At 46.2% G+C, this 72,089-nt stretch overlaps 1 protein-coding gene across 1 annotated transcript; it reads left to right on the forward strand.

Annotated features, from left to right (window-relative positions):
* The first annotated feature begins 13,398 nt into the window (after nt 1-13,398).
* LOC139753494 (uncharacterized) lies at nt 13,399-30,322 on the forward strand. The gene is made up of 5 exons (XM_071670107.1): nt 13,399-13,556; nt 19,031-19,201; nt 20,494-20,711; nt 24,276-24,516; nt 29,889-30,322. The coding sequence occupies exons 1-5, from the start codon at nt 13,499-13,501 to the stop codon at nt 30,128-30,130; spliced, it is 930 nt and encodes a 309-aa protein (XP_071526208.1). The 5' UTR covers nt 13,399-13,498; the 3' UTR covers nt 30,131-30,322.
* The last annotated feature ends 41,767 nt before the right edge of the window (nt 30,323-72,089 follow it).

Below are 72,089 nucleotides of genomic sequence, written 5' to 3' on the forward strand. Positions count from 1 at the left end.
ACCTGTACGGCAAGACCACGTTTTGGTTTGCCTTCCAGGGTCTTTGTAGTGAGGTTTACCGTCCTCCCCTCGTCTTCCTCCCCCCCCACCCCCCACGACCCCCGCTCTCGCCGCCGGCCCCCCCCACACACCCCCCTTCTCCCAACTCATCCCAGACATCTAGGCCTAGCCAGAGAAATCAATGCACGGGAATCCCCCAAACCACAGATGTACTTTTTTCTTACACAAAACAGACTGCATTATCAAAATCCCCTGAGCATGTTTCCCCGATGCCTTCTGGTGGTGACGTGCAGGAAGACATCGGGGTTATAGCCAGTGTGGTGGCAGCTGCCGTAGGCTCAAGCGCCGACAATGCCTAGCCAACATTGCAGGGTTGGGAGAGCCTCACGCTCGTCCCCAGTGACCCGTCACCCGCTAGAGCAGACACACTCCCTTAAGTAACGCGAGCAGGACTGTTCGGGGTGTGCGCTAGGGCTTCGCTACTGCTTCCCCGGTGTGTTAGTACTGAACCCGGCAGTGTTTTCCCTCAGAGGTACACAAACGCTATGATCTCGTGGCTTGTTTCCGTAAGGTGTGTTTACTTACTGTAGGCCTACCACGTACCAGACACGCTGGCAGACAGGAGCTTGTCATCAAGCCTGTATCGCGCTGATAGCGACACACATATACCGTGTTTCTCTGCTTTAATCACAGCTAATGTGATGTTGATAAACCTTGGCTATGTGAGGAGGGTGGGTAGGGGGGACTACACTCTAGCCCTACTGAAGGTTTTGAACTCCTCGTCCTCGATAACGACACTAAGGTGTTAATAACTTCGCCTTAAGAATTTCTGTTATCAACAATGACGCATGCTACGAGATGGCTGAAAGCCAGGAATAAGAGAGACACCCTACTCGCTTGACAGCGGGGAATAAACGTCCAAATAAATGTTTGGGTCTCCTACACCGATCCTGAAAATACCACACACGAGCTGGTGTACACAGTCGAGACTCACTGAAGGACAGTGACGTCATGATTCCTCGCTTCTGCTGTAGTAGTGAGGCAGCTTACGAGTCGGTCAAGATGTCCTTACAGCGTCCCTGTATTTACGATACAGTTGTTACCAACAATGAAATGCCAATGAAGTGAATGTATATAATCACTGCGTTTATACTTACATGTACGAATACACAAGCGCATAAAAGAACTGGATCTCACAAGTGTAAAACTTGCTCCCTTTACTTGCAACACACACACACACACACACACACACACACACACACACACACACATGCGTGGACACAAAACAGACGTACATAGAGATGTGTGTGTGTGTGTGTGTGTGTGTGTGTGTGTGTGTGTGTGTGTGTGCAAGGAAGTGGAGAGGAACGGTAGGAGACATCTAACAGCCTCATCATAACACTGGGATGGCCGTGATAACCCATACTAGCTCATATTACAGTCCAGGCTAATCCTAGTCCCCACATATCATGACGCTCCCTAACTTCTCTAAACAAATCTAGAAGCACCATAACTAGTGCGCACAAACCTAGCTCACCTAACTACTTCACGCAAAACTAGAAGCTCCCTAATAAAGTTCACACAAACCATACAAACCTGAAACTTCCCCCACCGGTCCGTGCAAACCTAAAAGTTCGCTCACTAGTCCACACACGAGTTTCAGAGTTTCTGTGGCCAAGCAACATGGCGACAGAAACTCGGAAACCCCTTAATAGTCCAGAGCAGCAACCTAGACAACTCTGTAACAAACTCAAAAGAGAAACATAACATTCGGAGTTTCCTTCATCATAATTTTCTATCCCGTTACAAAGCTTCAAAAGGCAAGGAGGAACCCTGGTGAACACATCTTCTTACGATGCTGACTCACATAATGTTAGACTTGCTATGCAAATACGTATACTTTTAAAGCCGACGTTGCCAGACCTGTCAGGCATAGCAAGTCATGCCATAGCTCCCCTCCTCACTTCTCCAGTGACGCAGAATGAACGATGCCAGGAGCTTTCCTCCCGTCATGTGCACGACACGACTTACATCTGCCTTATGACTGGGAATACTGTCACCATTTTCTCTCTCAGTCAGTCAGTCAGTCCTAAACCCACATGAGAAATTCCTCGTTGCGGTTTCGGTTTGTGCTTTCGCCTCTTCTGCTAGTCGGTGCATCAGTTCTATGATCGTGGATGACAGTAATGGCCCCCTAACAACTTCGAAGCACGGGACGTCTTCCGTTAAACCAGTTTTCGTACTTAAAGCATTACAAGTTCACTTCTATCTTTTTTATCATTTATTTCTAATTTCTCCCACTCACAAGACCTGCGAATCTATTGTGCATTCTTACCAATATTCTGGACGCTGACGAAAATGAAGAAGAGAATATGGCTAAAACACTGTCTGTATCACCAGCTCTGTTTACGTATGTGCTGCGTTGCTTGTTACAAACTTATCTACGTTATCTTAGCGATGGTAAGCGAGCAGTACGTATATTCTTTGCACGCATACGTTTGGGTTTAGGTATATACGTACGTGTGTGTGTGTGTGTGTGTGTGTGTGTTACGTCTACACATTTGCAGCATACGTCAGGATATATTCAATTTGGGGAAGTGTACCACAGTGTGTTGTTCCATCTGTTCAGTGAGGTTACGAGCGTCCAGGGACGGTGGCGAACTGGACCACCACAGCTGCGGCTACCGAGGGTCCACGGGCGGTGGTGAGCCAGACCTCCACCTGCTGTGTCCTGAGCCCAGCCAGGTATGGCTGGCCTTGCTTCTGATGCCTAGGAAGAAGAATGTGGCTAACGAGCAACTTCCAAGAGAAAATACCAGAAGGGATGGTTCTTCCCGTGTATATATATATATATATATATATATATATATATATATATATATATATATATATATATATATATATATATATATATGATTATTTGTGTATTCCTGATTGCTCCTGGACCCCTTTAATGAGAGGGTTCTGCAGTTCATCAAAGTCTCGTTTTCCGTGAACTCCTGCAGCTCCATGGTTGCGCCACTTCTAATGGCAGGAAAATGATGAACCCCTTTGAAGGGAGTTCTTTATATATATGTATATATATAAACAGAGAGAGAGAGAGATAGAGAGAGAGAGAGAGAGAGAGAGAGAGAGAGAGAGAGAGAGAGAGAGAGAGAGAGAGAGAGAGAGAGAGAGAGAGAGAGATCTCCAACTATAAAGCAAGAACGATCGAATCGATTCTCCTCTTTCACCGCAGAACGAACGCGGGCCTCAAAATGTACTCGAGCCACAAGCACCACCCGTGCCAGCCAGCACACGGACGTGCTGTAAACAGCTGAGTGTACATGTTGTCATTCATGCTACCATATGACCAGGTTCTCAGAGGCTATCGCTCCAAGGGAATACTGTGTCGTGAGGTGATATGCCTTCGAGTGAAAAACGACAGCTGCCAAGGTGGACGCGAAGGCCACACAGCGTGACACATTCCCTACCCAGGGTCGCCTATCCACTAGAGAAATAACCTCCGGCCCTTGTGGTGAGGGGAGACTGGAGCCTGGAGTTCGAGAGAGAGAGAGAGGGTAGCGAGGTTCCCGCGGCTGCTTTCCTACATATTTATTGGACATTCTGTGTTGACTCTTCCCCCTGCTCCTCCTCGTTGCATCCGCTCTCCTCTCCATCTTCCCTAGCCTCTCACGCCGTACACTCTCTCCTTCCCTATCACACTCTTGAGCTTGTTTTCCAAAGTCCTTACCGTTCATCCTCCCTCTGCATCTATTCCACATATCCCACAATACCCCGATACACTCAGCTCTCCACCCATCCACTCTATCAAACCTACTCCCCCACATCAATCCTTTTCACAATCTATATTCCTCCACCACTTCCCTCACCTCTCACAACCCTCCCTCTCCCTCTACATAACTATTCCAGCTCCGGCAGCGACTCCTACTCCACGACCAACAGCCGGAGCGACCCACCACCACATCAGTCTTACTCCCAGACAGCCACTCCCCCTCGGCTGGTCAGCTGGAGACCCCGTGCCTTTTACTCCCCAGTACCTGAACCAGTGTTGCCAATTCAATCGGCCCTCTAATAGCTGTACCAGGGTTACCAGTCCCGTCAAGCCCCTCAGTACCTGTTCTAATGTTACAAGTCCCAACGGCTCCCAAACCTTGTCGTCCTACGATAACAATCAACGTTTCCGGGATCTTTCAGGTCTACAACCTCTTAAACGTTCACCGTGTGCGTCGCTATTTCCCTTCCACACACTATTGGTCATTGCCTCCTTTGAATCAAAGACCCTTCGTCTTACACTCCCTCTATTCCATTTTCTCTCTACTTCACAATTTTCTTTCACACTCCCTTCTCTTTCACACACCTTTGTTCCAGACTACATCTATTCCACGTTCGCTCCCCTGGACCACACTTCCTATCATATATTTCCTTTCTTTCATATTTCCCCTTGTTACACTCTGTCTGTCTTCTGCACCCTCCGCTCTGCGCCCCTTCCCATGTACATTTTATCTGTTCTACTGTGTTCTCAAACACAGTTCCACTCTTACCTTGTTCCACACTTCCTATCTTTCATACTGTTCCACTTTCCATATTTTCAACGTTTCCTGTTTCATACTCTCGTTCATCTATTCCCTCCTCAACGTCCCCTTCTCTATTACACAGTCTTCCACTCACAAGACCTCCATCACTTTCACACTCGTCTACGTTCCCTCTCTTCCACATCCTTCATACTCCACACATTCTTTATTCCTTAATCCTCATATCTTTTCCCCTCGTACTTCTTTCTTCCCCCAGTCCACCACTTCACCCTTTCATTACTCCACTATTCCATCATCCTTCCTCCACCATTTCGCCCTTACATCACTCCACATTTTCATCATTTCTTCCGTCATCAGTCTATCTCCTCCCTCTATCACTCCACCCCTCTGACGTTCCATCCTTCAATCATTCCATTTCTCCATCGCTCCACCATTCTATCACTCCATCCTTCCACCACCCCACCAGCTTTCCTCGACCAGCGACCTTTACCTAGCCATCATAGGCCTACCCGCCCCACACCTTATGAACTTATTGATCCCGTCGACCAAGGCAGGTGTACCTGACAGCGACGTGCAAAGGACATACTGGCGGATCAGATGAAGCAGATGTTGAGGGGTGACGTAAAGCAGGTGTTGAGGGGTGACGTGAAACATGTGCTGAAGGTGAAGGTGAAGGGTCATGCGAAGCAGATGCTGATTAGTCACACAAAATAGGTGCTGACGGGTACGGTAAAGCAGGTGCGATGTTCAGCTAGGTGATAAAGCTGTGATGAGAGACGATGCTGTGGAACAGGTGTTGACGGGCCATGCGTAGTATGGGTGATATGGGTCACAAACCAGGTGTATTAATGGGTCAAGTACACCAGGTGTCTGCCGAGTGTGTGATCAGCATTAAAAGTGGTTTGGGTGTGTCAGCGCGAAAGATCAAGCCGATTTGTTTTCTGGTATATGTACATAATGCACAACGCAAATAAACAACGGGAATAAACAGCGAACAAATGAAGGATTAAAGGAAACTGTACACAAGAGAAACAGAGTGAGAAAACTACAACCAAAAGAAATATAGGAAGAGAAATAACTATTAACCCACAATTTGGATGGGATCGATAGCGACCAGAATATTAAAGCGCAGGAAATGCTTGTGAAATGATGTGTCTCAAGCTAAGGCAACTACGTACATACTGGGTGACACACGCACACCCCGCAAGATGAAGTCCATGGAAGAATGTGGGAACTATAGACGTGAATGGGATGACTTCCCCATATTCATGATGACGAATTAGATCCTTCAAGAGCGCATGCAGGAACGATCCAGTCACATGAGGAGGAGGACATGCCAAAGTCTACCTCACAAAGAAAAGGATCGGAATTCACTCCTGAAACAAGTTCTCGCCCCTTCCTCTTCTATACCCGCCCCATCGGGATACATCAGCCAAATCTGTGTATTGCAAGGGCTGCATTATTATGGCTTATCGAAGAATTAAGCTACTCTACCAAAGAGCCAATGTTATCTTTATCTTCCAAAATAACTGATAAAAGTAGTAAAACTAGAGAAGCAGGTGATAATGTCTCTTATTTTCTTTTTCTTTTATATCAACTTTTCATTTCTTTTCTCCTTCTGTTGCACTTTCTGCATGAAGTCCATTCATCAACAACATAAAAAGAGCCATAAAGTTCGCTCATCACCAACACATAAACAGCACCAGGTCGGCTCGTCATCAACACATACAGCGTGTGCTACCTCTTTCTATGTCGCTTCTGAGGAAGCTGCCAGCCTCCGTGGACAGAGCATGACGCACTGGGAGGGCCAACTGTCCTCCGCCGTCAATACACGACGTCTCTGATGTTGCTATAAGCCACTAATCGTCAGCACTGGAACATTATTAATGGCGCTGTCTTTCTGTCATCAGCGTACTATGACACTATGGGAGGTACCATCCTCCGTCGTCGCTGTGAGATACCCTGGAAAGAGGGCGGGGGGCACTCCATCGTCAGTGTAAGATAACCCTGAAGGAGCCACTAACTTGTCATCAGTGTTAGACACCAACGAAGACACCAACAACAGACTTTCCTGTCGTCAGGGCAAGACCTCCTCCGTCGTCCCTGCTGGATTCTCCTAGGCTCAACCCATCAGCGCAGGACCACTGGGGAAGTATCCGGTTTCCGCTGTCCCTGTAGCACCCCTGGGAAAACTCCAGCAGGGGGTCTTACCCTGGAATGGCAAAGGCACCAACCTGTCTTCCTCGTAAGAGGACTTGTCGAAGAGTTTATGACCTCTGTAAATTTTACGACATCCAAGATATTGCAGTTCTTATTAAGGTTATGAAGTTTCCTCTTAAAAGTATATAAGTATAGTGACACACACACACACACACACACACACACACACACACACACACACACACACTCAGTATATATATATATATATATAAAGGGAGGATATTCGTAATGTGAGAATCTCAGGGATAAGACGTCTATTCCCTTCACTTATTACATTCAAACTGTTGTGGTTCTAAAGATTTATAACACTACAACTTAGAAGATTTGTTTTCACGCGATTCGACGTACAGAATTTTATGACTGGAACGACCCAGATTCCCGTCATCTGGTACACTTGAAGTAATTCCTCAGACCTTGTTCATGGCCACGAGAAGAAACCTGGAAGGCCAGAGGAGCAAGGACACAAGTGGAGTTGTTCCCCGCTGTTACCACCGCCAGTAGGAGAGGGATGAAGTCGTCAGGTTTGTCATATCATTGTTGTTCTTATCTTCATCTGGAGAGACTGCACGAATCTAAGGCATTTATACCTGCGATTAGGTTGTTTGTGGAACATTTCATAAAAGGTGTTGCTTTTTTCATTCATTCTTAGATATCTTCATTTCTACTCATCTCTGCTTCCCACCTCCTCTGTGCCTTTCCACCTTCTCTCTTTCCCTTTCCCCTTTCCTCCTGTACCGCTCCTTACATATATCCCTTCCCCCGTCCGCACTTTTAATTACTGCCTCTGAAGATCACAACTGTTACATACGACACGAATTTAACGGATGTGCATATTTTGTCTGAGCGTCACCGTCTCTCGCTAACTGATGAGTTTCCGTGTCTTTGTCACGTTGTATCGGGCGTGTTTACCAGTTGCTGAGGCGTGTGAGAACCCCGCTTTGTGCGCCCACTCGGCGGGAATAATTATACCAATGCAATTATTCTAGCTATGAATTTATACAGCCTACAAAATTGGACTCTGCCGCCGGTGATGCATAACATTCAGAGAAAATGATGTGTTTGAGGTAAGTCTGACCCGATTATCGTTTCCATTTTTTTCCCCTCTCTCTAATTGGAAAAACTACTGTTGATGAAATGTACCTTTTACCCAACAAGCAAACCGACTGACAACCACACACACACACACACACACACACACACACACACACACACACACACACAGAAAGAAAAGGGGGAGGCCCAGGCTTGCAGAGTCATCCTGGGCCCTTCTTAATGCCCTCATCTCGCTGATCCTCCTCCACCACTTCTGACCAACATCAACCTCTCATATGACAGTCTAGCACCAAGCTGCTCACTCACCCCCGTCACAGGAGAGCTTATGGTGGAAGGGGAGGGGAAGGGGATGAGACACTGAGCAAGATGTACGGAACATCCGACTTGTTTGACAGGCCATCTGTGGCAGACGGCTTCACTGGCAATGTGCACCATCTGTGGCAGACGGCTTCACTAGGACGACCACCTGTGGCAGAGAGCATGCCTGCCATGCACACCACCTGTGGTGGATGGCTTGATTACCGCGCACGCCGTCTGCGGCCGACCGACGACGCCTCGGCCGGGTACTTCAAGCTGGGTTGTCGTCTTCTACCATACCCTCATCCTCTGATCGTTTTCTGTTCTCTTTTTTGTGAGGAGGTTAATTTTTCAAAGAAATTTCTCACCTCTTTACCCCCGATATTTCTCACCTCTCCTCTTATAACCTTTCGCATCTCTACCTCTGCACCGACACTATCTCTTCTACCCGTTGCTCATCACTCTACTTCATACTACATCTCCCCGAGCCTCCTCTACAGAGGTCACGCGGTCTGCGGGTGAGTAACTCCGGCCCCACGTCTCCGCCTGGCGTGGCTACGGGTGCCTCCGGACGGAAGTAGTAGCGCCTGTAATCACAACCCTCCACACCGTCGGTTCTCACACCCAGACCCTCCTCGCTGGTACACGGCGGACGTAACCAGACCCATCGTCAGCGCGATGTCTCGCTCACCCACCTGTCCCTCTAGGCGTGTGGTGTGCTACTCTCACCCTCCTCCCTACCTCCTCCCCATTATCACCTGTTTCAGGTCCTTATGGTGCGATGGTCACTCCTGTCTGGTCGGGACTAGGCGGCTAGGGAGGAGGGGGATCTTCACGGACGTCCAGGACGGAGAGTTTTGAATCACGATTCCTTGCGTCGTACTCGCTGTGTAAGATGATCTGCTCCCATGACCTGGTTGCGCCTCAGGCTGGCGTCCGTCACCGGCAGGTGAGAGGAAGGAGACTGGGAGTTTGGAAACTGGCGAGAACATTCCACCTCTTCACCTGCCGACCACAGCCTAGGAGTAGGCATAACGTGAGCCCCGACGCAGGGGCGAATTCCCGTCATATCATCCACGTGTTCAGTGCTCCGGTGCGATTCATGGTGCCTCAACGACCGCCACCATGAACCTCCGCACACTAACATGAACAGCCCCAACACTCCCATGAACCTCTCCATATTAGCATCATCCAATCTCAACTGCACACGACCATGGTCCATCCACACTCCACACGATCATAATCCTCTCCACACTACAAACGACCATGAGCCTCTCCACACTCCACACGACCATAAGCCTCTCCACACTCCACACGACCATGATCCTCTCCACACTACACACGACCATGAGCCTCTCCACACCGGTATGATCCTCTCCACAATCAGTTTCCACCGCCCCTCGTGTGCTACGGGTCACCAGCGCCCAGTCTTCCACGAGGTTCGCTTTAAAACTTTGCAACTGCTTTGTAAACGTGGCGACTAGAACCATGGTTATTACTACTATCATGTTACCACGACTACTGTTACTGTTATTATTACCTGTATTACTATCATTACTGTATCATCATCAATATAATAGTAATATTATCAATATTATTATTATCATTATTATCATTATCATTACTATTATTATTATTATTATTATTATTATTATTATTATTATTATCATTATTATCATTATCATTACTATTATTATTATTATTATTATTATTATTATTATTATTATTATTATTATTATCATTACTGTTATTATTATCATTATTATTATTATTATCATTATTATTATTATTATTATTATCATTATTATTATTACTATCATTATTATCATTATTATTATTATTATTATTATTATTATTATTATTATTATATCTATTATTATTATTATCATTATCATTATTATTATTATTATCATTATTATTATTATTATTATTATCATTATTATTATTATTATTATAATTATTATTATCGTTATCATTATTATTATTATTAATATCATCATTGTTATCACATGGCGTCATGAAAAGAATGAATCCAGAAGGTGGGGAAGGAATAGATGAAGGATCATCTATTCCCCCGACGTACCCAACAATTACCATACATTTCCATATAAATTACTCGTAAAACCCCATCACATACCTATCACTTCTACATCACCTGATCATCACTTCAACTCGCCTTAACCAGTTCCTAGACTCAGAAACACTTATAACCCTCATCTTTCCACAAACAATCTCTCGCTTCTAGATTAGATATAAACTGCACGGCTGGCAAAGTCCAGCAGTACTCCGGCTTAAAAAGAAAAAAAAAAATTATAGAAAAAAGTTAAACCCTGATCTTTTGAGGCTGTGATTTTGCAACTTTAAAAACAAATTTCTTCTCCACTACCTGCAGTGTATAACTGTGAGCGATACAATGCAATGGATGCTGTAGTGCGTTACGTTATACACAGTCCGATATGAAAATGAAAAGTCCTTCAAAATCGTGGAGCGAATCAAGAGGTCAGGCCACTGTCGAGTGTATACTAACTTGATAACCTTTACTTGAATGAAGCGATAACCCAGAGGACACCAGGGAAGTTTATCACAGGTCGAGAGATGACCTCGGAGAGAGGAGTAGTCGTCGTCTAGAGACTCGCGTCTGAGATCATGACCTGAGCAGTTAAGTGAGATGAGTACCGACGAAAGGTAGAGGTGTGTGTGTGTGTGTGTGTGTGTGTGTGGGGGGGGGGGGGGGGGGGGGGGGTGTTACAAGAACTCGCTGCCTGAACGAGTTCCAAATGGCTCTGGGAGGAAAAGTCACACATCAAGACCTGAAAGCCATTAAATCTTGATGACCCAAGATGAATCTAGACATCAGGTGAGTCACGACCTGACCACCAGTCTCGTACCACTCAGTAAGACACACTCACAGACCACGAGGGTACGAAACGTCATTGCGAAGACCCTGACCCCTCGGATGAAGGTCAGACCAGCACAAGAGTTTCGCAAATGTGTCGATGGTTGCGAGTTCAGAACGCCAGGAACGAAGCCAGCCATCTCGGTCACCCCGATGTCGTTCGTTTAAACACCCGGCCTCAAGCGACTGATCAGAGTAAGCGTCCCACCAGCGGCTGTTTACCGAGAAGCGTTTGTTCATGGTCCGTTGAACGATCATTCTGCTTAGTGGGAACAGGTCACACAAACTGTGTGCATGCAGCCTTTAATGGCGACCCCAGTTATATGAATATAATATAGTCTTCTAACACAAATATCATCTACTTTCCTGTGTGACTCTGATTTGCTTACGCGTACGTGTTTATGTCTGTGTTATGCATGTTTTTGTACGGGTATCCATATGTGTTATTTGTTACGCACATTTACCCATCAGAATATATCTAACTTCTTGAATAATACAAGATCCATAACTTGCCTTCAGGAACCTCCTCGACTCATACACCGGCCGTCACCACACACACATACTCAGGCATCACAGTGACTTACGAAGAAAAGACTCCACACGCGTCTCGGCAGGGTAGGTCTGCTCTCGTGTTTCCCTAAGGTTCCGCCAACTCTTCGGGTAAGTATAAAGAAATTCAACTTTCAACATTTGTTGAAAAAGTCAATAAAACCAACCTTGTCCATCCTTACCCTAAGACAAGTCATGAGTGGCATCGTCATCTTCCCTCACGCTGCAGACTTCAGCAGCTCCTGCATGTTGTGTGTGTGTGTGTGTGTGTGTGTGTGTGTCACAGTTCTCAGAGGGACGACTTCGGTTGGGTCCCTGGCCGCTGCAGTGTTGTGTGCCGGCGACAGAGGAGCACCACAGCCGGTCTCCATATCACAGATAAACTAATAAACTGTTACTCTGAACCCAAGTGCAAGAGTGGGAACAAATCTTGAATGCTTTCATTCTTGTAAACGAAGAGAAAATGTCAACCATTACAAACCAGTACTCAACAACCTTATTAAAGTTACAACGGCAGGAATGCTACATTTACGTACCCTGACGACAGGAGTACGTGACTAACCAGATACAGCAAGGCAACATGAGTGTGGGCACACGAAAATAAAGTAGTTAGCTTGGTAAGGGTAAGACTGGTCAAGCTTAGTGTGGCGAGGGGAGGCTTACCAAGATAAGTGAGGCCAAGTAAAGGCTGGCCAAGATCAGCGAGGCCAATAAAGGCTGGCCGAGATGAGTGTGGCCAGGTAAGGCTGGCCAAGGTCATGCACCCACAATCAGACACCTACAGGGGCAGGCTGGTGGCGGTGAGGAGACCTTATCACAACCAGAACGTATCCATGTAATCAAAGCAAAAGAAAGTACAGACCTCCCAAGGTCCAGACCTGCTGTTGTGACTCCCTTACACCCCTGACGACTCAGTTCTCCAAAGACCTTTATCATCTTTCACGTACGTATTAGCTTCTCGTTCCAGCGTCTGCCGTACACCCGTTGTTGATAGTCTCCTCAGGAGGGGCTTTGTACGAGACGAGAGACCGAGTCCAGACGAGGGTATGGGCGGCTGAGACGGTTGGTGGAGGGGGGAAGGGGATGGGGGGGAAGGGTTACACACGGACACACGGCAGCTGGGGTTCCCACGATGGTGAGACTCGAGCGACCCAGGGTTCACCTGTTGAGGTGGTCCACTCTCTCCTCTCCTCGCCCTTCGACGAATAAACACCTCTGAGCTGGTGGGTTTTCATGGACCAGGGAGGATTCAATACACAGTCCAGAAGACTAGGGAGCATGGCAACCTGTGCGCCAACATGACCAGACAAGAGGATGATGATTTGAGACCTTTGAAGCCCTAAGTTAACCTGTACCCCAGAATATATGTGGAACGAACCCACCCTCCTCTAGATCTGCACGTCCGGAGACCTGGTCTGCGTTCCCGACACTTGTGAACCAGTGGACCCTGGGCAAACCTGTGGCCCTCACACGTACGTGTCTACACACACACACACACACACACACACACACACACACACACACACACAAAGCAAACCTAGAATAAAGAAACAGGAACATACACAGGAGTGCGAACATAAAGAAAAATTCGTCAAAATGACAAAATATTTGCATCTGAAGCCCAGAAATCTGCCGAGGGTAATGATAAACAAATTGTGCAAGACCTTCGTGATAGGACAGAGAAAATAATGTTTACTAACACAATAAAAGATCACAATGTCCTCTTCCCGATATCACACATCTTGAAAGTAAAGAAGACCCACAGCTGATAGGGATACCAAAACATCACTTATCATAGCCAGTATCGTACCCATCACCGGAGCCGATATCACAGTGGCGTGTTTCCCATCGATGCCAGATGTGGCAGGCGGGGCCCCTTCGCTAGTTAGGCTATATAGCCGTGCGAGAGGTTGAGCGAAACGGTCGGTCGGTCGTCCTCTCAATCAAGATGCTTACGACAACGCTACGGTCCTTGCTGCTCTTTACTGTAGTGTTGGGCGCTGCAGGTAGGAAAGTTATCCTTGAGTCACTACACCAAACACAAAGACAGAGAGACAGAGAGAGGGGTAGTGCTTAAAATATACGTACACAAAGCTCCCACACAAGTGGTAGAGGTTCGAATTCTGCTGTTGGAGGGCATTATATATATATATATATATATATATATATATATATATATATATATATATATATATATATATATATATATATATATATATATACGATTGTCGATGTTACCGGTCTCTGCTTTCCTAGTGTTACATTGCGAGTGGAAAGTCACTTTCGGCGAGGATGGTGTCAGTTGACGAAACAGTCATGTCGATGAATTTCTGGCTGCGCTACTGGATGTACCGCAGCCATGAAGCTGTAGTAGGAGCAACTGGAAGAGGAGGTCCTTGGGTAATAATTACTGAATACATTATACTCAATTTGGTGATTTTCATGTAGTTAATCACCTCTCTTAGTGAGGTAGCGTCACGAACAAACAAATAATGGCCTCCTTTGCGCAAAGCCACTCTCCAGCCGTCGTGTATAAGAGGTATACTGTTCTATAAAATCGTGTAACTGTCTCAATCTGTATGTACCACGTGATTTCTATACGGAGATGGGTTCACACACACACACACACACACACACACACACACACACACACACACTCAGTGGCCATGTATAATAAGAGGTACGGGTGAGTCTTGGACACATGGGTGATCTTCAATCGGATCACCAGCATGGACAGACCCCTCTAACTACCACTGGATGAATGTGCCTTGTTAGTCCTGCTTCTCAACCTTCTTCTCAGCCACCAGCCACACTCGGCTCAACACTCTGCAATGGCCGTCGGTGTATTTCGGCCTTGAATGTTACTTTCATGAGATTCTGAAAAGAGAGGAGTCTTATCCAGGCCATCCTAAGAGTGGGTAACTACAGACGACACACAATCAAAGCTTTTCATCATATAGACCAGTTTATATATATATATATATATATATATATATATATATATATATATATATATATATATATATATATATATATATATATATATATATATAGGGGAGAAAGAATACTTCCCACGTATTCCCTGCGTGTCGTAGAAGGCGACTAAAAGGGGAGGGAGCGGGAGGCTGGAAATCCTCCCCTCTCACTTTTTTTTTTAATTTTTCAAAAGAGGGAACAGAGAAGGGGCCCAGGTGAGGATATTCCCTCAAGGGCCCAGTCCTCTGTTCTCAACGCTACCTCGCTAATGCGGGAAATGGCGAATAGTATGAAAGAAAGATTTATTTATTTATTTATTTCGCCGTTTCCTGTGCTAGCAAGGCAGCGCCAGGAATAGACGAAGAAAGGCCGCAGTCGCTTACATCCATTTTCTGTCTGTTATGTGCCATGCACCGAAACCATAGTCCCCTCTCCTTGACCAGGTCCTAGAAACCTTTCCGTGTTGGTTCTCACTAAGGTGATTTCTTGTTTTCCAAGGATTCTGCAGTTCAGCGCAACTTATTAATATCCTGCCTGGCTGCTCTCATCACCAACGGTTACTCTTGAAGAAGTTATGAAAGTATTGGCTTACCGTCTTCGCTTTTTACGATGTTCTTCCTTTCCCATCTTGCTATATTCTTTCCCTGTTCTCTTGTGTCTCTCAAATACTGACTAGCTGTAAGACTGCTTGCGTCGCCCCCCTCTCCCCTCCCCTAAAGTACGTTCCTAATATCTTTGTTTTTTCTATTTTTTTCATATTTGCAACTAAAAAGGTGTCAGTGTCCCTGCTTGTAACTCCTTCTTCACTGTAAGTATATCAGAAACTTCCATAGAGATGATCTAGATTGTGACTACATTGTGTGTGTGTGTGTGTGTGTGTGTGTGTGTGTGTGTGTGTGTATTACCCCACTGGATATATCAGAACACTATTACAAATATTCACCTGTCACCAGAGCGGGTGTTGTGTAGCATGTAGTCTAGTGAGTTCCCAACTGATTAGTCCAAAAGGTCAAAGCCTGAGGCTGCAGATGTCATGACTATAATCGTACGGCCGGCAGTGCAGTTTGGCATTTCCACGAGAGAGAACTTGCTGCCAGTTCTCTGCGTTGAATCTATCGTACAGGATGGGAGTACAAGGTCTTCCTACGAACAGGTAAGCATTTATCTCTATCATCATTTCTTTCCAAATTTCCCCTAAACCCTAAAAGAATATAGAAAACGATAATAACATTTTTTATTCTTATTTTCTTCATCCTTTCGTATTCTCTTTCGGCAACTTCTGTGGACATAAGAGTTTGTTCATCGTAAACCATACCACAATAATGTTTCCCAGTGTCCTAAGTCTGTACAGAACTCATAAACCTGTTCCTTATGAGCCGCCACAACTCCCCCGTTCCTACACAGGGGCGCGTGCCCGGCTGCCACGTCTGCAGATGTCGTATAGACGACCCCCCCTCGACAGTGCGCTACACACGTCCACATGATGCTCGTAACACTATATTCTCGGAATGTTACGACATGGACGGCCGGCCTCCGGGAATGGGATTTTCTATTTGTATAAACTGCTGGGGTGGGGGAAAGGGGGAAGGGGGGGAAGGGGGTATGATTATGACATACATCATTAAATGCAGTTCGTTGTAACGATCACTATCGATAAGTGACGGTGCCAACACTATCACCGTCAGTGACATTACTGCAATGATCATTATCGTAATAACCTGTGCTTCGGATGCCAACTGTTTTCTTCCTTTTCAATATTTTTCATTTGTAATTAGTTTGATTTTCATGAAACAACATTTACAGCTGACGACTAACACGTTCGTTTGGATCAGTGCGTTCCTAATGCTCATACTAACCATGAGAGAGAGAGAGAGAGAGAGAGAGAGAGAGAGAGAGAGAGAGAGAGAGAGAGAGAGAGAGAGAGAGAGAGAGAGAGAGAGAGAGAGAGAGAGCACCCCGGTGAACCATAAAACACCAGTACATTGCCCCGTACTAGATGTCAGTGTCACCCCCTCCCCTCCGTCCAGGCAAGGGAGAGTATTTGCCTCTGTCTTAATGTCCCCCAGCGAGTCCCACGCTCATTGACGCCGTCCTGACCACTACCGTCCCCTGTGCTCTCCTGCAGCCTCCGGTGGGAATAAGGTAACACACACAAAGATTAACCTCTTCCACACACCTCACTTTTCTCTCGGACAGCCACATCATAATATTGAAGTTGATTTGCCACGCTCTTCAGATTTTACTGACTTTTGAAGGGAGGAAAAAAAAAAATGATCAAACTGAGAAACATTAGATTTCCACTACCATTTCGAGGCATCAGTGTTTTCATAACCCGGTGATTTCCGAAGTAACAGTTACCAAACTGCGATGCGTTCTTTAAATCTATATGAAAAGGTGATTTTAATATATTATTCATATATACGTCATTCTCATGGGATTGCATGAGAGTGCATTATCCTCTGGGATTTGTTAAACAGAATACTGAAGTGCTCGCGAGAAGACTTAAACACTTTTGATTTCTTAATCCGTATCCAGCTGCGGAGGACAGACCCAAAAAGTGCACCATAAATTGCACACAGCCTCACTAGTAATGAAGTTGCAGGCATTTATCACAGCATGTGGCCACTGGGACGTAAGGAACTAGTTCTTCCACGCTATCCAAAACACTTCATACCTTTTCAAGTTACGTAGTTAGCTGAGCCGACAGGTCTTAAGCTGGTGTTCTCATAACCCTTTAAAACCTGGTAAGTCAAATGCCTCCGTTGCAGTGATCAACAATCACAACCTCTACCTTCATATCCTCCAGAGGAAGTAAGTTCTCGTCTCAGCAGGTCAGTCTGGCAATGTTCCTCAAGTTCAAACGTCTTACCTTCAAGCCTTTAACCATAATACTACACAGTTCCCTCACCAGCCTCTAATCTGCGCGTCATCGGCCAACATATCTTTAGCAGATGCTCGTCTATACACCTCCTTCAACACCTTCCCCGACAAGAAAAATTTTTTTGCAAGAAACAGCACTTGTAGTTGATCATTTTTTCCAAATCGAGATGTAATTCTGTGCAATTATGTGCCCCAAAGTCTAAATAAAAGTTCGTTAACTTCATAACACTATGATGTGAGTACGAAGCTTCTGTCAGAAACTGCTCTTGAATTACTGCGCTAACAACACTGCGACCCCAAACAGGCACAAGGATGGCGACATAAGGTCCCCCATACATACCTGTATGATGGAATACAAGCCCCGGTGAAATAACCTAACCTAGATCAACTCCCTCATTCCCCTTCCGATCAAGCTGTCAGACCGCAATCATCTGCTCCCACCCACACGTGCACTATTCCCACCATATTCTGCCGAGCACCACGACCTGTACGATGGAGGGGCAGGATGACACCCGGCACGGTCATTGTTAGCAGATGACGCTATTCTGTTTTCTAAATCAGATCTCTCAAGGCCGATCTAACCACCGTCAACGCCATTCACATGGCTAAAACTTCAGTCAAATGTTCCTCCATTCATTTTACCAAAAACAAAGCAAAAATGTCCATACCTATAAACGCTGCATAACGCTACCTACCTTCCCTTTCCCAGGGCTTGATCCACGCAGTCTGACCGGGCACTGGAGCGCTATCTATCCCTCGCATTAATCCTCACATTCTCTCTCACACCCGTTACTCCTCTGACTCTCTATACCCACGCCTATGGAAACAACCCCTCGTTGCAAAGACGCTTGGGCACTGCGTCCAACCGGCGATATATAACCCATGCAAACTTTCGCCGGAGGTATTTTCTCTTAAGGACTCAGACTGACCTGTCAACCCCTTCGTCCACTCTCTCTCTCTCTCTCTCTCTCCTCCTCCTCCTCCTTGTCATTCACGTCGTCCATGACGGCAGTCTTCGCCACCGGGCCAAATCCTTCAGGTTTTTCACTCAAGCTTTCTCTGTGGAAGGCATCTTTAACCACTGTAATACATGACGATCGAGAACCATCTATTACGTTCAACACCTATCCATACTGAAATTGGTAAAAAAACAGGCTCCAATATATATATATATATATATATATATATATATATATATATATATATATATATATATATATATATATATATATATATATATATATATATATATATATATATATATTCCTATGAGTCCACGCGCAAAATTGTGATCCTTTCCAATATATATATATATATATATATATATATATATATATATATATATATATATATATATATATATATATATATATATATATATATATATGAGTTTAGTTTGCGTTACATATCCTATGAAATACTTCGCATTAAAGGTACATGTTTTATGATTTACCTCTCTCTCTACAGGTAAACCTCAGGTGACTTGCCTCTCTCTACAGGTGAACCGACCTGTCTCTCTCTCTACAGGTAAACCTTAGGTGACTTGTGTCTCGCTACAGGTGAACCTCAAGGTGATGCGTCTCTCGCCACAGGTGAACGTCATATGATCTACCTTTCGTTGCAGGGGAATGTCCCCCAGACTTCATCCACCTGGGTGACGAGTGTTACCTGTTCGTGCGGGAGCCCATGATACGGGATGAGGCCTCCGACTACTGCGTATCGCTTGGTGGCCAGCTGGCCTCCTTCCAGACCTGCTCGCTCTTCACTCAAGTCTCACGCTACCTGGAAGTTGAGCGTGAGTATCGCTGAACCTTGTTACGTACTTTCCCCAGCTTCAAGGGCAAAGCGTGTGTGGCCCAGATGGTCAATTCGAATCCTACAGGAAGTGTGTGAGTCTGAAACTAGGTCCGATCCCTTTCCGCCTATTTAGTCTCTGTCTCAAAACCCAAAATTTTCCTCCCTCTTGTAGGCATGACTTGCCGCGGCCCATCCCGAAGAAATGAGACCATTTTAACCCGTCCAGCTAATGCCCCATTATCATCAAACACAACCGTTACCTCTAAAGTCCTTGAGACTCTCGAAGTGGAAAGCCGTTAGGCCTCTCTTTCTCTGGATGTTAAAGTAAAATGTTATCAGCTCTGCACTTAACTTCAAGTTGAAGAGACGTCGCGACAACAAGTATCAACCAGTAGGTCTAGTGTTACCTTGAAGTTGAATGTCACTATAAGTCCATCTGTTATCAGGAACTTGAACTTGTCTTCAGCTTAGTTTTAAGTCATCTGAAAGTTGAACGTGAATTACGCTTAATTTTATGTTATCTGGAAGCTGAACGAGAATTCAGCTTAGTTTCACGTTATCCGGAAGCAGAAGGTGAGTTCAGCTTAGTTTCACGTTATCCGGAAGCAGAAGGTGAGTTCAGCTTAGTTTCACGTTATCTGTCAGTTGGCCTTGAGTGCCACTAGGTCTCCCGTCCTCTTGCAATTGAACGTAGGTGCCAGCCAGCAGGTCTCCCGGTATCTGGAAGGTGAACGTGAGGTATAACTGTAACATTTCATCCATATGTTAGGATTACCCTTCACATTTCTGGCAATCACGTAGAGTGTTCTATCCAGCCTTTCCTCCCAGCATCAGACGGTGTAGTCTTTTTATTTAAGCTAAAATCTTTCCTGTGGTGTCACAGGTCTGTGCTAGGCTACCGAATATACAAATATTGCTGTAAAGTAAATTAGACGAGTGGGTTATGTTGGTGAGTCACACATTAAATCATCAAAGTAAGAAGGATTCAGATCACATGTAAATCAAACTGAATAGTTCGTGTGTTTAATGAGGTTATACTCGCCAAGGTCGTGTGCAAGAGTTGGAGAGAAATGCGGAAATGGGTCATTATCACACGGGAAACGTTGATAGAGAGCAGATAATATGCATGGAAACAGGACATAAAGGAGTCCGTTGGTGTGCTTGAGGACGAGAAAGATATGAGGGGCAGATATTCCGTGAAAAAGGGATTCACTGTAGCCAGGAATGAGATAAGGCGTTAGCCCACCAGACGACGAGACCCCAGTCCTCTCACCAGTGTGACGCCCACAGAAATGGACACGGGAGGGATGGCCTTCTGGGTAGGCGCCTCCAGGAGCTCCGGCGACTGGGCGTGGACCGGGTCGAGCTCTCCACTTCTCTACGGCGCCCCCTACTGGGATCCTTTTAACCTCGTGGTGTCCGAAGAGCACAACTGCGCCGTCATGCCTCCCCATGGCGGTTACTTCATGCCCGAGAAGTGTGACGTCCTCTCCTTGCCCATATGCGAGGTAAGTCTTTATCTGTGCCGACATCTCGCGTGGAGGTTTGTATGTTCTATTCTCACTACATCTCTAACACTACAGATTAATCAAGAAATCAGAGAATCTCTGGCAAACAACACTGTTGAAACCATAAGATGCAACGCTGTCTCTGGCAACCAACACTGTTAAAATCATAAGATGCAACGCTGTCTCTGGCAAACAACACTGTTAAAATCATAAGATGCAACACTGTTTCACTGGTGGACCTGGACACCTCCAGCCACACCTGTCCGAGCATGAAGGGTGATATGTGAGGCATCTGCCCGTGGCAGGTAGAAATGTATTCCTACGACGTATCTTGATGTAGCACGGGGATGATTTACTCACTGTCACTACATCCGTGCATGCAATCTATCTTTTGTTTATTCTGCTACGTCAAAAGTGATGCTTCTGTCTTCCTGAGAGCTTCTAGCACTTACCACAAGAAACATGTACGATAAACAAGCAGCAGGCATGCCTAAGATATATATATATATATATATATATATATATATATATATATATATATATATATATATATATATATATATATATATATATATATATATATATATATAATCAATATCTTCTTAATACTGCTTAAACTAATACTAACAAGACATCAAATTGAAGTCACACTCGAGAATTTCTCGCTTCAAAGTTGCCGTCCATGAAGTGTATCTGACGTCAGTGCAGTACAATGGAATACCAATTTCAGGCTGAAGAACTGAGACAGATCTTTCGGCAGACAACGTTATATTTGTAAATGTTAAAGCCAGACTTGAGCTCAGCTTGGCCGTGGCCCGACAGCGTAGTGGCTTCACAAAGCACTGTTAACTCAGTAGTGTCGTGGCTTAGCAGACTTGTGGCTTACCAGGCTTTTGGCCTGTGAATGACCGAACTTGTGGCTCAGCAGACTTGTAACTTACGAGTCCTGGGGCTTAGTAGACTTATTAGACCTGTGTGACATAGCAGAACTTTGGCTCAGGTAAGCGGACCCGCTTGTGAAGAGCGCTCATACTCCAACATAAAGTCACCAGAGTGTTGGCCATCATCCGACTTGAATCTGAAAAAAAAATTCAGTTGGCAATCCTGGCTTCATACGGACCTTCCATTTTCCTGCCATCTTGTTCATAGCTTTAAACGAGGTATAAAGCATTCCCAAGGTTTGCAGTGTGTTGCAAACACAACGGGTGCATCAACAGCTGACAATTCCTCCACCCCCACCCACCTCCCTCCTAGATAGAATAGGAATATGTAGGAAACCTTCACTGAAAACAGTGACACTTATTTTAACGAGATGGCATCCTGATACACGAGGACACCTCAAAACGGACACTTCAGTCTCATACATGGAATGAGACAGCAGGCCCCTTTGGCAAACCACAAAACAAGAGGCAACTGAACATCAAAACGTGCCACTAAATTCATAGATTGCAAACTGTCTTTTGAATAGGAAACTTCCACCAACGGAGACTCCTACCACTTAACCATTTCTTCTTCTAAACAGACCACTTACAACACTCCATTTCATTCTTTACTACGATGACGCGGAAGTCCTATGAACCCATATCCTCGCATCAATCAGTCAGGCAGTGATTTCATAGAAAGGATTTCTGTTTTCCATTCCCTTAGTCCAGATCGAACAACTTTCATCAAGGTTTCTATTCCAAATGCCAACGACGTTCCTCCTCGAGTGTCAGACTGTTTTCATCAGAGAGAATCAACAGCTGAAACTGTGAACTTAAGCTCAGTTCAAAGAGCGAACCTGACCCTGGGAAACAAGAAATCTAAAACATCTCGAAACATTATACACAGATTAGCGCACACGCCATTTTTTTCTCTTCCTTTCGCCACCGAACTTTAATCATCGGTCGTTTCATCAAACTCAAGATTTGTTTTTCCAACGCACGCCATTTTATATACGTTATACTTAATCTCAATACGACTGAAGCGAGAATGGATGGATATACATGCCACGCATCAGATCCAGTTCTCTGTATGAGATAGCATCGAAGCGTGTGAGTGAAGCAGCTTCGATATTCTCACAGTTCGGATCTGAAGTTCGCGGCGTTTATTCGGGTCTGGTCCCTATATATCGGGCAAAATTATCATCACCTGGGGGTCGGATGTACCTGGGGGACATGTACAGGATGGACTGATTCTGCTCAGGCAATAATTCCATCCTGCATAAAAGAAGACGCTTCATTGAATCTCAATGGTAAGGTGAAGAAGGGAAATAAGGGAGGAAAATCAAATGTGGAGAAATGCCATGCAAAAAAGGGATGGGTGAGAAAGGCTTGGGAAGGGCTAGGAGGAGAGGCTAGCTTATGGAGTCTGGCGAGTGGGGAAAGCAGGAAGCCACGAGACATGCGAAGGAGGTGAAAGAGACTGAGAAAAGGTGAAGGAAGTAGGAATAAGACAGGATGAGAACAAGTCAGTCGCAGAGATTACTGGTCCAGGAAGGTGGAAGAAAGATAATGAAAAAAAAAAGTGAAATAAAAGAGATATATAGTGAGGCTAGAAGAACAGAGGGTTATCAGGAAGGAAGGAAGGAGGGCCCTATCCTCACCTAATGTTATCAGGAAGGAAGGAAGGAAGGAGGGCCCTATCCTCACCTAATGTTATCAGGAAGGAAGGAAGGAAGGAGAGCCCTATCCTCCCCTAACACAAGTGAGGATTCTTCATGTAACCCTCACACCAACCTGATGATCCACATACAACACTACTCTCGGTTTTCACAAAGTCTCCACGTGCGGCTTTATCGCCTTACATATCGTCAAAGAACTTTTCGCTCCATCATTTCCTGTAACTGGAACAACTGGAAGGAACTCAGCCTTGGAACTGCAACCGAAGGAGCTCCTGGAAAAGGGGTCCTAGGGCACTTACACACACACACACACACACACACACACACACACACACACACACACACACACATACACCCAAGGATATGCTGTTCATGAAAAACACCAGTAATTTCATAAAGAAAACAAGAACTTAACCTGCATGCTAATCAGGCAGAATAATTCAATAAAACAGTTAACCTAACAATCAAATATTCCCTTGTCCACTTCAAATTCGTCCAAGATGTATCATGCAGTAACATGAAATACATCAATATATCAATACTGGAAAATTTCATATAAGTTTCACTCAGGCAACTTCAGAGCACATCTTATCACTGTTCAGTGAACTGAACTTGTGTGTGGCACACTTTCCGTCATGAGGACCTTCGTCCGTAGCGGAGGAGTGTCTTGGTGATGTCACGATCCATCTAAACTGATGAGGATGACAGCAGTGATGAAGATGGCGATAACAGTAAGAATGATGATATGAGAGAGAGAGAGAGAGAGAGAGAGAGAGAGAGAGAGAGAGAGAGAGAGAGAGAGAGAGAGAGAGAGAGAGAGAGAGAGAGAGAGAGAGAGAGAGAGAGAGATACCTTTGTTCAAAAAGGAAACATTCTACTGAAGACTAAGGGTACACCGCCTCTGGTAATGTCCTAATCCTCGAGAGGAACACAGCCTGGATCAACCACCCGTTTCTCCTCAGGCTCCACTCCTGAAGGCGGCGGCTCCTACCGCTGCACGAGATCCCCCGGCCCCGCGGGTCACCTGCCCGACGCCGTTTGAGGCTGTGGGCGACCGATGCTTCTACATGAACGACGAGTTCCTAACCTGGGACAGGGCCAGGACCAGGTGCGGAGAGCTGGCCGAAGACTACAACAGCGACCTGGCCGTCCTCAGCGACTGCGAGCTCTTCACCGCCATCGTGCGGCTCCTGGAGGACAAACGTAAGTGTTCTGGCTCTCGTGTGTCTTACAGGTATGGGGGCGTGAGTCTGCCTACCTCCCTACCGTCGTCACTATCTTACAGCTCCACTCTCACTATCTTACAGCTCCACTCTCACTATCTTACAACTCCACTCTCACTATCTTACAGCTCCACTCTCACTATCTTACAGCTCCACTCTCACTATCTTACACCTCCACTCTCACTATCTTACAGCTCCACTCTCACTATTTTACAGCTCCACTCTCACTATCTTACACCTCCACTCTCACTATCTTACAGCTCCACTCTCACTATCTTACAACTCCACTCTCACTATCTTACAGCTCCACTCTCACTATCTTACAGCTCCACTCTCACTATCTTACACCTCCACTCTCACTATCTTACAGCTCCACTCTCACTATTTTACAGCTCCACTCTCACTATCTTACACCTCCACTCTCACTATCTTACAGCTCCACTCTCACTATCTTACAACTCCACTCTCACTATCTTACAGCTCCACTCTCACTATCTTACAGCTCCACTCTCACTATCTTACAACTCCACTCTCACTGTCTTACAGCTCCACTCTCACTATCTTACAGCTCCACTCTCACTATCTTACAGCTCCACTCTCACTATCTTACAGCTCCACTCTCACTATCTAACAGCTCCACTCTCACTGTCTTACAGCTCCACTCTCACTATCTTACACCTCCACTCTCACTATCTTACAGCTCCACTCTCACTATTTTACAGCTCCACTCTCACTATCTTACACCTCCACTCTCACTATCTTACAGCTCCACTCTCACTATCTTACAACTCCACTCTCACTATCTTACAGCTCCACTCTCACTATCTTACAGCTCCACTCTCACTATCTTACACCTCCACTCTCACTATCTTACAGCTCCACTCTCACTATTTTACAGCTCCACTCTCACTATCTTACACCTCCACTCTCACTATCTTACAGCTCCACTCTCACTATCTTACAACTCCACTCTCACTATCTTACAGCTCCACTCTCACTATCTTACAGCTCCACTCTCACTATCTTACACCTCCACTCTCACTATCTTACAGCTCCACTCTCACTATTTTACAGCTCCACTCTCACTATCTTACACCTCCACTCTCACTATCTTACAACTCCACTCTCACTATCTTACAGCTCCACTCTCACTGTCTTACAGCTCCACTCTCACTATCTTACACCTCCACTCTCACTATCTTACAACTCCACTCTCACTATCTTACACCTCCACTCTCACTATCTTACAGCTCCACTCTCACTATCTTACACCTCCACTCTCACTATCTTACAACTCCACTCTCACTGTCTTACAGCTCCACTCTCACTATCTTACAGCTCCACTCTCACTATCTTACAGCTCCACTCTCACTATCTTACAGCTCCACTCTCACTATCTAACAGCTCCACTCTCACTGTCTTACAGCTCCACTCTCACTATCTTACAGCTCCACTCTCACTATCTTACAGCTCCACTCTCACTATCTTACAGCTCCACTCTCACTATCTTACAGCTCCACTCTCACTATCTTACAGCTCCACTCTCACTATCTTACAGCTCCACTCTCACTATCTTACAGCTCCACTCTCACTATCTTACAACTCCACTCTCACTATCTTACAGCTCCACTCTCACTATCTTACAGCTCCACTCTCACTATCTTACAGCTCCACTCTCACTATCTAACAGCTCCACTCTCACTGTCTTACAGCTCCACTCTCACTATCTTACAGCTCCACTCTCACTATCTAACAGCTCCACTCTCATTGTCTTACAGCTCCACTCTCACTATCTTACACCTCCACTCTCACTATCTTACAACTCCACTCTCACTGTCTAACAGCTCCACGCTCACTATCTTACAGCTCCACTCTCACTATCTTACAGTTCCTATGTCAGTAACTTACAGCCTCACCGTTACTTATGTTACAGCCTCACCGTCACCTTTTTCACAATCACGCCATCATTATGTTACAGCTCCATCGCCTCAGTCTTACAACCACACAGTCATGTGACTTGTGCAGGTAACTCCGGCAGATTTGGTTAGCACACCCATGCTCATCCTGTTAGCGGTAGCGCAGAAGGATTACAGGGGTCACAAGGTCTTCGTCAGACCCCAGTGGGTTGATATTACATAAGATGTTACAGTTCATAACAGGTATTTCATTATATACATTACATACTTTCATCTGGTAAGTTTTGCCGAGTAGAAGTAAAAAGTGGATACAAAATTAGATTTTCAGCTATCGTGTTATTAACAATAAAGTGTTGCGACATTTCTTACAGGGTTTCTTTAGATCTATCCCAAATAGGCTCTGTCTTTTTTTTTTTTTCACATTTCCAGACTTAATAGTGTTCTAGTTTGTGTCCACATTCTTGACCACACCGTCGCTACCTGACATTCCCATCGCCATGGCATTACAGCCCCTACCGCCACTACTTGCATCCGCCTCCCACCGTCGACATCTTACAGCCTCACTATCACTATCTTCCGGGACGGTGAGAGGGATGTGTCATCCCTGGGGGGACAATGAATCCCCAAACGGTCGTGACGGAAGACGACCGAGGTTCAGATGTAGTAAGGAAGGACTGGATCTCGGGGTGTGGACCCCGGCCGCCAAACAGGGCACCGGAGGGAATCAAGCTGACGTCAGACGTGTGTGTGTGTGTGTGTGTGTGTGTGTGTGTGTGTGTGTGTGTGTGTGTGTGTGTGTGTGTGTGTTTTAGGACTGGAGAAGATGATGGAGGAAAGGATAAGAGATATCATGAGAGAGGGAAGGAAGGGGGTGGATATTTAAGAATGAGAGAGAGAGAGACAGAGAGGTACTAAGAAAGATCAGAGGAAAATCTAGTGGAATGAAGGATGAGGAAACACATTGGTGAGAGACTGAAGAAGAGACAGTGAGAGATTACCACCAGAGTCTCCTGCATGATGGACGGGGCGTAAACACAACAGATAAGACACAACTGAGGTACAAAAAATGTATGATAATGAGACTTAAGAATAACGTCAGGTCAACGTTAATGCGTCGCTGTGAGGCACGTGACCCCTCAAAGCAAAGATTTTCGACACATTAACTACTGTGGCGGGTCATGCCCATCCTTCGAACGCAAGACAGAAACCAAGAATGAACAGAAAATGGGAATAACTAACGGTGAACATGGGGGATGGCGGCAAAAAGGCAACAGAAAGTGATGAACAAGGCGGATGGAGAATGAGAAACAACTTGGGCAGGACTGATGAGAGAACAAAGAACGGATGAACGAGTGTGCTGAACATAAAAATGATGAACAAGGTCTGGGCAGATCTGGTGAATATGCGTTAGGAGGAACTGAAGAACATGGGCAAGGGAGAACTGATGAACAAGGACTACTAACAACTGGTGGAAAAGCGACTCGGCAGAACAGATGAACCAGGTGTATGGATGGCCGGTCCTTGCTGCTGACCTCTGACCTCTGACGTTGCATGACTGCCCTAACTGTTGGCCCTTGATCTCTGACGTCACAAGATGGCCCATGTTGACCCCTGGCTTCCGACGTCACGCGATGGACCCTGCTGATGACCCTCCTGACCTCTGACGTCACACGACTGCCTCTGCTGCTGACCTCTGACCTCTGACGTCACGCGGGTGACGAAGCTCTGTAGTAAATTGTTAAACCATTCCCAAGATTTTCACTTCTATTTACTGTGATGCACAGCTTCGTTTTGGGGAGTCCATTCGCTTGGTCACTAGTTAGAAATGGTGATGATGTTGGTTCCTTGTCACAGTCGTCAATGCTGAATCTGATGCGCGAGTGTCATGCAGTTAACGACTCCGTTATCAAAGATTAGTGACGATGGCTTCTTGCCCCTCTAATGATCTCAAGTCCTCCGTCGTGACAAACACAGGCATCATGACGTCATACCACACTCACATCCCAGATACTGACAAACTTCATTTAGTTTCGAGAGTCTCTTCTTCTTCTTCTTCTTCTTCTTCTTCTTCGTCTTCTTCTTTTCTTCTTCTTCTTTTTCTTCTTCTTCTTCTTCTTCTTATTCGTCGTCCTTTTCTTCTTCTTCGCCATTTTCTTCTTCGTCCTTTTCTTCTTCTTCTTCTTCTTCTTCTTCTTCTTCTTCTTCTTCTTCTTCTTCTTCTTCTTCGTCTTCTTCTTCTTCGTCTTCTTCTTCTTCTTCTTCTTCTTCTTCTTCTTCTTCTTCTTCTTCTTCTTCTTCTTCTTCTTCTTCTTCTTCTTCTTCGTCTTTTCTTCTTCTTCTTCTTCGTCTTTTCTTCTTCTTCTTCTTCTTCTTCTTCGTCGTCGTCGTCTTCTTCTTCTTCTTCTTCCTCTTCTTCTTCGTCCTCTTCTTCTTCGTCTTTTCTTCTTCTTCTTCTTCTTCTTCTTCTTCGTCTTCTTCTTCTTCTTCTTTTTCTTTTCCCATCATCTTGAGTGCCATCAGTGCCAGCCTGACACTCGTGAAGAAGTGCGCAGTGCCATAATCCTCGACTGCCAGGCACCCAGCTGGGAGGTCAGGTCAACTCGCATCGCGTATGTGCCAGCCAGGCACAGCCGTTTGCTATTATGACGAACGCCCTAAACTCAGGATTCGAACCAGGGCCCACGTGATTCACAGGAAGCAACGCTCATCATCAGCAGTTCCACTGAGGCTCAGCGCATCACATCTCACAGTTACATCGCTAAGGTAGTTACGTCAGCCGTGCGACGTGTCTATGACACAAATCGCGTCCTACCACGGGGAACTTCGTCGTCAGCGTCTTACAAACTCAGGGTCGTAACACAGTCACGCAAACTATACATCCGTCTTCAATGGATTTCATTTTCCAGTGTGGAATCATCAAGCCACTCATGTATCCATCCCTAAGACAAGTGTGCATATCTTGTCTCCTTAACCCAGTCTCCCTCTCGTATTTACTCATTCTGAGACGCCTAGGAAAGGAAGCCCATACAAGTCTTTTCCTCCCACTGAACAGAAGACAATACCAGCAAAACCGGAATCACTAAATTAATCGTTTGAGTTGATATACATCTGCTGCATCCATCAACAAACGGAGCATCATCTGTAAAAATTTACACCCGAGAGTTTTAACCTCAACGAAAAAAAAAGAACGAAACCTTTTCAATTGTTTACGTTTTTCTTTCAATTATTTTTTTTTCTGCGGATTCAAACTTTATGGAAAATTCTCTTTTTATCTTTACATTAGAACACATCATGAGGGATTGTGGCCTTACTTATTCACACGTATTTATCATTCTTCTCACCAAATCGTTAGCAGTTTCCAGTATTCCACAGAACACACATTTCGTTATCAACGGATACTGGATCATGTGGCTGACACCTCCATTTCCCTCTGCAGAGGGAACTACGGGCACGGCTGACTGGGTATGGGTGGGGGCCCACCTCGACGAGTACACGGGTCAGTTCCGCTGGTTGGACGGCAACTTCGCCAACACTGGAGTACCCTTCTGGTGCCCCGGCCAACCCAACAACTTCGAGAACAGGCAGAGCTGCGTCATGCTCTGGGGGTCCAACTTCTTCTACGGCGCCGACGAGGACTGCAGCAGCATACACAGATCTCTCTGCGAACTCGGGCTCTAGAGAAACACGCCTGGGACTTCGATGGGATGAGATGCTGGTTTCCTACGGGAAGAAAACACAGCTTCTGAGGGATGTGGTTCGTCATCTGTAAAGGCTTGAGAGACGAAAACGAATAACTTTTTGGGAAGAAGTTGGAGGAGATTTACAAAAAAAAAAAAAAGTGTTTGCGTCTTAAAATAAAATGAAATATCCTCAAGTGTTTGCATTCGTAAAACATCATATTGTTATCTGTGCAATTAAATCATCCGATACATGAATGGTATGACCATGATCAAGGAACCTTCTCACAACCTCTCTCATGTGTGGAAGATCTCTCAGCTAACATTCCAGCTGCCTTATATTCCGTCAACAACTGAATCTAACACCATTCCTTATCCTCTCCTAACTGAATTTAACCTGTTATATATCTTCCCTACTTTTCCTTCCTTGAGTTTTCAATCGTAATGGATATAACCATTTCAAATCTACAACCAAATCGTCCAAGATACGTTCTAGTAGGTAAGAGCCAGGTATCTATACAAATGGAAAGTGCCTCTCTCTCTCTCTCTCTCTCTCTCTCTCTCTCTCTCTCTCTCTCTCTCTCTCTCTCTCTCTCTCTCTCTCTCTCTCTCTCTCTCTCTCTCTCTCTCTCTCTCTCTCTCCCTCCGTAATGTGTCTCTCTCGATTGCCATCAAAAGACTGCGAACTCGAGGGAACCAGCAGTGAGTAAAAATTAGTTACATCTTTTTTCAACAGTTCCTGTGGAATGAATTATGCTGAGAAAGAAAAAATTTTCTTAAAGAATGATAAAACTTTGGTCCCAAAGGGATAAAATGGCGTCGATCTTTCACACATTGCGCATATATATTCTCCTTTATGTTAGTTCATATGGCACGGGCTAGTGAAGCCCTAATCGTGTTTGTGTTTGTTGCTGGTGTATAAAGCATATCAGTTAGAGCCTGGCATCAGGCATAGACGCCAGAGGTGAGACTGACAGTACTAAAGGATGAGTATTGCCAGGATTACATGCCAGCCTGTTAGGCCAAGGACAATGGACAATGTGGCTCAAGAAACGACTAGAAGGAGAGACAGAGGCGATAGCATCGGCCGGGGGGGGGGGGGGGGGGGGAGGAGGAGGAGGAGGAGGAGGAGGAGGAGGAGGAGGAGGAGGAGGTCACCCTACCGCCAGCCGCGACTCCGGCAGGAGGGCCTGGGCCCTCTCCACCGCCACCACCACCACCACACGGCCACCAGGTCAGCTGATGCCACACCCAGAGAGTTCATCGACGAGAGAAAAGATAAGATAAAAGGGCAACGAAACTTTGAAAAGTGCCAACGAAAAACGCGAGAGGAAAAAAAAGGAAAAACGAAATGTAGTAATCCAGTGTATGATAAGGAGTGTCTCTGAAGCCTCAGAATGTGTGGGGGAGCATGAGAAACTCGAGCCGCGGGGGATTCTCTGGGGACATTTCCTCTCCGTGTCTGATGAGAATATAATGTGAGAAAACACGGTGTCTGCCCCTTGTTACGGGGTCGTCCTGGGGTTTATTGCCCCGTCGCAGTCCACATGCGACATATGGGGATCTGCGACACCCCCAGAAGAGGTTTACGTCCCTTAATGTATGTTACTCAGTGTCGTAACTCTGGTTCGCCTGGAATATTATTGTATAAGGATGAGACAGACCGTTTCTGTTTATCGAGAAAATTACACAATATGAGATTAAGAAATGTGATGACACTTCCGAAAACGAGGAATAACCAGCAAGAGTGGAGGAAGAGAGAAACCTGCAAGCGAGAGAGACAGAAGCGAACACCGGCCGACACACCACCGGGATCAGGTTGACCTGGAGAGTAGGTTACGAAGCAAGGGGTCCGCCTGGGGCCAAGGTTTCTGGCAACTACCTCAAACCGGTTCAAAATGAAATACCGGTGGATGTGGAGATGTCTCCGCGTTCAACTCCCAGTATCACTAAATATAAAAAAAAAAAGAACAAGACTTTTAAAATTCACATCCAACTGATCATCTGTACCTCCCTCTCGGTGTATGTTTACAGTGAGCGGGTAATCAGAGGACTCACGAGACGAGGCAGGGCCAAAGGCCACGGTGGTCACGTGGCGTGGGCTTATCGGCCGTGTGGCACGCGTCCTCGACTCTTCCCAGGGCGGTGGGGACTCTCGCCAGAGACTGTGTTTAGTGTGAGAGGCTTCCCGAACACCCACGCACTGGCCTCTTCCTTGAGTGGCAAGGATTCAAACAGATCTCAGCAAGACGCGCCCTGTGGGGAGAGAGGGTTCACGGGCCCGGGACTTGTTGTAAGGATACAAGAGACACACTCATGAGGCACATGCGCCTGAGTCGTTGCCCTTCGCTACAACAAACACAGTCACATGAACCCAATGGCAAGAATTTGTATTCAGGGTTTTCTTGGCACACGGTTCGTGGCTAATTGCTTCACAAATAAACAAGGAATGAACCAATTTTCAACAACTTCTTTTTATATGTCATGAGCGTTTACACAATTTTTATAAGACTTCGTTTAGCAAGGCAAAACAAAAATAATACAACTTAATAACTGCGACATTCCGACAGGGCGGGGTAGAAGGATCACAGCAAAATCCTTTCAAAGTCAGTCTTTTAGGAGACTTGTTTGGCCAAGTTCACTGGTGCAAAACAGCTGCAGCCCGGGTGAGCGCACATGTTCATTCGTCATAAGACGGGTGGACACTGGAAGATACTACATAGTGAACACATTATTCGTTGCGCGTTCCACACTTGTCGTCGGTGATGGAAGAGAAGATGGTGTGGTGCGTGGAGGTGAGGGAGAAAGTAGGATGGTATCAAAAGACAGGAACTTGGTGAAACAGTGGGATGATAGTGGACGAGGTTTGATATATATGGCAGTATATCCCAGTGGGTAGGTGAGGAGAAAAGAAGGGTCGGTGGCGGACGAGGAGGGAAAGTTGGATGAAAAGGCAGGACAGCGGCGGTGGAGGGTACCGTGGTAGCGGGGGGTGAGGTGGCGTAGTCAAAGATCGGTGTTGACAACATATATTCTGCAGCAATTTTTCCCTCTATGTGACTCCATGAAACCTCTCACGCAAACACCATAGAATCTCCTTAACACATACACCACAAGTCTCCTTTGCCGCCACCATAAGGTCTATAATGACACCATAAAGCCTCCCGTTCTAACACCAAATGTTCCTATAATGACACCATGACGTCTCCTGCATGTTGTGTGCCAGGCCAGCAGGCTCCTGCTAGACATGCGGGTGCGGGACAGCGATGGGGCGTGGCGTCCCTCTCGTGAAATCACGACTCGAAATAAACGTTATCTCATCCACGGACGTCCCCGGGAACGCGACCGCCAGCACCATTAGCAGCTACCCAACCATAGGTCACCGGCTGAACTATAGCGTCACTGAAGCTCGACGAGTATATGTATTCTAAGTGCGGGGACGATTTCTTTTTTTACCCCTTCCTCGGAAGGCCTAGTTCAATCCGTTCGACACACGTCACCCCATGTATAACACATTATTCTAATTCATTCTATCTTATGCACGTCTTTCACCTTCCAACATGTTCAAGAAAGTGCAGATATCTATCTATCTATCTATATATATATATATATATATATATATATATATATATATATATATATATATATATATATATATATATATCACGAGCGAGTGTATCCCTGATAATTTACTATACATGACAGGAGATGATAGGATTCCGACATCATTTTTCTTTTTTTAATTAAAGCTTCTCATTTTTCTGATCGCGTCGAAAAAAAAGAAGAAAAAAAACCTGCATCTGAAATATGAGTGAAATTATAATCAAGAGTGGCTTGGGTCGTGCATGTTACACGTGAGGTAAGATGTGAGGTCTGACGCATCACGACGAAACAATCTGGGAAAATGAGGTTGTGAATGTAGACCAGCGTAAGGTGAAGGAAGATACAAGCTACAACCCTAGGGATGTGGTACAACACTATCCACAATGTGTGAAGTAAGGTACAGTGTTAAGTACAATTTTTGTGTATCACACACACACACACACACACACACACACACACACACACACACACACTTTTTTCTTTTTTCTAAGCAGTAGAGGAAATGACACGAGCAAAAAAAAAAAGGATACCCCAGTCATGGCCACCTCGGATGAAGGGAGATAAAAACGGATGATAAAAAACGTGAAAATGTAGCAGTAATTCATATGAGTTCTTCGTGGCTTCAGAAACCAAACCTTATGGGCAGGAAGGTGACACGACGAGGCAAACCGAAAGATTAACGAAAGTTCCACATGTTGGCTGAGCGATGAAACAAAGGGGTACCATAACGGCCAATCCTCGTGTTGCTGACCCACACACAGAAACTATAAGAAGCAGCAGCTACAAACACGGTAGAGTATTAGAAAGATGGAAGTTATCTGGTCCAGGCGGAGACACCATGAGCAGCGTGATTGCTTGCAAGAACCTATTCCAGAGGAGTAAACCAAAAAGACTAACATTACAGATGATGAATCTTCAACCTTCTCACCATTTGGCAGCTTTCTTTTCATTCTGCCATTATCTTATCTTGGTGGAATAATGAATGGAGATATCAGCACGTGGAAAACGCGATTGTCCGTCAGGATGTGCGGGATACAGGGCACCCCAGCGCCTCAAAAGTTACTGAGGTAAATCCACTAACCACTTACGCCGGGGATCATCGAGCGAGGCAATCCTTGCGACTACCTCAGCTTGAGATCAAACCTCCCTCTCTGGCCGGGCACTCCTGCCTTGTGCACTGGACGCACAGCCCCTTCCTTCCCCATGACAGCGACGGTAGCCTTAGGATCATGGCGACAGATACCGCTTAGTGAGACATGATTAAATGTTTACAGTGCCCTCCAGTGAAGGCGCTGGATCGCCCGGAGATGCCCAGACCCGACGTGAAGATCTCCTGACCCTGACTATTTGACATGATGGCCATACCATGGCTCTGGGATGCCAAGGCCATCCCATGTGTCCGAGTCTGCATTTCCCACCACTGACGGATACAGAGTTCCCACGACGACGACACATAAAGGGTGTTTGACTCGCTGCTGTGGCTGTCAAGTCTCCCTCCCTCTCCTAACGCGCGAAAGGCTAGCGCCCTGCGAGTGTAGGGGGAAGGATATGGTGGTACCCGTGCGGGTTTGGGCTCTCCCTAGCCCCTCAGTTCACGAGATGTAACGGGGATCTCACTGACCAGTCGTTGGTCTGAGTTAGAAAACTTTTGTCGCCTCGTAGTCCAACGGGTAGCGTACCGGCCTGCCACACGGTAGGGCTGGATTCAAATCCTCCTCATCCATCAGTAAATCATTATCATGGTATTTCTGTACAGCCTCAAGTACAGGACGGTGGTGGTGTGTGTCTACGAGGTATGATGGACCACACTCGGCCCGAGGCAGGGAACTGATCTTCTGGCGTCCGTCTCGCAAGGAAACAGAACACCAACTTCATGAAGTGTTACGGCTCCGGTGGCTGGGTCAGTAGTATAGTCATCAACTCCGCCTCACCAGACAAGAGAAAACACTCTCCTGCGCACGACCGTGATGCTGTCGCAATTTAGCTTTTCCTTGTTTTTGTTTGATTTTCTTTTTCAACAAGTTTTTTTTTTCTCCCCGAGAAAGAGTCAGCCAGACAGACACCTGGCTAGCAACAGTACTTACTGTTACATCACAGGAGACCACCAAATCTCCCTGACCGTCATAGCTTCTTGTTCTGATGAACATGTGTGTGTGGCGAGGCTCCCAGTACCAGTCGACGTGTGTAGTTGTGTCAACAAGTCTCACTACTGGAAAATGAGAGGCGCCTGCGTCAAGGCGGACGACACCGGTCTTCTGGTAACATGCCGGTAAAATCACCGTGACTACGGAGCATTACCACTGTACCGGGGTCTACGTGTGCCGTCCGTGAACACCGACGTATAAAGAAAAGTTGTCTCGACGCCACATGCAGACCAAAGTGACAAAAACTAATTCCTTTCAGCCACCAGCTGAATTCTGGAGAAGCTCCTCCCGCCAAAAACCGTGGCAAGATTGTATCGGGTTACAAGAAAATGTATCATTGTGAACGCTGGTAATTCTAAGCTCCGACCTGGCATGTTCCATTTTCCATGATGTTATCTGCTCTAATCATAATTTTGTTGTTATAATTCACTCCGATCGCAGGTTCTGGCCAACTCACCGAGCGAGTGAGCACAGGCAGGTTCGTCTGTCTCAGCGATGCTTGCCGCACCTAAGGAAAATGGATACCGTCTCACTCTACGATACCAATATTCCTCGAGGACAACCTTAAGAAATGCCACGACTGTTTGATACAACTACTGCAGGTGCAGCTACTTCCCCCTGCAGCAGGTAGTTCTTGTAACCACTTCATCGGGGCAACAGTGGCCCTCTAGACCTAATCATAATCCATGCTGATTGTGGTTTTCCTGTGTCTGCCGATATTTCTGGTCACTATTGTGGTTGGGAAACCCCACGTCTTTGCAGATGTTCTTCCATAAAATGTTGGAAAACGTTCTAATATGCTGCGGCGACAGGATTCCGCCCACTACATTCTGCCTCAGTTGTCATAGTTCAAGGTTGTATACATGTGATCTCATCAGAGGCCACAATTCTTGTCCCTATCCACAAGGGCTCTGGCAGGCTGCGTGCCTTGCGACTGTTTCACATCACTAACTCCATAAAATCTTTACCTCCCTTCCTAAGGATCAGTCCACTATCTCCTAAAGTGTCACCATTATTTTCAGTATCGTCTAGACCAGATTCCTTAATACATATATATATATATATATATATATATATATATATATATATATATATATATATATATATATATATATATATATATATATTCGTTGCACTTCAGGCTTCGTCCGCCCCTTACCGAGTCTCTACAGCTTATGCTCCATAATGTACAGGTGATACCCCCAGGTGTGCACGGGCACAGGTTAGGTTGTGCTCCGGTCCCGTAGCATGACGACCAAAATGACCTTCCTCACCTCGTCGACAACAACATGCCTAGGATCACCCAGGAGTACCAACAAGAAATATTTCCATCATCAAGTTATCGAGATCGTAACCTCCGTCTTTATGAAGATCTCCATTTCTAGGAAACCTGCCCTCAGACTGGCGGCGACGGAGGAAGAAGGATATTAACCTGGCAGCAGCGAAGGCAATGCTCTAGTGCCAGAGCCCCACATTCCCAAGAAGGTGGCTACAGGGACGTGTGGTGTAGCACGAAGGACGTCGTGACCTGACCGGCCCCTCTCCCATCCCTCCTCCCTCGAGGATCAGACGGTAACCCGAGACCCGCCGAAGAGGAAGGAGTGAGAGAGAGAGAGAGAGAGAAAGAGAACACGGCTGGTGTCGGCAGGTTGTTGAACGACGCGAGACTGAAATTTCACCCTGTAGTCTCCCTGCACTGCCTCCGTCATCCCCCCCCCCCCCCCATCTCCCACCTACACGCTAATGACTAAAATTCTCAATTAGGTGCTGACTGGATCTTTCATTAACAAGTACTGGACTGCAATAAGACCCTTGAGGACTTAAGAAGCCGTCGACCTCCTATCGAAGGGTGTGTATACGACACTAATTAAACAGTAATATGATTTTCCCAGTAATTTGGGCCGGATATCGCCGTTAGCTGGCGACACTATGGGCCGCCCATCATGTCGAAGGATAATTATCAATTAAAAGTCTTCAGATGTCGGTCTTCCATTTCGTCTGAGGACTCTCCAAGTTTTAATCATTAAATTCTTTCATTCTTCCGTGATTAACTGCGAACGACTCTGGGTATTTTCAGTCCATATCACTTGAAATAATGTCTTCTCGTAAATAGTTTTGTTATGTGCGTCTCATACCTCACCACTGCCTTTGTGCTGGGAGAACGATAACAAAAAATATAGTTACATACACGTCTTCAAAATCTTACGTAGTTGGATCTTCATAATTTCAAATATCGGCAAGAAAAAAATAAAAAAAATCTAACCCGTATTACAGCGAAGTCATATACAACGTATTTGTAGTCTTCATTTACACAAGTTCCGGTACATGAGTGTTCATCTCATACACATTGGTTAATATAAGATAAGGTCATCCCTCCTGCAGAATACATGAAGTACTAAGCTCTATCAATACATATATACTACTATCTTGTTATCACATCGCCTGCCCAAAGACACGGTGTTAAGTCCTTCCAGAAACATTCTCCCGATCACTTCCTCTATCCTTCTCAGTAGTAGAGTCCTTCAAACCCTCCCTCATCTCACCAGCAAGAGGTCCTTCAGGTCATCCTTTCAGCAGTATACTCCGTACACGGAAATAGAATACATGAGGACAGACAGACAGGGAGATAAATATCTACAATATGTCTTCACAATAAGCGGCCAGACAGCCCCAACGACTTATCCTCGTCGTCAGCCATCAACACGTCAACCAGTGCTCACTCCTCTCCCCGTCTTTGCAACATCCCGCAGCGCTGACTTGATTAGCCCCGCGGCTGCACCAGCTCCCCTGAATAATGACAATGAAAATTCATTAGGTCCTCGCGTGGCGCTCGCGGCCCAGCGTCAGCACTTGCCTCAGATCAATTACTGGCATCAGTGAGCGACGTCTGAAAGTAATGCGCCAATATTTATCTTCCGTCATTTTTCATTTGTTATCATTAAAGCTGCTCTGTTAGCACTGGTCGGCCAGGTAACTCAGGTTACCAATTATCAACGCACTTTTTTCTCGCACGATATCCTTAAAGTCAACCCTGGTAGGCGTCTTGCTGAGGCATACAGGGATAAAAGTCTCCCATGAGAATATGATATGAGAGGTGTCGCACAACACGGGTGGAATCTGAAGCAAAAAAAAAATACAACACCGAGAGAGTAAAAAAAAAAAAGGGAAAAGAAAAGTCAGAATACAAAAATGAGGGTTGGTGCTAGGGAGAACCTTGGTTTATAAAGTACGACGAGGGTTGGGATCCCCCGCCTGCGGACCAACCCTGGAGGGTTTTAAACCTCTCGCTCAAAAACCAGGAAGATGTTGCGTGGTGTTGTGTGTGTGTGTGTGTGTGTGTGTGTGTGTGTGTGTGTGTGTGTGTGTGTGTGTGTGTGTGTGTGTGCTTTAGAACACCCGTGATGGGGGAGAGGTAATAAGTCAAGGGAGGAAGAGGAGGAAAGAAAAAGAAGGACAAATAAAGTGACACCGGCAAGTGAAAGCGGAGAGATGTAGAAACACAAAAACAGTTACTCGAAGAAGGTCATTATGATGATGAGAGAGAAAAAGGAAGACGCAGAATGGACGGGAAAATATATAGGAGTGAGGAAAGATGCCTCAGTGAGGTGAATGAAGAAAAAAAGAGAAAAACAAGATGGAGGAGTAAGAGGACATGTCTAGAGTAAGGTCTGGAGCATTAAGCAGCCCTGGAAGAAAACAAGCCTTGCTATGAAGACGTGATTTGCCTGGTGCTGCCCCTCCCTCACCTGGTGGCCCGTCTCCCAGCAACGTCACAGCAACTCACCCCAAACTCCTTCAGTAATACGATTCCTTATCTAACTTATAACATTTCCAATGTAGGACGGGAACTACTGCGTTCCACCTTTCTATATGCTAACACACCAGTTTCCACAACAACCTGGCATCCATCATCAACCTGTGTTTGTCCCAAACTCTGGCCTTCCCATACCTCACCTCTCATTCCTCTCACTAGAATATCCTTCTCACAATCCTTTCCTCAACCCCAAAACCAACTGCACGTCAGAGTTCCATCCATTCCGGGTATAATTACTCTCCCTTTAATACGCTCACTCTTCACTAAATCCACCATGTGTCTTTCCCACATCAGGGTCAACACATCATACAAACCTGGGGACATCAACACGCCAAGCACCCAAACGGACACACATAAACACAAACATCCATGAGGAAGATGAACATGAATCATCCATGAGGGAATGACTGAACGCTTTCAACGTTCATGAGGACACACAACGCGTCTGCCTCATCCCCATCTTCAGCTGAGGTCACTCACCCTTTCCTCACCTCGTGCAGAAACTCATCACCGATCCTGACAGCTTCCAGGTTACGCCTTACATCAACGCAATCCGTTGCCTACTTCCATCACGTCCAACACTGATTTTTCTCCAGATTCATAAAACTCAGCAAACACGCCGTTTTCTTTTTCCGATACCTTCTCTAATATTAATCTCATGGTAATTACTTGGTCATGACAGCCATATCGTTTTACACCAATTCTTTTCATCTCTCTCTCTCTCTCTCTCTCTCTCTCTCTCTCTCTCTCTCTCTCTCTCTCTCTCTCTCTCTCTCTCATCTAATTTCTCAATTAACTCCAAATCGTACATCACCGCCCTTATTTGATACAATAACGCTCATAAGTTTAATCCTCAGTTCATTCTCTTCACCCAACTCCATCAAAGACGAAGAAAAACTAGACCAGTTTCAAAGAGGACCAACAAAACTAATTCCGTCGCCCTGAAATTAGCCACATGAAAAAAGGCTCAGAAGAATCATTCTCTCTCTCTCTCTCTCTCTCTCTCTCTCTCTCTCTCTCTCTCTCTCTCTCTCTCTCTCTCTCTCTCTCTCTCTCTCTAAAAAAAAAAAAAAAAAAAAAAAAGCGGGGAGAGGGGTGGGAGTAAGAAGCAGAGACTCCGAGGAGATCTTACACAGACGTAGCGTTTAGATAATCTTAACAGGATCCATGAGATAAGATCTATTGACAACGACCTGATGAACTGAGAGGGCGAACTGTCTCTAGCCGAAAGAAAAAAGTGTAAACTGCTATGTATCTGGCCAATGTGTGAACTGCTATGTACCTGGCCAATGTGTGACCTGCTATGTACCTGGCCAATGTGTGACCTGCTATGTACCTGGCCAATGTGTGACCTGCTATGTACCTGCCCAATGTGTGACCTGCTATGTACCTGCCCAATGTGTGACCTGCTATGTACCTGGCCAATGTGTGACCTGCTATGTACCTGCCCAATGTGTGACCTGCTATGTACCTGGCCAATGTGTGACATGCTATGTACCTGGCCAATGTGTGACCTGCTATGTACCTGGCCAATGTGTGACCTGCTATGTACCTGGCCAATGTGTGACCTGCTATGTACCTGGCCAATGTGTGACCTGCTATGTACCTGGCCAATGTGTGACCTGCTATGTACCTGGCCAATGTGTGACCTGCTATGTACCTGGCCAATGTGTGACCTGCTATGTACTTGGCCAATGTGTGACCTGCTATGTATCTGGCCAATATGTAAACTGATATGTATCTGGCCAATATGTAACCTGCTATGCATCTGGCCAATATGTAACCTGCTATGTATCTGGCCAATATGTAACCTGCTATGCATCTGGCTAATATGTAACCCGTTATGTATCTGGCCAATATGTAACCGGATATGTATCCGGCCAGAGTCCATAAATCCTGGCCCAGAACAAAAAGGCCAGTAGTACAATTCCCTCGCTTTCTCCTCCCTCATCTTTCTCCATTAATGAGCTCTCCTAATCTCTTCCCTCTCTAACACAAAACTTTTCTCCTTTCCTCCAACACTGGACACACCTCATCACCTCCTCCAACACCGCACATCCCTTATCTCCTTTCAGCAACATACTTATCTACTTCCCCAACACCACATACTCCACTCATCATCCTACTCCAACCACAGGCTACCCTCAGCTGCTCCTCCAACACTTAACATCCCTCACCTCCTCCTCTAACGCTAAAATGACTCATCTTCTCCCACACCAACCACACCTTCCTTACCTCTTCCTCCTTTACTTCCCTCTCTTTCTCCAACCCACAAACTGTCATTATCCCTCCTCCACTCGGCCCCTCGGCAACGCCTTCCCATCTCTCCGGCGCTTCCAAACTACTTAAAAAAAAATTAAGGTCGCTCAATTTTATACCAGACAAAAGTTTTAAGATTCTCCGTTTCACATTACAAGTTACAAGTGTCTGCCTCACGTCTGCAGACAGATATAATAAGTTCCAATTTTTCCCAACAACCAATCGAGTTATGCATTTAATTAATGATGAATTATTTGTTCATTCACTTTAATCAAATTCTAATTAAGCTCGACGGCTACTGAAAGGGTGGAGGGAGAACTTTTTTTTCGGTCTAGATACATCTAAACTTTGTCTAGAAATAGGCAGGTGAGTGTTCAAACTGACCTCACAGTCTCTCACTACTGCTCCGGGTACTAACAGCATCTTGTATGTGTGTGTGTGCGTGTGTGGGGAGAGAGAGGTGATTACGCAGTCCACACTGTACCTAACCTAAGACTGTAGCCACACTTCAAGAAGATGGTAAAGGACACAAACTTGTTTGTTGCCACATACCAGAACCGCATTCAAGTATACGGATAAGAAAATATTCAGAAAACAATCCATACCCTAATTTTTGGCCAGGCAGAAATACGCTCAAAGAACTAATGAAGAGGAGTAACAAAAACAGTGTGAGATTCGAGAGAAGCGAGTAACAATGAGAGGCTGGAGGGCATATATTTCTCCATCATGGAAGAGAGAAGAGTAGAGGGAGTTTAATGACGTCAACAATGAACAATTCTTCGGGGGGAAAAAAATGGAGAACCAGAGATTATAACACGTAAATATTAACACTAATAAACATATACACCGAATGTACGAACGCGAAATAAAATCAAACCACCTCAGAGGATCTCTGGATGAAAATTTAAGAAATAATAAACTTCAGAGCAAAATTTTCTACTAAAATAAAAGAAAGATTCAGCAAAAACGTTTTTTTTTTTTTTTTTTGTTCAGTTTACGGAAAAGAATAAAAATAAGAGGATTCCCATTACAGGGATTACGGCAAAGTCACAACAATTGTTGTTCAGCAGTTGGCAACATCGCGCTGAAACGGCGATGGTTGTGCAAGCTGACGAGGATCTGAGATTACGGAGCAACGAGCGAATCCGATTTTTCTCACTTTTATCAAATTGCCGTCGGCTAGTCTCCAGGCCTTGGGAAAAAAAAGAGAGTGCAATAGGCGCAGAGATATATGCACATAGAGAGAGAGAGAGAGAGAGAGAGAGAGAGAGAGAGAGAGAGAGAGAGAGAGAGAGAGAGAGAGAGAGAGAGAGAGAGAGAGAGAGAGAGAGAGACGCACGGTCATCAGAATGATAAAGTGAAAGCAATAACAGTATGCAGGAATAATATCCCACCGATACAGGTGAGAAAGACGTAGAGAGCCGTCACGCTATCCTTGTGTACAGACGCCAGATGGCGTCCCCTTCGTAACGGTGTGAGCAGGGTAAGGCAGAGGAATGTAAAACGTTTAAGAAACTTAAAGATGAAGGAGAGAAAAAAAATGTGTGACGAGGAGGCGTTTGTGTGTCTGTCTCTCGGAGATATTATGGAGGACGAGGGAGACTGATCCATGGCACAGACGTCACCATCATATCCGACCTTCTGAAGAGCTGTGTATCACTCGTCTTCTGAGTCAAGTCTTCCTTCCGTCTTCTTCTTACCTCTCATACAGTGAGAGGACAGACTCAAGTGAAATCACATCCATACATACGTCGTCAGATTTCCTCTCATTTCCGTAGGCAAACAGATAGATAGACAAACACACAACACACACACACACACACACACACACAAACACACACACACACACACACACACACACACACACACACACACCCTGCAGGGTTGACGGCAAACGGGCGGCTCGCAACAGAACAGCGGTACCAGCATTATCCAGGCATTTCCCATCAACAGGTGTTATTTCAGGTATCGAGGGGAAAACAGTGCTAACAGCAGAGAGGTCGTAAGATTAGAAATCCTCTAAAAGGGAACAGCGTTTAGGAACGCTCTCTCCCAGTGGCTTTTCTATCACTTCTGCCCGTGTCCCAGCCATTTCTCGGAGTACGTGCAAACTTACCAACTGTAGCGTGTTTTGGATGTTGCAAAGCTCCATCATGTGCAGCAGCAAAACAGTTCTTCAGTCTAGCGTGTGTGTCTGTGTTCAGGGAGACGGGCTGCGATGGAGTTAGCCCCGCTGGATCTCTGGAGAAATCTTTGAGAGGTCTTCCTAAGGCTTGCATCGTTGGAGGAACACTTCAGTAAACACCAGCGGGAAACTGTGGATGTCAGGGAATACCTACCTGCAGGCGCCCCTGAGGAAGCTTCAAGACACATCACGGGTGTCCACCACAACGGTGGTGGCTCTCACGACTGCGTCTGCCAGCCAAGAACCCCCAGACGGTCAAGCCACAGTGTGACACTGCGACAGGAGGCGACGATATCGGTGCGACGCACCTCTCCCAGTGCGACACTACTCTCCCAGTATGACGCACCATCCTCCAGCTTGAAGCAGGTGCCATAGTAGACACAGGCACATACCCCTAGTGTGATGCACAGTCCCCAAGTTTGGCGATTTTCCTACCATGTGACGACGTAACGGTTCCAGCGTGTCGTGTTGGCCGCAGGTGGCAGGGTACGCGGTCAGGGGGTTGGTTAGTCAAAGATATTCACCTGTACTCCCGTTAGCCTTCTGCTCGGCCACGCTAGGGTTAGGTGCAACGGTCCTCTCGCTGACATACGATACATTAATACCAACGAAACACATCGCGCGTCATGTGAGTGTTTGTCATTACTTACACACGGTATATTCCCTGTTTGTACAGCAGGGAAAGGGAGGTCTACACTCTCGAGATCACATCTCGTGTGTGTGTGTGTGTGTGTGTGTGTGTGTGGGTGGGTGGGTGGGTGGGTGTACTCACACCGCCACTCCCTTGCTTATCCCCCTCCCTAAGTCTTCCTCTACAACACAGTGAAAAAAAAAACATCAAACCGGTTCATAACTACAGACACATTAACAACAGCACATTAGCACGTCGGCTGCGTCAAAGATACTCTCCCAAAGTACAAATGTATGTTCTGGCTTCAGTAAGTCTGTCTGAGGTTCTGATGAGCAAGAGACAATGGAAGACAAGCAGAGCTGAAGATACATGTTAGTGAGAGGGAATACCCATTATCCGTGGAAGTATACATATAAGAGGAAACTATTTACTTATAGTTCAAGCGAAAGGAATTAACGTACAGACACAAACGATGGACGACTGAGACCGTCCTGTCCACATTAAGGTAGCAGCCTGGTGTAGTAGGTGCGGAGGATGTATGGTATAGGAGCATAGTGACTACCGCCCACATGGGAGAGCTAGCGCGGCCTCCAGCCCCCGCTGGCGAGAAGTGATGGCACACGTTAAGATAGCCTTGTACTGACACCTCGGAGCGTCGACGGAGCGCGAGCGAAGGCTTGTCGCATTCGCCCGAATTCGCTCCACTGATATAAGCGTACGCCCGTACTCGATCTCACGATGAACACAAGGGGAAACATGCGCTAACACCATACCAGATCAACTGATCAACTGCCTCGACATGTTGTGAGGGATACAAAAGAAGGAGTTCGTCTATCACCTCCGAGCTACGTAGGATGCAACTCGTGCGACCCTCCTAACCCATTGCAGTACCGTACCACTACTTGCACGAAGTCTATTCATACATACACCTGCCCCTCTCGCCCATTCTACCACCATTCCACGACTCCATTCCAAACAAATTGGCTCTACTATTCCATCTCCACCTCCGCACACGCACCGGCAATCGTTCCAATCAGCACCAGACGTTAGCCATCTGTCTAACTAACCCACACTAAAACCTCCGCCTCGACTCAACACTTTCTCTAAAACCGTTGAACAGACGGCTGAACTTCATGTATTCCTGCTACTGCCCCTTCAATCATATTTCATAATGCCCCGTTAATATGTATCAGACATTGAACTTACTTCCATTCAAGCACGTCTTAAACACTACAGAAACACAAAGAATCGACTAAAACCTGCAGTTCCTATGCCAAGAGACCCGACATCACGTCCCATTGACACTCCCTTGACGCATCTCTTAAATCGATTTGAATGATGTTTCAGTCCCTAAAAGACATCGCCGCCGGATGACAACACAGTCTTCGTCACCACATCCTGAATGTTAAAGCAATCACTCAGCCCTACAACCTCTGTGAAATACGTTGATCCACACACATCACAGCAGGATGAGAAAGAACGGACAGAGAAACTTCGAAAAGAATGTTGTGGACCAAGGCAGGAGATAACCTCTAACTTCTCCATAATTTCATCAGGAATAAATCATCAGATGATGAACAGCTAATAAGGCTAAGGAATTAAGAGGGAAGAGCTGCAAACGATAATGATATGTGCGAAACTGAGTGAGAATATAAAAAGAATTTCCACGATGGAATACACAATTCATGGTCCCAACACCAGTGAGATGTAACATGGAGGTCTTATAAAAGCAGTGAAATATCAATAAAAGATACATAACCAGAAAACTAAAACGTCTTAACCCATTCAAGATTCGTAGTTCTGATGACATTTTTCCACACGTGCCGACGGTGTTTGCAGATACACCTGACAAACTACTTGAGACGTTCCAACACGTCGCTAGAGGAAGGTAAAGTGCCAGGGAAGTGGAGGAAAGCACGCTTCATACCTGTCGATTGGACTGGAGACTGGGAGGACGCCCTTAACTGCAGGCCCGTCTCCCCTGACCAGGATGGCCCGCAAAGTAGTGGAGAAGACAGGAAGGAAATGGATGACTTCTTGATTAGGAGAGAGAGAAAAGGATAAACTGGACATTGAGCGATGAAGTGAGGAGCATCAGCAACATTCAGTCACTGATCATAATGCATGACAAAAACTCGCTAACTCTGAAACACCATACGAGCACACATATATCATTGCGCGACGTCATATTTCTATCCTTTCAGCACGTCTCAAAATAAATGATCCGTGTGTTTTTTCAGATTTGTTCAGTTCCATAAACTGAAAAATTGACCAAGTCAAAAGGTGTAGTGCATAACCTAAGACGTCGTGTTATGTGACGGGTTAAAAGTATCATTGTTCCTGTTCTTTCCTTCATCTTTTCCGCGAGAATTCCTGTCACTCATCAATTTACGATGGGCGAAATTAGTCTTCCATGATCACCTCTCCGCGGAGTCGAATTGCCGAACTACTCATCTCCTTACAAACGACGGGGCGACGACCCCTGGATATATAATGGTGTGATTGGTGACCTGATCCTCAAGGATCAGGTGAAGGTCTGGCGACCATATCTACAGGTCGTGTCGTCGAGTTGAAGGGTCGTCGTATCGTGTTCGTATCTGTCCGACGTGCTCAAAAGGAGACGATCGTACACTCGTGTTCAAAGGTCGTGCAATTATACTCAAGAGTCGTACAGTCGTGCTCAAGGATCGTAACGTCGTGCTCAAGGAACGTGAAGTCGTGCTCAAGGTCGTGCCGTCGTCCTCAAGGGGTTCAACATAAGATCTCGTTGGCCGGATAAACTCCACTACCCGCCCAAGCCTACTTGATTCAACAAACAATCATATATAGTCTTGTACACTTGAATGCGGAGGGAAACTTTTACTGTCAATACGATAAACAAAGACAGATTTATGGCCAACAGATGCCATATCAAGATGTGATTTTTTTCCAACTGATATCTTAGACATCGTATAAAAGACGAGTGATGTGTTATATTCTGGCATATACGGATTAAACGTAAGAGCGCCGGTGTATTCTCTTGTTGCCATGATATCCTACCTCAAGTCAGCCGTTAGTTCATGTGGAACTCAAGAACACGGAGCCATCGCCATCATTATGGCATAACGTACCCCTTCTCCTTACCCCCCCTCAAAACTCTGACCAAATTTCCCACAGGTTCCCTTCATCCACTGTCATGAATAGTGTGGACCATCATGCACTGTCATGCAATGGCAAAGTTAGGACAGAGACTCCAAGTCACACATTTGCTCGTTGGTTTAGTCTGAAGGCTGACGAGTCTTGAACTATTCGTACCGATGTAAACATAATCAGAGAAGTTGTGAGCAGAAGTTTATGACCCGCATCAAAGACTTCCCCCCAAGCCCAGACCTGTCCTCGCTTTAAGTAACTCTTAATCCTTACGGCTCCGCGGGTGACTGGATGAGACAGCGTTGGGAGGAGCGATCCACGTATTCCTTCATCCGGGAATCACTGTGCTATACATTCCTTCTCCTTAGGGATGCTTGCTAGCGCCCTCTAGGCCACAAGAAGTATGGGCAAAAATAAGAATGGTGGCACTACTGGTGTCTGCCATTAATTGTCGGCTCTCTGTATATGTTGTCTCCTTCGGTATTTACATCAAACCAATGTCAAAATTTTTACCACAGAATTTGGATAAAAAAATCAAAAAAATTTTCACTATAACTGATTCCATTCCCTTATACGTGGACGTGGATAAGTTTATGTAGCAACAAACCTTTCGTTGAGAATCATTTTTGCACTAACTCCAGGAGAAATTACCATAACCTTTTAAACTCTGCATAAGAACCATTGAGCATCGTCCCATAACTCCCCGAAGCCCTTGACTGTAAAGTTGTATTGCACTCAGTATGTTAATAACCTGTGAAGAGTAGGTTCTCCCAAGGAAAAGTAGGAATTATGTCATAATACTACTGCTGTACCTTGTGCAACACTTGCAGAACACTGCTGTACCTTGTGCAACACTTGCAGAACACTGCTGTACCTTGTGCAACACTTGCAGAACACTGCTGTACCTTGTGCAACACTTGCAGAACACTGCTGTACCTTGTGCAACACTTGCAGAACACTGCTGTACCTTGTGCAACACTTGCAGAACACTGCTGTACCTTGTGCAACACTTGCAGAACACTGCTGTACCTTGCACAACACTTGCAGGCCACTGTTGTACCCTGTGCAACACTTGCAGGCCACTGTTGTACCCTGTGCAACACATGCAGGCCACTGCTGTACCCTGCACAACACCGATAGACCGCTGTTGTGCCATGACTCCCACTACTGTACAGGAAGAGCTCTAGAAAATAGATTAAAAGAAAATCCCGGATTTACTAAACTTTTAATTCTACAATGTAGTTAACTTTGAAATTCTAAAGGATTTCAAAATTATACATATTACTGTAGTTCCACGAGTTATTCTTCCATTTGGTTCCTGGGTTTTTCATTCTACATGTGTCTAATTGAATTTCCAATTTGCAACATGACAGTATATGTTTCCGTTCATGTATTCAATGGATCAGCTACAGCAGAGTACAAAAGATGGCACAACAGACTTTTAAACAATATGTCATCCCTGCAATTGATGGCTGGGGGTAAGGAGAAAACGGAAAGTAAGATTTCACGCCTCTCCTGCCAGGTCGAAGAAGGGGATTAATAAATGCATCGGCTGGGGGCTGGCTGGAGATCCTCCCCTCCTACATCACCACTTTCCACAAGTTGGCGGGAAAGCCAAGTAGCTGTAATTACGACTCAAGCAATGACATCATCTATGTTTGATGTCAGCACCGAAAGGAAAGGAAGTCACTACCAGATGTCTGGCCCTCCCCGAGCGCACCGGCTGTCCAAGTTGGCCTCATTTACACTAACCTAGTTTACTCGGCATCGTCAGGAGGAAACTAAATGTCTATCTTCCTCCCGGATCTTTAAGTGAGACACTCAACCTCTCTGTCAACGGCAGAGAGAACCTTTATTGACACAAACATCATTTTCTTTTCTCTTTATGTACGACTGAGGATTTTCAGCAGGAGGAGGCCGAGGGGAGGAAGGTTATGGGAGTGATCAAACGAATAAATAATATTACCCGAACATAATCTACTTCAGGCGTCATATTCACTGATCTCAAACATCACGATTTTGCTGTTTACTGCGACAGGTTAATCTATACGTGACCGCGGGGCCGCGCCATGAGTTTGGGCAGCTCGTGACCATGAACAACGATGACCTCTCAATGACCCGGTCGCTTCTTTAGACCAGAACAACTCCTGCAGGGGGTGTGGGGCATCGCTTCAGTGGGCAACTTATCTTAAGTCTGGACGTTTTGAGACGTTCCCTTCCTCCCTGAGAGGCGATAAACTCCCACAAGCTACTAACTCGCATTAGGTGAATGTGAATCGTTATCAATCACACCACTAAGATCCCAATCCTCACTCCCGCATCAACTCCACACCCATCCACCATCGACTCCTCACTCCCGCATCAACTCCACACCCATCCACCATCAACTCCACACCCATCCATCCACCATCGACAGAAGAGACCAGAGCAGCGATCAGTGGACGAACATCCTTCCTGAGAGTCCTGAATAAAACGTGTGACATAAGAGACACAAAAAACACATCTGAACACGCGGAGTTCCACGATGCTGACCCAAGCCTTCCTGTACAACGACGATAGCGGCTGATAGCCCGCTGGTGTGTGGAGCCCCGTATCCGCGAAGGATGCTAACAAGAAACAGGCGCAGCGCGATCCTATGAGAGGCAAAACTCTCTGGTAAAAAAAAAAGAAAAAAACAAGCCTGGTATTTTAAAGGTCAACTGTTAAAAAAAGTCATGATATAAAGTTTGCTTCATCTTTTACGGGCGTGATGAAGCCACGACACATGAGCCGGGGAGGGACAGGACTGAAAGTCTGAGGACACGAGCGAGACTGTCGGAGTCTCGCTGGATACTTGACGTCCCCCCGGACCGTCTTTTCTGCTGTCCACAGACACACAGACCCCCCGCTGCCAGCGCTACCACTGAGGCCGGAGTACTATACGTAAAAAGCCAGTGGGCGAGTCGTAACGCAGATGACACAGCAGGAAGGAAGGAAGGTCACAACAGACGGAGGCGTAATGAAATCCAACAGAAAATTTATATTTATCCTCGTCTCCGCACGCCCGTGTGAGCGAGTGCATCCGGGTTTCTTTTATCTTTTTGCTTTACATGGCTGAGAAAACTTTAAGGACGCGACAGCAGGTTATTTCTCCCGATGAGGACGCTGACGTGAGCATCTGCACGGGCGTGTGCGCCCCACCCCGGTGCTCCTCGTGTCTGCAAAATGCACACAATATCGGACAGAGAAAGGCAGGCGAGAGAGAGAGAGAGAGTACACTATCATTACTCCCATAACATCCTTGGGCTTCCATCTTATCATTTAACATTAGTATAAATCTAATGCCACTGAACCCCTTCATTTCCTGATAACGCCTCGCTCTACACAAGCCAGGCGCTGCTGGCTGTTGTATGTCAACTCACCGTTTCGAAATCCCTCCCACAGGGGGACGGGGTTATAGATCTGCAGCCGCTCTCCACTGGTGAGTTTACCACACCTGATCTACCGTAGGCAATGAGAGAGAGAGAGAGAGAGAGAGAGAGAGAGAGAGAGAGAGAGAGAGAGAGAGAGAGAGAGAGAGAGAGAGAGAGAGAGAGAGAGAGAGGCCCCTGGGAGCCTACCATCCTCGTAGTATACACTCTGGCTAGCTGGTGTGAAATGATTAAATTAATTCACGCACAGGAGGGGGGGTTGAAGTAGGTCAGCTCATGACGTTATCACGAGGCCAGGTAAGGTCATACAGCCACCAGCCGGCCAGCCAGTGCGCGAAGTAGGTCACGGGACGGCAGCCGACACCAGCAGCAGCAAGCAAGCGCTGCCACAAGCAGAAGCCCGCGCCATGCAATATCCATTTTCTTTGCTTGCATGCATATCGTGTATCAAGGCCAGGGAGCTGCCTGTAGTGCAACACCTCACATCAAACCAAATCGCTGATGTCACCCACTGCCCTTCGTCATCTGTACGGCATTGAGAGAGAGAGAGAGAGAGAGAGAGAGAGAGAGAGAGAGAGAGAGAGAGAGAGAGAGAGAGAGAGAGAGAGAGAGAGAGAGAGAGTCCTTTATTCTCTCACAAAAGGAATTATATGCAAATGAGCAAAAAGACTTCGGTTTGTGAATATTCCAAATCTTCATCCACAAATGACTCACCTTCCTGTATACTTGGTATCGGAATACGTATATAGATATAACGTACAGGATGACAGAATCCTATAATTATGTGTGTGTGTGTGTGTGTGTGTGTGTGTGTGTGTGTGTGTGTGTGTGTGTCAAAAAAAAACACCTGGCAAATTCTCGGTCGTCTTTCAAGTTTACACAACATCATCCACTCCATCGCTTGCGTCCGCTTTACCACTGGCCGGCAAAACCAATTTTAGGTTTGGGGTTTGTTATATCAGGCTTTAGGACCGTCGACGGCCAGGGTAATGTAGGCCATCAGAGTTTAAAGTTACAACCAATGGTCAAGAAGTCTCGATCATCATTCGCCAGGTTTGTAATACCATCCTCACACCATGCACGCTCTACCCAGGTTCTGAACATGAATATTCCTGTCGTCTTGATCCTTGTGGTGTGTTCGGACGCCTGTGTTGAGTTCTGATCCTTGTGGTGAGTTCTAATCCTTGTGGTGCGTCTTGGTTCTTGTAGTAAGTTCCCATCCTTGCTAAGCATTCTGACTCAGCAGACGAGTTCTCACGCGACATATGAGCATGAAATAAAACTGAGATTTGCTTGAAGAAAAATGTAAAGCGACACTTTTACAGTTAGCGAGTAGTCGAATGAATGGAAAGAAACCAACAAGGAATCTGTGTTCGGACGGCATATACAAAAAGGAAACGTTTTATGATACTAGAGAAAGTTCAAGAGATGGTGCCCCACCAACGTACACACTCCCTCCCCGTGCAGTGCAAACAGCAAAGTTTCACTGTGCCTTTTAGACGTTCCAGAGTCAACAGTGTGCTTAGAAGGCGCAAAGATACAGATAAATCCTCAATACTCTTTGTAGCCATCACTTCCAGGTGAGGCTTACCCCAGCCACCCTACAACGACGCTGCTCCAGGGAAAATGAAATACCAAAAAAACAACCTTGATCACCCTCACCCCTAGTGATACCTTTAAATGTTAGATCAAACCAGCAGGTCAGTTTCCTCTTCAGGGAAAGAAAAGAGCCGCGTCGGTGATCTAAGCTTGAGGGAATACGACTTCTGGTTGAAAATTCCGTTGAGAATGTCACACACATGTCCTGCCAGCTAGCTAGCTCCCGGAGACTCCTTCATCAACACGGGCTGAAATCTGCTACGATCCCAGAGTGAGCTTGCCGTCGCCAACACCCATCCCTCGTGCTCGTTAATGCACTAACCTACACACTGGCGGGAGGCCTGATGTGCTTAGGAGCGCAGGAGGGAGTAGAGACAGTGGTATTCCCCAATACCATCCCGTCCACTCTTCCAAAGACCAATGTGGCTGATGACCAAATTTACGCCTTCCTGATCCGTGACGTAGAGGTCAATATTATTACACAACAGCTTCTGTATGCTTGCACATACGCAGCCACTATGCTTCAGGTCACTCATATAAAGCATATACCAGCCACACGAACCTCAGCTGAAGCTGAGGAGTAATACGCGAACCTGTTCATAACACGAGAGCTGACACGGTGGTTTGACGAGGGTCGCCTTCGTCTCTGCCCTCATCCCCAGCACCAGAATGCTCCCGCTGCTGCAGGGGAATCGTCGTCTTGGACGGAGGATCTTCACTACGTTACGGATGAACTTCCCCACACAGGGGCTTCATCACGTATTAGATGAACGCGCTCGACGTCTCCATCACGTGCTTGATAAAGGCCCAGTGATGGTCCCCACCACGGTGACTCAACGACGGAGGTGACACCAGACCCTCAACTCAAGCACGTCTTACGACGGCCACTTGGCCATACATCAGGCTACCGCATGAAGCATCAACCAATCTAGACGGACCTCTTTTCAGAGCAGTTCTTCGTGCCGGTCGTAAAGATACGCAAGACGCAGCTGGGCCAGCAACACCATGCAAGATTGAAAATAATCCGTACGAAGAATACGCAATGAACTGAGAGAGCACCACTGCCTGCAAACAATGCACTTACTTACAATCAGAATAGAAAAGAATCTCTTTCTGCGTCCAACCAAAGTTAGGAGACAAAAAGTACGAAAATTCCCGTTAGATTATGTCTGGAGGCGAGGTGGCCAGGGAGGCGTCCCTCCCGTTAGTCTGGTCCGTGATGAGTGGGGTAGTGGCTGGGATAGAGGCAACAGCAGGGCAGTCCTCGGCATGGTTTTAACGTTTCCCAGTTGCAACGGCTAATTTACCGAGGTGACTCTTTGCTCATCCTGCGAGCAGCAGCGTAAAAGTGGTTAGTTTACTGAGGTCACAGAGGGTTTCTGCCAGACCCCAGAGGGGGTTGGATAATTAGGGGTGACCGAGCGCTCCTGAACAGGACACGGACCCCCTGTGCCTTGCTCCACCAATTACCTAAGCACCTCTCTCTCTTTGGCTGTGGTCATAAGACAACACATTTACTCGTGTTTTCTTCTAGGTCTCTTGTCTCCCCATTTTACCTTCCCTGTCCAGCCCCTCGTTTATCTCCCCTTACCATACAACCAAAAAAAATGGGAGGGGGGGCTAGAAAATATCCCTTAACCACCCCGTTCTGTCTTTACGCGTCTCTCCCGCAGCAACATACGCCGCCAGTCACCATGCCTAATTCCTTCATGCAGGGTGAGGACATGCTGGCCGTCCGGCGCGCCGGCCGGGCTGGGACGTCTCCACTTCCTCTCTCAGCCTCACCATAGACAGTACACCCACTGGGCCTCCTTCAGGCATAGGCGGCCCTCCACGCGGTAACATCCAAGGCCGCCGGTAAGCAAGACTTCTCCCAGGTAACAGTTTGTCCCTCGGTCTCAAAGACAGCCCCTGGCGATCTCCGTCCCTGACGACACGGCTCCTTCCGCGTCCTGCAGCTGGCCAGCCTCGCGTGGCTACCCTCCTCGTGCTCCTCAGCTAACCATCTGTTTCACTCTGCCTATTCGCCATCTGCCCAGCTCTTGCTCTTCCGTTTGACATTTCCCTCGACCTTCGACAGTCAACGGTGAGAACATCGTACGCCCGTTAGACCTATACGTGCCATGGATGCTTAGGAGTCTCAAGGATTTGCTACGGAGAAAAATGGAGATCGCATGGATATGTAAGGAAGAACATGGGAATCACATACATATATCAGAGTGAACCTGTGGATCACATGCATATGTAAACAGCGTTTGACCAGTGGAATTATAAAACCATAAAAGGATATGGGTAAGTTGTGATAGGGTTTTATAAAGAGAAACTGGAAGGAAATGAGTTTCACAGGCGTTAAACTTAAACAAGCAGCGTCTGTCTCACGAGGAATTCCTGTCCAAAAATTAGTTTATAGAAGCAATCGTGATGAGACGAGACGAAGAAGTCCATAACACCTCTGCTCTTTGTTCAAAAGAGACAGAAGCCTCGTCCGAGGAGGCGCAGTGACATCCCCTGACCCAGGCTGACATCAGACCCACATGAACGGAATTAATCACGAGATACACCAACGTTTTATTTATTTCCTACCCTTCATGGTTTCCATCCAAATCGTAGAGACCATAATTCTCGACTGGGCTCCAAGTTTTGCATTATCTTGTACCATCCTTCTCCAACTTGTGGCACGCTTCTTCAACCACAGCACCCATATCCAGTCACCCTTGTACCTCCCTTCTCCAATGCCTCAAACCCCCTTCCTGAAGCGTACCTCTCCGACCGTTCTTGCAGCACCCTCTCTACAACCGCTCTCCATTCGTCATTCTCAAGCAACGTGGTCATTCAGGGCTCCACGCCTCCTTATCACCTCCCAGGCTTTACGGTGTAATCTCCCGCCCATGATTTTCTAAACCGCCCCCATTACCGCCTCCCTCATGCATCATCCTTGTCATCCCCCAGCAACCTCATTTATCAAAATTTCAGTCTACGTTTTTATCCACTTCTCCATTACGCAACTTTTCTATATACACCCAACTTTCAGTAAGAGATCCATCCCTCCCACCCGGTATTTAAATCCTCTTATTCTGTTAACGCCTCACTATCCTTATGTGTTTTTATCAGTACCTCATTATATCTACGCCCTCAGCTGTTTTGTCTTGTCTTCCTATCATGCTTGTGTGGTTCTCATCTCTCGTCACGTTTTCTCTGGCTTTTACGGAAGAAAACTTCATCATGTCCTCCTCCTGGGGAAGGTGGGAGGGGGGAGTGGCAAGTGGATCCTCCCCCACTTTCCGTGTTCTCTCATCCCCTCACTCTTACTGCCCTACCATCTCTCCACCACTCTCACTGCTCCACCATCTTCACCACTCTCACTGCTCCACCAACTCCGCCACTCTCACTCCCCCAACATCTCCGCCACTCTCACTGCTCCACCGTCTTCATCAGTCTCACTGCTCCACCATCTTCATCATACTCTCACTGCTTCACCATCTCCTCAGCTCTCATGCCCCTTACTCTCGCACTTGGGCTGCCTATGGCTCCCACAGTTCTCCCTGGCTGTGTATATGTAAATATGCAGCCTTGCCCCTCACCCGGTTCTGCGGCCGGCTCCCGTCTACCTCGCGTCCCGTGGTGCACAATGTGTCTCCTGTTTCACCACAGTGGCAGTAGAGGTCTTGCGCCTGACCTCCCTCACGCTTTCTCTCATCCACGTAACCAACTTGGCATCCATTTTCGTTCTCACGTCAGGCGTGTCATCGGGTAAACTTTACAATTTCTCGGCAGCCGCAGATCCTTCATTGACTATAACTCAAACTGTTGTCATAATTCTTAGTATTCACAATCATGAAGAGGATATGAACGTACATATATTCTACATACAATAAACTTCGATGTACGCGAATGAATAAAACATGCAATACAGGACGGCAGGCGTCCGTTCTCTCGTTTTCTATGACTGGCCAAACTTTCAGGTTAAAGCATATCAATCTGTGCTGCTGTCATTTTCTGGGTCCTCAAGTGAGTTTTTACGTCGAGTCGTTCGTTAGCGAGTCCCAGGTAAGGAAGAAGCCGGGAGGCACTCTTCACCTGACCCGCACTAGTTCTGTGTCGCATCTCCACCACACTAACTCCTGCATCTCATCGCTGCACATATCAACCATCCCGTCACAGGCACACTCGCGCACGCACACACACACACACACACACACACACACACACACACACACACTCACACATACACACACACATCACACATTTATTTTCTAAAATCACAAACGTAGTTTCTTAACCAGTCAACGTCTTCCTCACGCAAACTCAGGGGCGTGTCAAGGGGAAATAGCACCTATGGCAAGCAATGAAACTGCGCCCCTGGCTTGATTTAAGATGTACACACAGTGGATGTATGTAAAGATATATACAGTGTAACTATAAACTGTTGAAGAGTTCGGCCAAACTTGAATTTATATCAACTCTTAAAGACTCAAAGTTAAAGACTTGTTGTATCAAAATTGTAACGTAGAAGCGGTAGTACAACTGATAGTAGCACAATATTACTATAGTTGAAAAGTGGGCGAGTTTTTTTATCTCACAAAGCCAAACCGTTAAAAATGTCAGTCGAGTAGCATATGTCAAAAAACAAACCTGTTGAATGGCGCTCCCCTTCAAGTGGCGGCGCCCAGGGCAACTTCCCCACCTGCCATACCCTGGATACGATACTGCGCAAACTTTCCTTCACAATTCTGAGCCACACTTACTCTCGTAAGATGCTCGAGGCTTACACATATCCCAACGCGCCACTACATCACAGGTCAACATTGCTATCGAGTAAAGGACAACATACGCTTCTATTTTCACCATAGGCGTTGAGGAGAAAACGAAGAGTGGAAGAGGAATCTGAGCGAGATCGGGAAAAGCAATGATTCCATTCAGGATATCTCGACCTGGGATGACGGAAGCCTGGCGGTGGCTGTATCGTCACCAAACCTGGTCATGACTAACCGTGAAATCTGTCATAAAAAAAAAGGTACTATCTCTTCAAGCGTTCGCTACAAGGCACCGATGTGAGTGAGAGTTTCAATCGACGGAACTCACTCGTGTTCCAGGAAACACGACGAAGATACAACGAAGGAATGGAAGAGCCGATCATGAGTCAAACCTATTCAACTTTTACACGTAGACCTTGACTGCAGACCGTCACTTGATTATATTGATGTACGAAGTAGGAGGCTTTTCATCACCATTGACTCTTTTCTACATCCACATCTTATTGCATTTTCTACACCATTTCCTCCAATGCGCAACTCGAAAATGGAAGCAGGGAGGTAAGGGACAGGGGATCGGTTCCACCCCCTGCGTGCATCCCAGCCAGTGTAACTTACTCCAACCAATGCATGTTATATGTAACTACTGTACATAGAGGCAGACTTACAAACTAACACTGACATCCATAGCCACACACACACACACACACACACACACACACACACACACACACACACACACACACACACACACACACAAACGTGTAAAATTTCATGAACAAATACAAACAGATCCTTATAAACACACATACACACACACATAGGCGCACATGGTCAACCAAGGACTCACCAGCTACATAAGCCTCCTGGCTTCACCCGAGGATAATGAAATAGGAGCCTGTATTTCAGTTCGACGTCGGGAGCGGAGATGCGCGAGGCAGGAACCCAGGCCGGCACTGCAAGACAAAGAGTTCTGTTCTAACTTGCGAAACACGTCGACAACCTAGGCACCAGCGGGGCGTAACCCACAGGCCAAATTATTATTATTCGGGGTCCGTGAGATCCAATCCCTCAAGAGTTTGGGGAAGTGAAACTATTAAGCCACTTGAGTCTGGCTCATGGAAGAGCAGTGGGGGAAGGGGATGGGAAAATTATGACAACTTACTTTGGAAAGTTATTTTGGTATCAGTCGGTGAAAGCGGCGGCTTTAGATGATGACCTTCGGCATCCTTGCCAGTTCCTGTAACTTGTACCCTCCTCGGTGTTTATCATTCTGGTCGCTTTTGACGGGAGGGGAAAAATCACTCGCACAGACTCCCACAACAGTTGCCGGCGACTTGAAGATCGAATGGTCGGTGGCTGAGGCGTGTCTTTGGCATGCGGGGACGAGGACGAGGATGACGAGCTTTGCTGCAACTTTATCTGCCACGGCTGCTAATACTGTTCCTACTGCTGTTGCTGCTGCTGCCGTGGTGGTGTCGATGGTCCATGTTTGGGTCCCTCAAGCACCTCAGGAGACCAGGCGTCACCGTATTTGTGATGATCCGTCCTTCACTTCGACCTTGTGGTACATCATTGGGAGGAGATGGGGTCCTGTGGTACGACATATGCCTGGTTTGGTAATATCGCTGATGGGGCCTCGCGGCACAGCAGGGGTAGAGAGTGGGGAGTCTTGCGGAACAGCAGGGGTAGGAAGTGGAGCCTTGCGGAAGAGCAGGGGTGACAGAATATGCCTTTAGGCACAGCATGTGTAGGAAGTGGGGTCTTGCGGCACAGCACAGGTAAGAGGTGGAGCCTTGCAGCACAGAAGAGACATACCAGCAGAGCCTCAGCACCCAGCAGAAGGACGGTGACGCAGTAGACGTTCAACCGACCTTCAAGACGTAGCCAGGAAAACAATGTGTGGGCTTTGTCTCGCTGAGGAAGATGTTTTTGCAAGTTCCTCCGAGCGTACGAGGCAGCAAGTGTGGCCATGGGTAAGACCCAGGGGCTATTCATCAGCTCTGGCACCCCTCCTGATACCATCTTCAGGAGTGGGTCGGGCAAGAAAGGGTGACGCGCTTGGCTAAGGACCTGTACTGTCCCATGAGCCTTCATGTTGGGGGGTCAGGAAGTGAAGCCAGCCATACACTTCTAAAAATTAAATAGGTTTCGAAACACGATTCTTCAAAGTCAAGAGACAAAGTTTTCCTTGCTTATCAAAGGAAGCCAAGTGAACAGGATCTGTAGCTTCATTTCTCTATTTCTCTAAAGACACTTGAAATCACTGGTATCTCCCCCAAGCTGTGCTTCTCTCTCTCTCTCTCTCTCTCTCTCTCTCTCTCTCTCTCTCTCTCTCTCTCTCTCTCTCTCTCTCTCTCTCTCTCTCTCTCTTCCACACACACACACTTCCACTTCCTTTGACAAAAAATGTCTAAGATACTTTGCCTTGGACAACGTACATTCTCCATCACAGTCATAGTCATAGTATTCTTAACTCCTCTGTTGTCAACGAGTCCATCATATCCCTGGCACTTGACTACCACCAGCACCACGTGAGCTGACCACACTGACACCGCTGTTGTCACACACGTGTACGAAAACTAACACCAGACCTTGCAGTATGAGGGCCAGTGTGACCATCTCTGCCTAATCCCTGTGGGTCGAGCGCCTCCACATCTTGCGAGAAAGAAAATTAGCAGTGGGCTTGAGGCCAAGGACTGAGCTTTCAGACAGTAGCGTGACTGTGTCGTGGAGGTCACCATGTGCAGCCTCACTGACACCCACCCCCCATCCTCCTCCCGTGGACCAAGGGACGGCTTGGACCGCTGTAGTGGAGCCTTCCCGCTGCCCTTCAGTGGACCGTGGACGACTGGACCAGCTGCATGGGTCCTGAACTGGTACATCTGAACCTTCCAGCTAAGCCTAGCACAACAGCCTCATTCTTTTTATTTTTTCCTGGACTGGTGCAGCAGAGCCTTCCTACCACGCTTGCTGTAACAAGGGACCAGCTGGTGTGTCACTGGCTTGGGTCCGACACAGACCACCAGGAACCCCTCAGCGGCTTCCGCTAAAGTTCTTTACGTCATCCGTGAGTGAGGAACTTGCAAGGGTAGACTGTTCTCACGTTCTTTACCATCAGCACCAATACGGTTTCAGCTGCTGTGCCTTTGTTCAATTTTAGCGCTGTTAACGTTATTCTTATCACTGGTGTGAGCGCTACGATTATTGTCACTATCATACCAAAACAATAATGTCCAGAGGGTTCACTGCTAATTCCAGTGATTCAGACCAGACGATCTCACACCTGTACACCAGCCTTACATTTTCTTCAGAGCAACAACAGGTATGTTCCTCCACAGAGATGCTCTAGAGAGCCAGATAATCAATTCTGCTACTGGGATAACCTTAATAACCTCCATGATTTTAAAGAATGCCGTTAATCACAGGGTCATTAGGATTGATGAAGCCATAGATCTTCTTCCCATCACATCACTATGGTCGACGTCCCATGCACTGCCCGTGAGGTATGCGCCCTTAATCTAACGGTGATTACAAAAATGAATTTTCAGGCAATTATCCTGCGAAATAATCGACCCCACCAACACGGACGGCAGACCACATTATACAGCACAGGTCACCGCAGTGTTTGTGGCCCTTGTACACACACACACACACACACACACACACACACACACACACACACACACACACACACACACACACAATCCACGTTCCAAAACAGTTTACTTTTGTTCATAACTTTGAAGGGAACTCGGCTGTGTAGACTGGTCGTCATGTTTTAATTATGATCCTAAAAATGGGGTAAATTATTTTTTCGTACCAACGATCAGAGGTGATTAAACCGCACAACACACACACACACACACACACACACACATAAATATATATATATATATATATATATATATATATATATATATATATATATATATATATGAGGATATTCAAAAAAAGGCCCAGTCCTCTGTTCCTAACGCTACCTCGCTAACGCGGGAAATGGCGAATAGTTTAAAAGAAAAGAAAAAAGATAAATATATATATATATATATATATATATATATATATATATATATATATATATATATATATATATATATATATTCTATCCTAGTAAACGTATCACAATATTCAGATGATATAAAAACACAGAAGCACTGGTGACTGTAACTTAACGTTTGCAGTGCACCACGGCCGTGAGGTCTACCTTCCTATGAAGGATTCCACGCAGGATGATCCTGTGTCCTGCAGAGCGTATTTTCCTAATCGTCCCCAGGAGGGCGGAGCCAATGGCTCATAAGTCCCAGGCCGGCGGCAGGAGGACAAGGTTAAATAACATAGACAAAACCCCCAGGATTATCCTTGTATACAGTTTTATATACGAGAAGTGAGGCAACATGCAGGAGGCGGGTGCTATTCATATTCATATATATATATATATATATATATATATATATATATATATATATATATGGGATGATTAATTCCTCGGTCGATATGATGGGTTTCGTGCCTCCGATGAGCGAGGCTCACACAGCTGGAGGATGTCCTCTGATGGGAGAGGCTCCGAAGGCTGGAGGTTGTCCTCTGATGGCGAGACTTAGAAAGACAAAGGTCGATCTCTGATGGTTGACAACTTGTGGTCAAACACGGGTTAGGATAGCTGGAGGTGTGCTTCAGTAAGGCATGAATCTCACACAACCATATATCAGGTCTTCCATCATAATGTCTAATAAGGTTCAACTGGACGAACACTACTGCTTACGCAGCGCAAGGAACTATAGATGTCAGACATTCCAACCAAATCCCTCCCTCACCTGCTGCCGTTGTGAACCTATTCTTTACATGGTACAATTCGCTTGAATTTTAATCGGTCTGAGTACTAAAAAAAAAAAGAATCGGTGAAATGTGAGAAATAGCGCTTCCAACGTATATTACAAATATTTTTTCATATGTCGTTATTGAAAAACTGGGTCAAAGTCCTGCCTACACTCATAAAAGAAATTAATACTTACTGAATGTCGCAATGCATGTGATCTAATTACCAAGTTGAATGGCTGTTGGCGATAAAATCAATTCCAACATCTGAAACATTAATTTCATTAGGTCCTTTGCCTGAGTTAAGGCGAGAGCGGACCGTTTCGATACTTGCGTCTTTCCCTACACGTCGAAGCCATGGAACCCCTTACCTTCTCACGTCTTTCCGAATAACTAAGACCTACCTGGCACATTACATTTCACGACAAGTCTGTCACTTTCTTAAAATTCGCAAATACTTTCCCTCGTCTTTTCTTTCTCCGTGTCATAAGTCTCTATAATTCAATCAAGGCCCGGCCTTGATGTGGACTTCTCTCAGCGACTGGAACCTTTAACTTAAAAAGAAAAACAGTACCCCAGCAAGCGGGCTGGCGACCCGTAACCAGCCAGCACTCGAGGGAAATAACAGTCATATTTGAGACTTGGGTATAATCAATACAACAAACACTATAATTGTGAGCTGCAGTGCAAGGTAAGGAGACGACGCTGGGGGTCACCAAGATAACTGATGATAAGGATGAAATCACCAATACATTTGGTTGTATATGGACCAGATGTGCAACGTAAATATTTCTACAATCTACACAGTTTGTCCACTGTATATGAGCTCCTGGTATACACAAAGGTCGTGCATGATGACGTAGCGAGAATATAACAGCGTCATGTGCTGACGCAGTGTAGACGAGAAGGCTCAGGTATTTATGATCATGACATGGGAAAGTCATGATCAACGACAGGTAAGGAATGTGTGTATACACAGTATATATATATATATATATATATATATATATATATATATATATATATATATATATATATATATATATATATATATATATACATATATAAGTGTGATCAGCTTCCATAAGATCAGATTGATGCTCATTAAAATACCTAAGACGAATATACAGTGTGTGTGTGTGTGTGTGTGTGTGTGTGTGTGTGTGTGTGTGTGTGTGTGTGTGTGTGTGTGTGTGTGTGTGTGTGTGTGTGTAAGAGAAAGCAATCCCTCAAGGACGTAGCGGACAGCAAAGGGTACGGACCACTAACAACATAAATTTGAATAAAAAAAAAAAAAGGAGGACTGCCATCCTGTGGAACTCCAGTACACGTTATCCCTCGCTGTTCCTCGTATGACCGTCCTACCACTTCTGATACGTCTCATCGTCAAAATCTGTCACACACGTTCTGAACACGTCCTCTCGATCTGACAATTGCGGACAAGTGGACAATTCTCGCCCGGCAAATATGCTGTTAAGATGTCTTAAGTACCGACAAGAACCCACTGCAGCTTGACTGATAGTGACCCAGGGGCCGGAGAAAAACTGGTTACCCTTGGACCTAAGGATGGTCGCGGAACACAAGACCTTCCAACGCCTCCTTACCGTAATGTCAGAGACACTGAGGCACTGAACTCAAAGCTGTAAAGTGAAGCGGACGTTTGTGTAAGCAGGGTCCAGCAATTAGCTTGCTGCTGCCACACACACAAGACGGTGGTGCAGGGGGAAGCAATGTATCCTGACGTCTTCAGATGTTAGGTAATGGTAACTGGGAGCAACAGGTGCTCCTCGCTGCATGAGATGGTGTGCTGTGGGAGAGGGGCGACTGTTGCTGGGGCGACCAGGGGGGAGGGGAAGAGGGATGCTGTTAATGTTGGTGAGAGAGGAATGGCTTAGTGAGAGAGGCGCAACTGATGGTGAGACAGGAACGAATATGGATGAGTGCCAGTTTGAGCAGTAGACAAGCGACTTGGGGTGAGGAGGGAAGGGGGGTGGCTGTTCTAGCAAACACATAACACGTCTGCTGGAGTAATTATGAGCAGCGACCTTCCAAACGTGGGCAGCGGAGGCGGCGACACTTCAGGTGAAACACACACCATTCCTTTACTCTCGTCGTTCAGGTTCCCTGCAAACCCGTTAACCTTGGGGGTGGCTGCAGCTGGGGATGCCCCCACGACGCGTCCACCGGCACCAGGTAGTATCCTGCGCCAAGCCCTCCACCGCCCACCAGCGAAAATCACTGCTCACTGCTCACACACAATCTCTGTCTTCTGGTGTTATCAACCACCAACCCCCGTCTAGCGATATTATCACAAACACCTATTTCAATAAGTACTTATTATATATATTGCTGCTGCCCTCGGACCCCTTTTCCAGGAGCACCTGGAGTTCCAAAGCTGCGCCACTTGCAGAATCAGGGAAATGACGGCACTCTTCAGAGTGAGGAGTATCTTTGACGAGACTTCACGACCTTTCCCTGGTGGTATGGGTCATCAAGCAGTTCTAGACACCAGCGGCCGTGTCAGGAGCAGTACCCTCACCAACAGTAACTGGCTGTGGGGGTTTAGATGGAACAATCCACCACACGCTCACGAGGACGTCAACACATAGAACATGAAAAACATCACTTCCCTTTGGCCAGCTGCAGTTCCATACACTAACTTACTGCTATTGTTCACCTCACAGTGCTGTCCGCTCACGCTTTTACAAGGTGGGTCTCTATAAAAGGAGCAAAAAGAAAAGAACAAAGGTAGTCGGAATCCGGTAACACACACACACACACACACACACACACACACACACACACACTGGGACGGCCTGGGAGGACACTACGCATCAGAGGTACGGAACCAAAAGAGGGGGAGTTGAGATATAAAACACTTACGCCACACCCCCGTCAAATGCTCTGGAGAGATGACCAGGGTTACCATACAAGTTTCACCACAACCCCTGAAAGAGAGGGGTTACCCAAACCTACTTACATACGAGGGATCATCACCAACTCCCTCCCCCACGGAGTGCAAATAGGTAACTACAATCATCGTAAATTATGTAATTAAACACACAAGCACACAAACACCTGGCTGGGCAATTATGTAATGGCGCTACCCCCGAGGCGAGAGTTTTGTGTTGTCCTTGCCAAATGCTCTCTCTCTCTCTCTCTCTCTCTCTCTCTCTCTCTCTCTCTCTCTCTCTCTCTCTCTCTCTCTCTCTCTCTCTCTCTTACACACACACCTATGGCAGGGCAGCAGGTGTAGCCGCCGCGCCCTGCACACACACACACACACACACACTCCCCTCCCCTCCCCCCGGTGCGCTGCGTCCTCGCCGAGATCAATTCATCTCAGGACCAGCCCTGGACCCCACACTGAGAGCTGGGACGCACCCACTGGCCCACCACACCTCAGGGTACCTCCTTAACCCCCTCCCACCCCACCTGAATAGAAGCAATCACGGTACGCGAACTTCTTGAGGATTCGCTCATGCCTGTGATGGAACCCCTCCCTTCCCCATCCCTACCCCTTCTCTCTCTCTCTCTCTCTCTCTCTCTCTCTCTCTCTCTCTCTCTCTCTCTCTCTCTCTCTCTCTCTCTCTCTCTCTTCTGAGGTGAGTTCGCTGGTCAACGCGGCGGTGCACCCAATACCACTCGCATCGCGCGCATGAGGACCCGGATTCGATCTCCAGGAGAGAGAGAGAGAGAGAGAGAGAGAGAGAGAGAGAGAGAGAGAGAGAGAGAGAGAGAGAGAGAGAGATAACGAGCTGTCAGTGGGTTGAACCAGGGCTCATGAACTGGTCTGGAGGAGAACCACAGAACGGTCTGTGGGGCGGCCTGGCTGTGGGTGGTGAGCTCAGGTTTCGCACGATCTTTCATGACACATACAGAGCACCCGGATGCGTGACCGAGTGATGCCGTTCTTCCCTTCCTAACGCCATCCTGCTAATGCGGGTCATAGCAAACAAGTGTGTGTGTGTGTGTGTGTGTGTGTGTTATCCAGTTATAGGTCACCCCAGCATTATCATACCCCTCCTTAATCGCTTCCTCCTCCTACTCCTCCTCTTCAAGTGATGCCAGATAAGATGTCGTCGTACAACCCAGCAAACCAGTTTAGCAGCAGGAAGCAAGTGCTGTGTTATATGGACGTTATCGCCCGCCCTCTTCGCTGTGTGGCGGGCTCCTGCGGGTCGGTCCCCTGTCAGTGTTAATGTTGGGTGCTATGCTACGTTCCTCTGTTGCTGTGTTAATGTTGGGTGCTATGCTACGTTCCTCTGTTGCTGTGTTGATGTTGGGTGCTATGCTACGTTCCTCTGTTGCTGTGTTGATGCTGGGTGCTATGCCACGTTGCTCTGTTGCTGTGTACGTCAACAAGAAGTCTCTAAGTCTTCCGGGTCTACGTGAGGTGAGGTACCATCTCGTCGTAAATGTCCTCCTCAATTTTCACCACCCTTCCATCCCGCGCTCTCAGTCAGGAGGGCTGACCGCGAGACTCGAACCCTTCCTCGGATCTTTCATTCACCATGTGGCGGCAGCTGTGAAGCATGGTCCAGGGGCAAGGCATGGTCCAGGGACGAGGTATGGTCTAAGGATGAGGCATGGTCCAGGGGCATGGCGTAGTCCAGGGGCGAGGCATAGTCCAGGCGCGAGGCATGGGCGAGGAGGGAGGCATGGTCTAAGAGGGAGGCATGGTCCAGGGGCGAGGCATGGGCCAGGAGGGAGGCATGGTCTAAGAGGGAGGCATGGTCCAGGGGCGAGGCATGGTCTAAGGGTGAGGCATGTTCCAGGGGTGAGGCATTGCTTGAATGGCCGAGGGAGTCTGCACACACAGACGATCCTTTGAAACACAAATTTAATTGGAATCTCCCGTAAAACTAGAACACCTTGGCGACAAAGGACATGAAAATACACGAATGAAAAAAAAAAAAAAAAAAGGAAAAGTGAAAAAAAAAAGATCAAAAAACAAATTAAATCTTGGACAAAAGCTTGACATCTCTACACTGGATTCTTTTCATAACTCCGACAATAATCCAAGATAAGGAATTAATCATGGCACTCAACGAACGCCGGCACAATGAGCATTCTCCACGCATCACATGATCTTTACCCTCTGCCACCGACGACTTTTAATTACACACGCAAACAAGCGCGCGCGCGCGCACGCACGCACACGATAAAACACGCTCTCGCAACGCATTAGTTATTGCAAATCTATGACCTATGGGTGAAAATACAATCTGATAATTAAATGCAAATGTTCATGTCCTGGACTCTGCCTGGTAATTTCTCTGACACATTTGAAATGTCGCAAATTGATTGCTAACAAAAACAGAACGAAGATAAAAAAAAAAAGAATAGAATAGAAATTCGCTCACCGTTGTATCAGACGCAACACAGACGATAAGTCTTCACGATGTTTAATTTATTTTCGACAGATTAGAAAGAATTCGCACTTGATCACGTTATCTCATGAAAACGAAGCATTACAATCGACTTGGTAAACATCTCCTGCTCCTTATAGTCTAGTTCTTGAGGTATTTGATATTCAGCGACGTCGTCTGCATGTGAGAATATCAGGCACACCAGTGCTGCTGATTGGATGAGTGTTCGTTATCATGACGCAACATTTGAACAAAAAAGAACATCTCTTAACAGCAAAGTTATGAAAAAGTGATATTTACGCCAGACCTGAGATTCTGATGAAGTAGTGATGATTCATTATACAAAAACTGATATTTTTTTTTTTCTTCTTTTTAAGGAAAAGGCACTGGCTGTATAGGTCATGCCTGAACAAGGTACTGGCTCTGTAGGTCATGCCTGAACAAGGTACTGGCTCTGTAGGTCATGCCTGAACAAGGTACTGGCTCTGTAGGTCATGCCTGAACAAGGTACTGGCTCTGTAGGTCATGCCTGAACAAGGTACTGGCTCTGTAGGTCATGCCTGAACAAGGTACTGGCTCTGTAGGTCATGCCTGAACAAGGTACTGGCTCTGTAGGTCATGCCTGAACAAGGTACTGGCTCTGTAGGTCATGCCTGAACAAGGTACTGGCTCTGTAGGTCATGCCTGAACAAGTTAAAACAACTATCAAGATTCACAGGTGTGGCTGACGAAAGCCTTCCAGACACGAGCAGCAGCCACACTTCCAGACACGAGCAGCAGCCACACTTCCAGACACGAGCAGCAGCCACACTTAGAACAACAACGAATATAAATCAACAAAGCCTTTCATAAATGGAGTTTAGTGTCAGATGTTCGTACGTGGTAATAATAATAATAATAATAATAATAATAATAATAATAATAATAATAATAATAATAATAATAATAATAAACAAAAGCAAAGGTCTGGACAAAAGAGGGCTGGACGGAATCAACAAGTAACAAGAAAGAGACAAACACATAAACCCACATATTCTGTCAGACACACTGTAGCCTTCTATTGTACTGGGCGATATAATCTATGAGGAAACAGATGCCACAGTTATCATCTCCTGAATTCAATAAGCGTCGAGAGGGCAAAGGTGAGAGGTCAAATTAGATCTCTCAAGTATACAGCAGTATCCTGTCTCATCATATTTGTTTCTCTACAGCCACTACTTTATATATATATATATATATATATATATATATATATATATATATATATATATATATATATATATATATATATATTCACCGTTTCCCACGTTAGCGAGGTAGCGTTAAGAACAGAGGACTGTATCACTGTGAATATACTTCCTTCGTTCCAGCACAGAACGAAGTTCCTGAACGAACTCTAACCAAGTTTCATTCTTCAACGTCTGAGTAAACTCTGGCTGTCAAGAAGGCTTTACCGTCACCAGTCACCTCGGCAAATGTGTTGATACTCATACCAGAGAGAGAGTGAGAGAGAGAGAGAGAGAGAGAGAGAGAGAGAGAGAGAGAGAGAGAGAGAGAGAGAGAGAGAGAGAGAGAGAGAGAGAGAGAGAGAGAGAGAGAGAACCCCAGCTCAAAAGCGACTCGCACGACACCACCAGACTCACGCCTCAGCTCGAGTGAAAGGCTCACGTCACAGCTCATAACTTACACCATAGCTCAAAAAAGACGCACTGCGGTTCAGACACACACAAAAAAAACATAAACAGAAAAACACCCGAGTCATCGTTTCGTTTAAGAATATGCAGCTGGCAAAATACGACACTGACTAACATTCCACAGTGCAGCCCCGGAGTGGACGAACAGACGCACCACAATACTCACCATAAACAACTGTCCTTTTACGAGGTGAGATACGTCGCTAATCCACTTCCCTACGGTGTAATCAGACACAAATCTACGATACTCGAAGACTCATCATACAATATCCTTCCTCACGGACCAACATAATCCCCTACGGTATTTTCTCCTTGTACAGATCCCTTCAAGCGTGTTAATACGTCGTAAGGAAGAGTCTTAACCTGGTATATATGTACCATGTACGCACACACACACACACACACACACACACACACACACACACACACACACACACACACACACACTTGTCTGTGCCAGGTAACCATTTTATCGACCTGCTCCTAGAGGAGGATGAACAGCTGGGTGGACTGTGGACCGGTTGCCACGATCAGGATATATATCTATAAATATATATATATATATATATATATATATATATATATATATATATATATATATATATATATATATATATATATGAATAGTTACTTGGGCATTTCCTTTTATATATCATTACCCAGAGCATGAGAGTGGTATACAACAACCAGCTCACGTAACCTTTACCGGCAGAGTTGGCACACAGAATCCCGGGAAAACACGAGCAACATCACATCGCGTGTTGCGTCCCAGCACCAACATGGTCGCCTCTCAATATGACAAGAGTTTTGCCATGAATTCAGATCCTGCGAGATCACACAATGGACGGTATTCACGGAACGGGTGGAATGTAATCCAGATTTGCTAGAGTTAGCGGATGGAACAGCCAGGAATGTCCAACACCACTGTGAAAAGGGAAAGCAGGGCGAGAGGCAACACAGGTTGCATCCACGATCAAGAGAGGAAGGTCTGGCAGGAAGGGGGAAGGGGGGGGAGGAGTTCCTTTACAGAAGCCGCGGAGAAGATGAGGGTAGGGCTGAAGAGCACAACATATCAGCCGTTTCCCCTGGGACACTCAGCTCCTGTGGCTACTCAGGACTACGAATATCGTCTGCCGGGGAACTTCAGCTCAAGAAACACCAGCCACAACGCGAGGATGTGAACTTCACCTGGACCAACCGCAAGTTACTAACGAGTTCACCAACTCTGACCATCACAGTGAGAGACCAAACGAGGTACTCCTGCACCAACGGGGTCACTGAATAATAGTCTGACCTCGAGGATCTTGGGACCGAAAGCACAGAGGAAAAACCCCTCCTCTATTCTTCCTGAGGAACCAGCTAACACTCTGGGGCCTCACGTGAGGTTAAGGACCGGTCTGTACGTACGTACCTGGGAGGGGAGCTCCTCCTGCATCACGATATACATACCAGTAGCCTTGTCATGGGCTGCCTCCTGCTGGCGGAGCAGCCGATATCTCTATGGCTGCTCTTTCCTCCTGGCTCACCTACCGTCCCAAGCGCTAAAGCGAAAGGGAGATGAGATTTCCTTTTAATTTCTTGCATGCCTGGGAAACGTAGTCAAATTTTCTCTTTCTTTTTCCCCCTACGTCCACTATCGCATCACCAGGGCGAAAGCTCCGGCCTTTTTTCGGTGAATCAATTAGTTTATTGACATCATTTCAATTTTCTTTACATAAAAATGCCCCTGACCATTTTCATCCAAGCAAAAACCAACAGAAATTCAGAACAAATACTTTGTTTTAATGTCATAAACATTCGGCGACCAGGTTCAGTCCTACACAGAGCCATGGAGGGAGAAAAATAATCTCTATTTCTCTCACATCCACATCAGAGCCTTACCCTGCCACCACTTCCTTCAACCATCAGGCTACATCGCACCCAGAAATAATCGTTCTCTCTCACCCCTCTTTTAGAATAGTGGCCTCGTCTGCTCCTCCGTCTCTCTCTCCTCCCCTTCCCTGGACGGATCTTGAGGTAGCGGGTCTTACACAATGATGGGTAAGGCTTTGTGATCTTCATGGCTCCAGGTAACACAAATCCGGTGGTGATATTCCGGCGTCTTGACCTCGTCCGCATCGTATGCTGTGTGCACGTACGTCATTTTTATGCACAGAACTTGAAAATAATCAAAACACAAAATTATACATGGAGATTACCTTTAACCTGTGATGTATGTATGATCTTTAACCTGTGATTCATGTGACTGCAGCAGCTAATATGCAAACAAGTTACGGTTCCTCCTCTTCCCACGTACTACTGACTGTGACAAGTGTTAGTAACCAGCACTGGCTGTGATGAGCGACGTGAAGACACATATATATACATATATATACAGACACATATATATACAGCATCTGATTGACCTGTAGTGACATACGGTGAGGCGCTGTTAGTCTCCCTGTCCGTGTAATCCCTGAATTCAATTCCCCTTCTTGATAGTTCTTCACGAATGAATTATTTATCAGATTAATCATAGCGATCATTAAGTGAGCAGCTGATCAACGCTGGT

This window comes from Panulirus ornatus, chromosome 14, assembly GCF_036320965.1.
Source record: "Panulirus ornatus isolate Po-2019 chromosome 14, ASM3632096v1, whole genome shotgun sequence".
In the NCBI taxonomy this organism is placed as follows: domain Eukaryota; kingdom Metazoa; phylum Arthropoda; class Malacostraca; order Decapoda; family Palinuridae; genus Panulirus; species Panulirus ornatus.

Coding starts and splice junctions, on each gene's coding strand:
- LOC139753494 (XM_071670107.1), top strand. CDS start 13,499: ATGCTTACGACAACGCTACGGTCCTTGCTGCTCTTTACTGTAGTGTTG. Junction 19,202..20,493: donor ACGCTACCTGGAAGTTGAGC/GTGAGTATCGCT, acceptor TGACGCCCACAG/AAATGGACACGGGAGGGATG. Junction 24,517..29,888: donor GCGGCTCCTGGAGGACAAAC/GTAAGTGTTCTG, acceptor TTCCCTCTGCAG/AGGGAACTACGGGCACGGCT.